Source organism: Chionomys nivalis, chromosome 9, assembly GCF_950005125.1.
Source record: "Chionomys nivalis chromosome 9, mChiNiv1.1, whole genome shotgun sequence".
Lineage (NCBI taxonomy): Eukaryota > Metazoa > Chordata > Mammalia > Rodentia > Cricetidae > Chionomys > Chionomys nivalis.
Window position 1 is genome coordinate 69192541 of NC_080094.1, and position 71734 is coordinate 69264274.

At 46.5% G+C, this 71734-nt stretch overlaps 1 protein-coding gene across 1 annotated transcript; it reads right to left on the bottom strand.

Moving 5' to 3' along the window:
• Positions 1 to 9700: 9700 nt before the first annotated feature.
• Positions 9701 to 55942, bottom strand: Wt1 (WT1 transcription factor). The gene is made up of 11 exons (XM_057780196.1): positions 55903 to 55942; positions 54945 to 55751; positions 49466 to 49588; positions 48965 to 49067; positions 39326 to 39403; positions 38318 to 38368; positions 19163 to 19259; positions 16052 to 16202; positions 14023 to 14112; positions 13159 to 13242; positions 9701 to 11039 (listed from the first exon to the last, which is right to left on the bottom strand). The coding sequence occupies exons 1-11, from the start codon at positions 55940 to 55942 to the stop codon at positions 10918 to 10920; spliced, it is 1746 nt and encodes a 581-aa protein (XP_057636179.1). The 3' UTR covers positions 9701 to 10917.
• Between the last annotated feature and the right edge of the window lie 15792 nt (positions 55943 to 71734).

A 71734-nucleotide genomic window follows, 5' to 3' on the forward strand; every position in this document is an offset into this window, starting at 1 on the left:
GTGCGGGCAGCCCCTCGGAGCTTCAGAGACATGTCTATCAGTGGAGGTGGAGATAGATGGGTACAAGGGAAAGGAATTTGGCTTGTCCCTGGATAGGCAACAATCTCCCAAATAGTCCACTGCGTATATTTCTCCCTACACTGAGTATAGGGTTGGTTCACTCAGACCAGGGCAGATGTGCCTGACTGAGAGGGAAGGGTTTTGAGAGTTTTTCAGTCCCAAAGCTTCAACTTGAGCCAAGCATTAGGGGCAGGAGAAAATAGACTGAGCAAAGCCATGGAAGCTGCCCTTCCCCAGCCCTTGGAAGCGGAGATATAATAACAGCCCAAAGTAGCATCCCAGGATGAGGAAGCTGGATGGTTCATGAGCAAAGATTGAGGATCACAGAGCTAAAAAAGGTTCTGGCCACACTCTAACTGACATGGTTCTTTGAGGAAATAATTGATATACGTGGCGGAATCTTTTCATGCTGTATGAGGCCTTGTTCACTCTTTAAAATTACCTTTTTAGCTACTGAACCCCCAGACCATCTGGTATATGCCTTCAGTGATCCTAGCTACCTGCAAGAGGTTTTATTATATAATGCTAATCTTTGATTTTTCTTACAGACACAGAAGCACATCCAAAAGCTATGTGAGTGTAGCTAGAGGAGCAAAGATGAGAAGTCATTATGCACAGGGTAAAGAGTCAGGCACAATTGTGAAATCTTTGGGAGTGTCATGGTTGGATGAGGCATGTTATGACACTAAGCAAAGTTATGGAGAAAAAACTTACAATAGCCTATGCCTGACCTGGTACAGCAACAGAAAGAGAATTTAAATGAAGGCAGCATGCATGGAAGGGAAAAGATGCTCCCAGAAGTCACAGGGTTACTGAACTAAAGGTCCATGTCTAGTGTAGGAGGATCTTCTGTCTATGTGTTACTGTCATTGGTTAAATAAAGAAGCTGCCTTGGCCTTTTGATAGGGCAGAAACTTAGGTAGGCGGGAACAGAACAGAATTCTGGGAGGAAGAAGGCAGACAGGGAGCCGCCATGGAGCCAGCCGCCAGGTCAGACATGCTGAATCTTTCCCGGTAAGCCACAACCTCGTAGTGAACACAGATTATTAGAAATGGGTTAAATCAAGATGTAAGAGTTAGCCAATATGAGGCTAGAGATAATGGGCCAGGCAGTGTTTAAATGAGTACAGTTTCTGTGTAATTATTTTGGGCACAAGCTAGCAGGGTGGCTGGGACTACAAGCAGTCTGCCAGCCCAGGTGTAAACCAGTTGTGCAGCGGGAAGCAGCCCGCTGCTCCTTTTACATACATGTCAAGTTGTGATGCAGGGACGCCTCCAAAGCCCCTCCTGACACAATAAAAGCTAGCATCACCGCTGTTGGTTGCACTAAATGCTAAAATACTATTATTCTGTCACTGAAGTCACCGCAGACTCTGGCTAGAGGACATAAAGAATTCTCCCTTCCTGCCGAAGGGGCTATGCAGGCTACTAAAGGTTACTTGTTGAATGATAAAGGCCACTAGCATAGGTTGTTACCTCTAAGGCTACCAATGGATTTACCGCTAAGCCATAAACAGCAGCTATGAGTGCAAGCAACAGAACTTCGCAAAACCAACCCCAATAATATTCCTCTGTGGAAGGGGAGGGCTCACAAGGCCCATGAGCAGACCATCCATGAGGAGGCTTGTGAGGTACATGAGGCTCTTTCTGGCGGCTACATGAATGGTTAACATTGCTGGGAGTGGTAACACTGCTGGTGTAGTTGCCCATGACTTTCCCAGGCTTCTGTAAACAGCTCCCCACTCATGTTCCTGTACCCCACTTCTACTCGCTGGTTCACTAGGTAGACTGTGTAATGTCATTTCACTGTCACCAGTGTTTTACCCAGAGCAAAGATGTGTTCGTTCCCATTCCCCCATAGAAAGTCATATAAAAGCTGGTCACCTCAGTCATAGGAAACACTGGCAGCTATAGGCAAGTGAGAAAGGCAGAGACCAGCTTTTTGGCAGGGCAAACTGGACAATGACCAAACCTGGCCTTCCCTGATAAGATTACCACAGCCCACTCAGCATCCGGTGAACTCAGGGCGCGTATCAAGAGAGCATCCACAAGAAGAGGTCAACCTCCTCCTCACAGCTGGTTCCAGGGTGGAGGCAAATGCAGATTCTTCTAGATCTCCTTGCTGCCCTCTCCCTTATCATGATGATTCTCTGCTTCTTCCCCTTGCTGGGGCAGAGGTTTGTTAGGGTACAAGACGGAAGGGAGGCTGCGCCCTCAATGAAAGATAAAGTGAATTATATATGCTATTACATTGAAAGAGTTCAGAGGTCAGGGCAAGAGATGTCTCTGAAGGCTTTAGACCTTCGTTATTTGTGTGGATGTGTTCTTGTTCATGTATATACACATATGTGCATGTGGGGTGCATGTGTGTGCCACTGTGAGTGGAACCAGAGGCCAGCTTCAAGTGTCTTTGGTAATCATTCTCCAAACGCAGCCTTCCTAGTGGGAATGCAAAGACTCCGGCGTGTCTTACAAAAATGGAGGCCGCCTGCTAAAAAGAGGGGCAGTTCTACCCTTGGTGACACATCCAGGTGATTCTACCACCCATACCATCACTAGATCCCAACAGCCTCCTCCCAGGCATCTCCTTCTGATGTAGAGTTCTCCGGGAAAGCAAGATGCAGCTCTCTGAAAGTGATCATTGACCCTGAACGTTTCAACTGTGTTTCTGTTTCCCCCTTTCTCAATGTCTGGCTAGCATCTTGTCTTGTTAGTTCATGAGTCTTGTCTTGTTAGTTCATGAGTTCCGGTATGTGATATAAAATACTCAACGACTGTATTAAACAAACAGGTTCTATGACTATGAGAGAGGAAACATTTTGCCAATCGTACCTGCTGTCTCTGGGAACATGATCGCTGTCTCCAGTACCCCAGTAAGTAAGTGAGCAGGGGACACTCTGTCCAGTCCTACTCCTCTAGCAGGGGGTCCAGCAAGCCCTAAGGTTGGGGAAAGACACAGATCAGGGTAAGGATTAAGAGCCAGCCATGGGTCAGTTACACTAAAGTCTCCATTGTGTCATAGGCAAAGCTGAATGACCCTGGGTGAGGTGCTTAGAACCCCAGTTTCTTTGTCTGCAAAATGAAGATCACTTTTAGAAAGAGCATGCGCGTGCAACGGTGCTGGTGTGCACAGAGGCTGGGCTGTGGATATGCACAGTTGTTCCCCGCTGTGTCCCTTAAGCACCCCCTGTGCGAGTCCTGGGGGTGGTGCAAGCAACTCAGGTCCAGGTTCACACAGGGGTCAGGCTTTGTCAGACCTCCCTGACATCCACACTTCATTCCTCATCAGTCTCATCTTTCTTCCCAGACTCGTCTTCCTCTTTCTACCCCTCCATCTTTCCCCCAGGAGCTCTCCTGTCCTCTCAATGGACCTCGGAGTCCCTCACGTCAGACCATCCTTCTCCACCACTGTCAGCCTCACCAATGCTCCAGGGATGATGCAAGAAAGGAACTCCACTTGTCCCAACCATCGCCCCCTGACATTAATCTCAACCCCGTCCCCCTGGGCCACTCTTTAACCCTCCCCTGCTCCATGCAAATCAGTCAGCGTCTCCTCAGTGCGCACTCGGAGTCTGATCTGCTTTCATTGCTTATGACCGTCAACAGGCTCTGCCCAGGGCTTCTTGATAACGGCCTGGTTTTCAGCCTACGCGTGCCAGCCCTGCCTTGAACAGCCCTAACTTCAGGGGTACCCTGGTTTCCCATTCCTTAACCCCAGCAACCCACCCCTATCTGGGAGTCTATGGAAAGTCTGTGCACCACCATGGCTACGTAAGACCTCTCGTGAGCTAGTCTGGGGATTTCCAGCCACTGAGACTCCACCCTCCCTTTGTTCTCTGTCTCATTCTCCTTGAAACCCATCTAATAACTAACAGAATCAGGATGCTGATGGAAAAACAGAAAAACCCAGGGCCTTCCGCAGAAGTTGCTGCCTCACTACACAGAACTTCAGAGATAATGGGCATCCTACCAGATATGAGATCATCATCATAAAAGTATGTTTTTAGTATATGTATTTTTGTGTGTATGTCCTGTGCATGTGAGTCCAGACGCATGAGGAGAACAAAGATCAATGCCGAGTGTCCGTCCCTGTGGCTCTCCACCTGACTCTTTGGGGCGTGGTCTCTCAATAAACCCAGTGCCCATCCAGTGGGCAGCCCAGAGCTCTGAGAATCCGCCTGTCCCTGCCCCTGGTCTGAGGGTGTTGAGAGGCGGGGTCACTCCTGGCTTTTTATGTGGGTTCTGGGGATCTGAACTCAGATTCTCGTGTTTATACAACAGGCACTTTACCGACCGAGCCACCTCCTTTTAAATTTGTTTTTGTTTATAACTTCTGCAAGATACTACCAAATAAATATTTATACAGATTCTAATCACTTGATAAGTAATCACTAGAAGAAAAGCCACCAGGGAAAAGAGTAGAGACCACAGGTTTGTTTCTCCTGTGACTTGCTTGTATTCGTCTTAGATTCCCACAAGCTGCTCTGCCTCCTCAGGTACTTCAAAGACAAGGGCCTTTCCAGAGTAGCTAACTCCAAAAGGTGAATGGAGATTTCATTTCTAAAGCACTGTACCCATTCTCCTCTCTGAGCTGGTGACAACTCTTTCTGGTGAAAGTGAGTGCCTTCTTCTGTATCAGTACATCTCAAAGCCAGAGACCACTGGCGTTCGGGCATGGAAAATTCTTTGGCAGAGAGGATGGATGTCCTGGGCTGTTTAGCTGCATCTCTGGTATCAGCCCACCAGTTCACACAAGGCTTGGCTAATAAGCCATGACCTGTTTGAAAGCCCTTGTGTTGGCTAGTCTTATGTCACCTTGACACACAAGCTAAGGCTATCTGAATGACAGAAACTTAATTGAGAAATGCCCCCCATGAGATCCCGCTGGAAGGTGTTTTCTTAATTAGCTATTGATGGGGGAGGGCGCTGTCCATTGTGGGTGGTACCATCCCTGGGCTGGTAATCCTGGGTTCTATAAGAAAGTGGGCTGATAGCCGGGTGATGGTGGTACATACCTATAATCCCAGCACTCAGGAGGCAGAGGCAGGCAGATCTCTGTGAGTTTGGGGGCCAACCTGATCTACAAAGTGAGTTCCAGGACAGCTGGGTCTACAGAGAAGCCATGTCTTGAAAAGAACAAAAACATGGGGTGGGGGGTGCTGTAGAGATGGTTCAGTGTTTAAGAGGACTGCCTGCTCTTCCAGAGGTCCTGAGTTCAATTCCCGGCAACCACATGGTGGCTCACAACCATCTGTAATGAGATCTGGTGCCCTCTTCTGACTAGCAAGCAGACATGCAGACAAAACATTATATATAATAAATAAATTAAAAACAAACAAAAAAAGAAAACTGAACTAGCAAGCTATGGGGAGCAAGCCAGTAAGCAGCCCTCCTCTATGGTCTCTGCATCAGCTCCTGCCTTCAGGTTCCTACCCTGTTTGAGTTCCTGTCCTGACTTCCTTTGATGATGGAAGTGTAAGCCAAATAAACCCTTTTCTTTTCAACTTGTTTTTGGTCACGGTGTTTCATTGCAGCAACCGAAACCCTAACTAAGACTGTAGGTCCAGTTAAACACTTTCTCTTTCCCCCGTTTTGTCCATATATCTCTACTTGCAAGTGTTCATTGCAGAGTCGTTCTGGTTTGAGGCCTCTGGTTTCTGCTACACTATCGATGCTGGGCTCTCACTGGGACTCCTTTAGGATATCCTGTTGTTGCCCTGTTGTCATGGAGATCCTGCACCTTTGAATCTGCAGGACTAGCCACTTCATGTGCTCCTAGAGATCATAGATGGGGTGTATATTGGGTTAGGTCAACTCATAACTCTGGTTTTAGGCCTGGGTAGTTGCAGGGTTGGTCAGTCTTTCCATTGTCCCCAGTCCTCACCACCACGGTGAACTCTCCAGCACAGCCCCTGCTAGCTCAGCCCTTGCAGCAATGAGCAAGGGGCAGGGCCAGTTCTCCTGTTTTCACATCCTCAGGGTCAGCTCTCCCACACCTACACCACCAGGGCCAGCTCTACTGTGTGGCCCAGGTGAGGTTCATGGGCCACTCTCCCAAGTGCTGCAACTGGTAAGGGGCAGAGGCCTCTTATGACCTCAAGGACTGCTTTCCCACCTGTCACAGGTGACAAGCAACAAGGGGAGGGGAGGGTATCTCTCCTCCACCCACACCACCATATGAGATGAGGAGTTGGGCCAGATCTCCCATGCTCACATTCTCGGACCAGCTCACGTGCATAAACGCCCCACCCCCACTAACCCCCATACGCCACATCCCCAAGCCCTCACCCCATCAATAGGGTTAGCTCTAGTGTGTTGTACAGATGAGGTGCGAGGCCCACTTTCCCAAGTTTTGTAGCTGGTAAAGGGGAAGGTCAGCTCCCTCGCCAGCTAAGGCAATAGGAGTTACAGGAGAGGGCATATTTCCTTTGTCCCCACCACTACTCTGCAGATAAGGGAGGTGGTACCATGCCCCTCTCATGCCCTCAGGGCTGGCTCATCAATTCCCCAGTCTACAGGGTCAACTCTACTGTGCTGGCCAGGAGAGGCTTAGAGCCCATTCTCCCGAGTGCCGCATCTGGCAAGGGGTTGGGTCAGGTCCCCTGCCTGCTGCAGGTGTCCAGAGGCAAGGGAAGTCCCTCATCCAGGCCGACGAGAGAGGCATGACCTGCTCTCTCATCCTCATCAGGGCCTGCTTGGCCATGCCCCTGCAAACAGGGTCAGCTCTATCATGCTGCCCAGGTGAGGTGTAGGACCCTCTCTACTGAGTGCTTCAGTCTGCGAGGGGCAGGACCAATTCTCCCTAGTGTTGCAGCCAGCAAGTGCCAAGCAGCTCTCTCTATAGCCCTATCCTCTCAGCCTTCAGTGGTATCAGGAGCCACAGACATCAACACAGACCATGACTGCAGCAGGGCCATGAACTCAGACCTGGGCCCCGAAAGCAGCCCAGACCCATACACCACCGTGGCCCTGTGGGGCAGTGAAGCCACCCACGCTCCTCGCCGCTTTCACCTCTTCAGATCTGCCCCTGTCCACAGGACACGAACCATTCTGTCTTTCTCTCCTTTGCTACCCCATACATTTGTCCACCATAACAGTGTCCATCTACTCAGCACCACAAGACACCAAGCCAGCCACGTTTTCTCCTCAGAGCCTGAGGCAGCCTGCGTATGGGTCTCCTTGTTCCTCTCAGTCCATCATGGTGCCGGACAAGACCATGCTTCCTCCTTGGAGCCAGAAGCAGTCCACCCAATGCTTTCTTTCATAAGTTGCCTTGGTCAAAATGTTTTATCACAGCAATAGAAAAGTCCCAATACAGAGGTTAGTGCCAGGGAGCTGGCTATTGCTGTGACAGACTTGACATGCCAGTTCTGGGTGAACGTGGAAGACGTTGGGACTGTCGATGAGATGATCTGAAAAGAAAGCTCCTCGTGGAAGGTGTTTCCTGAGCTACCGGGCACAGTTCCTCTCCTTCTGCCCCTCAGTCCTGTGAACTGCCAAAACAGAACTGTGGGCTACTACCATGACCATTCTCAAGGGTTATTATGGCTCAGGGCATCTTAGTATTGCCAAGTCTAAGTCTCTCCAGTCACGTTTAGCTCCCTTTCAATAAATGGTTCTTGAGCCTGCTTTATAGGTCCTTGTTACATGTGTGCTGTCCACAGCCCTCTGTGGTAGGGGCCATCTGGGACGTAGCCAGAATGCAGACACTCAGGCTGTCTTCTGGAGCTTCTAAGACACAGCCTGTACCTCAGCAAACTCGTTAGGGGGTTTCTATGAATGTTAAAGTTGGGAGTCCATCCCACGAGTAATACAGGGAAGGGGGAAGACCACCCATTTAGAAGTTCACATCCTGATTGGGAAGATACAGCTAAAGACACGAAACAATGGGGGGCAGAAGGCGAGTTATCATCACCAACATGTTCTGGTGAGAAATGGATATTAACAGCCGAGACTAAGTCATTCCTCTGCTATGCACGGTCACTGAGACTCAACAGTTTCATCTATAAAATGGGGACATGTTTCCTGTCTACCTTACTGGATCGCCCTACAGACCAAAACAGAATACGGGAAAGTATCACAATGCCACAAGGCTCTGGTTAATGATACATACTCTGAATGCTGAGGAATTCAGAGATGAGGGAGCTGGGGAGACTTGGAGTAGTGTTAGAGGGCAGAGGGGGCTGGACGTGTGGAGCCAGGCACTAGAGGAAAACAAGATGGAAAAATGTGCACTTTGACCATCGTCCAGACCCGACCACAGGGAGCATCCACTGCCCAGCACCCGCCAGCTGCCTCCTGATAGCCTGCAGAATGTCAGCACCGCGGGTCTCAGAAACAACGTCAGCGGCAGCTTTGCAAAGGACACAAAACCAGCAGCTGTGGTCTTTGTGAAGCTGCTGGCGAGAAGCCCAGTTGTCGCAAATCATCGCTGTGGTTCAAGGTAAGGGGAAGGGACATTTTGTCATCCTGCAGGGTTGACCTCTGAGCATGCCCAGATACTGCAAGCAAAGAACGGGAGACAGAGGAAACCAACAGGTGAGTTTGTGGGCCAGAGTCCTGGGAAATTCTTGAAAGCCTTTTTATACTCTAGATTGTGTTTCCATTTGTCCCAGGCTCAAGTCAGGAAAGGGCTATTGCTTTCTCATATATAAAAATACAAAACAACACTTGCAGGCATAGGAATCAAACCCAGATTGCTCTGTAGTCATTGAATCTCTGGCCTGCCCTGAGCAGTAGGAACAATGTGGTTGAACCTTTACTGTGAAATGCGCTCTCTGACTCACTGATGTCTGCCGTGCTTGTCCTGAGCTTCTCCAGAGAGATGCTGTCTTCTGGCAGGAAAAGATAACAACCACTAATACATATGAATCACCGCACTCGCCAAAGTTAACGATGATGCGAGAGCCAGATGCAGAAGAAGAGGGGCTCCAGACCCTGCTTTTAGGCTGTCCTGACCATGAGCTGCAGAGAGTCTCGGCAGCTAAGCTCCTTTGTGCTCGCGATCCTTCTAAAGGAAGAAGTGAAACCCGGAATGCATGCATGCTCTAAGATAACGGAGCTGAGAGAGGCTGAACAAATCCACATGCCTACGATGGAAAACCATCCACCAGAACCAAAGAGGGCTTCCAGGTCACAGAGAGTGTGGCTCTGCCTTCACACTCAGCTGCCCTGGGGAGTATAAGCAGTTTCCCGCCTGCTGAAGTGAATCATGGCAACTTCCGTTGTCAATTCAGTTGTGTTAGGTGTTTTCTTCCCTCCTGATCCTGGGAAGCTATCATTGAGCTTTTCAGAAAGGCTAGAAATCAGTGGAGCCTAGATATTCTCTTCTGTTAGTCTAGACACAATGCAGTGAGGATTTGATTAAAATAAGCCTTGAAACACAATACCCACCAGAGCATGAGAAAGCCACCCAACCACCCCGGAACGGCAGCGATCTCTTCATAGTGCAGGGCGAAGGTGACCCCCTGCTACTCTGAAGATAGGTCATTCCCAAAGCCCAACAGAAAGAAGTTGGCTGTGGTCAGGGGTCTGGATGGACCATGCCATGTTGATGGCATGATTACCTATTTAAAGGATGTTCAACTGGCTTTGAGATTCAAACACAATACAACCAACAGACTCCTGCATTTTCTTTTTGAATAGACTTTAATTGACAGCCAAGTGAAAAAAAATGCAGGTTACATTTTTAGTATTATCATCAATACACTGTAAGATTGACATCCACACAGTGATAAATCTAATATCCATACACCTCCTAATTTTAGTTGACAAAGAGCACATCATATATACATATATATTTACACAGTATTTCAAGCAACAGTAAATAATAAACTCCCTCCCTTTAAAAAACAACAACAACAACACACACACCTTTAAACAATGGATTTCCTCACAATAATATATCTTTTTGTTTCCCCCACATACAGAGTCAAAGATACTTAAGTTACTTAAGAACAGTCTTACCAGTGAAGATCCTGGACCAGCCCCTAGTTTCTCTTAAAGTCATTTTAATTTTTACAACTCAAAGCCACATAGCCAGTGTGGTCTTTACATTCTAAAGAGACCCCAGATGATGAAAATGAATTCTTCCATTTCCTTTGCATGAAAAGGAAAGTACATCTCTGAAGATGTACCGAATTACAGCTAAAAAGTAAATCAAAAACATTTTTTAAAATCTCTGCTCTTTAAACATTATTTCTTAAGAGCACGGTGCTAATGTTAGCAATGACTAGCTGAACACTCCGAAGGCTCCTTCGGGTTTCTATGCAGAGGTTCCGGTTAATTCTAATCCTAAAACCTATGAACTTTAAAAGAATTCCTGCCTTCCAGGATTCCGGGTTTGCAGCCTGACCTCTGAAATTCTGGGCGGGACTTGCCCCTGGTGCTTTGCTCTCTGATTTATTTCTTTCTAGGGCTGTTAGTAAATGGGAACCATGACAAAGTTTACATTAGCAGGCACACACACCATGCCCTGGCCTATAAATATCCCATGATGGAAAATGGAACAATCGCTCCCATCCTGGTGCGCATGAAGGAGAAGAGGGAGGTAGGGGGACATTAGCAACAATGTATCTTCTAACAGTGGAAAGTTCTGTCTGAATGGCAATGCTCTTTCAACCAGCACAACATCTCGAGCCACTTTTTCAGGCCTGTGAGTTAGCCAAAAGGAGGAGGAGCACAGATTCCTCCCAGCAGACCTGATAGGGTGTAGCCAAACACGTGTGCAGTCTTGGAAGTTGGATGACGACGTCAAGTCACTCTGTAGATGAGTGGGGAGGAATTTCTAAATCGGGTTGGGAAGCAGTTTGCACACTGTCCTGCCTGGGATGCTGAGCTGTCCCCCGGTCGGACCCCTCAAAGCGCCAGCTGGAGTTTGGTCATGTTTCTCTGGTGCATGTTGTGATGGCGGACTAATTCGTCTGACCGCGCGAACTTTTTCTGACAACTGTGCCACCGACAGCTGAAGGGCTTTTCACCTGTTGACACAATTGCCAGTTAGAGAGGCTTGCAGCAGAGTGACTGGGCGCAGGTTCAACTATCAAAGGCCCCGAGCTAAATCACCACCAGATACCGGCCCTGGACTCCCCTGGGTCATTCCCTAAGCTAACCAACTGGTTCCTCACTGGCAGCTTGGGGTTAGCAAAACCTTTCGAGGGCTTGAAAACCAGAAGCACTTTAAACATAAAAAGACGGAAAACTTGGTAAATGAGAGAAAAGCAACTCATACATTAAGGAGGTTTAGGAAACCACTGTCTCATCTCTTAGGATACTCTGTGACCTGTGCAAATGTTCTCCTTTTGCTGTCTAGGTGGGACCTAAGCTGCAAGGGTCTGAACCCTCGATAGTGTTGATTGATGGCTGCTCTGGACAACTGCCTTCAATACTATTGACTGACAGCTGGTCAGCAATAGATCTGGGACTGAAGCTTTACTCTCTCTATGTAGATGATTTAAAATAAAGCATGGGCACCATTTATATCCTATTTGATTATGTTTAATAGAGAGGATGACTCAGAACCTAGCTGTGTTAGAGGGGGGAGTCTAGCAACACCGGTTCTGCCAAATGGTGAAGACTGTTCCATATCAGGAGCTCCCTTTCTCTTGAGAGATAATAAATAGCTTGTATGTAATGCCTAACATACAAACATCACTTATAGATGTATGTTCGTTGCCTTGTATGTTTCTCAAAACAGCCTCACAAAGAAATTTTATCTTCACTCTTCAGATGAGGTTGCATGACTGTTGTGGACACATCCAGGCAGGGTTCAAACCCAGGCATATCTAATCCTGAAGCCTACACTCATCCCTGTGCCTTCCCTCTGTCCACCCCAGGGCTTGCTAAGCCCTGTGCCACGTGGAGGATCTTCCTGGGGTGTTGAGAGTCCCACTGAGAAATGTCCCAAGAGATGTGGTGCTTGGGGGCCAGACTGGGTGACTGATCAAATATGGTATCAAGTAGTTTGCCGGTGGCACAGGTTTGCAGGCAATGAGTTGTGCTGGGGCAATCTCCAGACTATTACCACGGGACTAAAAGACAATTTGCCAAAAATACCCAAAGAAGGAGAACAAGATGGGGGCCCAGGTGCTCTGACGGTATCTTAAGGTATGAGCTGTCTGTGTTGGGGACCGGGAGCTCCCCCAGAAACTTACAAGGCCTTCTGGCCTCCTGCTCAGCGTCCACCTGCTTTTCCTGCTCTGGTTCCTGCCTGTCACCCCACCTCCTCATGGGCACTTTTTAACTCTTCCTCATACTGGTCCCCTCAGTGACACCAGCTTGGCTATTCTGGCTCTCTCTCCTCAGTTCCCTGGCTTCTCAGCATGACTATTTGAACACGTGTTCTTTATCCAGGAGAAAGAACAATAGGGATGAGGTGGGACAGAACAGTCACCACTGACGTTGCTATCCAGTCGCTAGTGGCTCTGGGCAAATCATTTCATCACTACCCATTATAGACTCAGCTGTTAAATGAGGGCTAAAAGCGCCTACCCTACTCTTCTTCCAAGGTGCTGTAAAGATGATGCACTAACCTACAACATGGCTCTGCTTCCTAAGGAAGCACAGGAGTCACGAGGGTGGAGCTACTGTCATGGGGAATCTCAGAAGCCTGTGGCCAAGCAGTGTTTCACCAGCCAGTGTCTATATCAGTGGACCGTTCTCCTTTCTGTGCTAGTATAAAGGAAATACATCCATGTGTTCCTGTTAATCTAGCAAAAACCTAGACTTCTCATGGAACTTTAAGTAAGCGAAGAGTGCAGGCTCTAATCAAGTCTGTGAAACGTGAGCTCTCAGGAGAATGAAGGATCTCGAATTTCTGATCATGCTGCGGGTTGACTGTTCTATCAGTGAGTGATACAGCAAACTGGGCATGATGGGGACCAACATATCTTCCCGCCTTTGCCATCTCTTCCCTACTCGGCGCTCTCCCACCCTTCTCTGGAAACTGTCATCATTTGCCATGTAGGGGTAGCTAGACACTCCAGACATTGCCACTCAGCTATAGAATTTTTACACGACTCTCATTACAGTCTCACTTAACAGTAGCTTTAAAAAATAATGAAGAATAAATGTGAAGAAAAGTTTACGCACTTGTTTTACCTGTATGAGTCCTGGTGTGGGTCTTCAGGTGGTCGGACCGCGAAAACTTGCGCTGACAAGTTTTACACTGGAATGGTTTCACACCTAAACGGACAGAGAAGGTCTAGCCTCGGCCCTAACAATGCGAGGCACAGTGACACACATAAGGCGGGCTTTCTGGCAGCTGGAGAAGCCCGGCATATCCATCCCATCGGCCAGGTCTGTGTCTACCTGGACCTCACATTTCCTTGAGCCCCAGGCCCAGCAGAAGTCACCTGGTTCTGTGCAGCGACCTCCAGGTGCTGCTCCTTATTTGGGGACCACAAACATCCAGCTCTCACAGGCAGGCAAGTGTCATAGACTGAGGAAAGTAGATCACTGAACACTGGCTTCTCTCCATCGCCCTGGCTCCTAACTGAACCTCAGCGGGTCACCAGCCTGCTGTGGGATCTCCCTTGTGCTGTGTTCTCATGAGAAAAGTGAGTCATTTCCTTTCTTTTCGCTTTTTCCTTTGTAAAGAAAGACTTATTTTTTATTGTTCATGTGATGTGTGTGTCTGTGTGAGTGTATGTCATGTGTTGTAGTGCCCTTGGAGGCCAAAAGAGAGCATGAGATTTCCCGGAGCTGTGGTTACAGATACTGCCTGATATGGAAGCTGGGGACTAAACCCAAGTCCTCTTGAATAATTTTCTTAACTGCCAAGCCACCATCTCCACAGCCCCTCTCTTTTCTAAAAGACAAATATCCAGACGAGGGAAAGAAAGTTGGAAGAATTAAATGGATAAATAGATCACTCTCTTATCCATGTTCAAGAGAAGATGGCCACAAAGTCAGCTCTAACCCAACGGCCTGTGGCTGCTGGCAATGAGAAGTTAACCCACAAACCTGTGTGTCTCCTTTGGTGTCTTTTGAGCTGGTCAGAGCGAGAAAACCTTCTCTCACAATCCTTGAAGTCACACTGGTATGGTTTCTCACCTTAGGGAAGACACATGTTGTTTCTGAGTACAATGCTGGAAATCCATCCCCATCACTGGCAAACCCTCCTGAATGCAGATGAAGGTATCCCAAAGTGCTTCCGGAGAGCTTGTTAGGGTAGTGCTGTAGACTTCCAGGAAGGTAAAAACCCCACCTACACACACGCCCATGGACACCGGCAGGAGAGAATAAGGAAGCTCCGGGACTTAGGGTGTTGGGTGTGGCACAGTCCCCTTGCTGTGAAATGGAGCCAGTAATCTGACAACTGCAAAGGGTTCATGAACAGATTAGACCATGCAGAGATGGAAGACTGGTGCCTAGCACAGAGGCAATGCTCAAAAAATACATGTATTAGCAGCGACTATTTAAAGAAGAAAAAGAAAGAAATAGAGAGAGAAAGAAAGAAAGAAAGGAAGGAAGGAGGGAGGGAGGGAGGGAGGGAGGGAGGGAGGGAGGGAGGGAGGGAGGGAGGAAGGAAAGAAAGAAAGAAAGAAAGAAAGAAAGAAAGAAAGAAAGAAAGAAAGAAAGAAAGAAAGAAAGAAAGAAGAAAGAATTGACTCCTTGGTTGAATCTGAGATAGGATTTTGGGTAGGTGAGCCTTGAGGGTGGCCTCATGAATTAAGTGTTCCACGTTTTACAGCCTGAATATTTGGTGTTCTCTGCTTCTGACTTCTTGTTCTTGACTCCATGGTGATGAGACAACTCAATTAAGCCAGGAGCCGAAGCATTTAGCAAGATTGTTCTTCTTTCATCTGAAAGGAGTCAGCAGTAGGATTGTGCAATCCTGGACTCAGAAAGAAGGGCCACACCCCTGTAGCCAAATGAAAACTTCAGCCAAATGCTGAGAGAAGAGCCCCCCTGGAGTGCATTGAGCTTCTGCAAGGGTCCCCACCTCCTGGAATTCTGAGTCACTGAATTCTGGGATAGAGAGCAAGCTATTCAGAGGTCAGTAAAGTCTGTCCTTTGATGGGCAGCTCCAAGCCGCCTTTTCTGCTCAGGACCACTGATGCTTCCCCGGGCCTTTCTGTGTGTCACCTGTAACTGACCTCACCACTCCTGAGTCCTTCTAACTCAACACCCTTCACCTTAATGTCTCCATCCCTACCCATCAAAGTGTTAGCCCTCACAAATGCCACCTGTTCTGCAATGCTATCTTATGAAATACCCCCACAGGCTCATGCATTTTGCCCCTTGGTCAGAAGCTCACAGTGCCATTTTGAGAGATGGTGGGACCTCTAGAGAAGCCTTACAGGAAAAAGTGGGTGTGGCCCCTGAGGCTTAGAGCCTGGTACTCTTCTGGCTCCTCTGTCCTGTCTCCCTCTGTTTCTTGGTCCAGAGATGTGAACAAGCAGCCTCATTCTTCTATCGTCAAAGCCAAAGATGTTCTCACCGCTGTAACGTCCCTGCTGTAATAAACTGTGCCCTCAAACAGGGAGCCAAACAAATCTGCTTGTCAGGTGACAGTGACAGTGAGCCTGCTTAGAGATCCAATGGCCTTCTTCATATCGCAGAATTAATTCTAGAACCTCTAAGTGTGTATTTGGACCTCCCATTCAGAGTCTATAGTAACTTTGTCCATCAATCTCTGGGCCATCTGATTGTACTATCCCTGGCTTGTCTTCCCTGCTAAAGATGCCAATAGTTCCTCAGAAAGAACATTACCTTTTTTTTTATTTAGGCTTAGAAACACAGAGGCCTATGCTACAACTCCTGCAGTACAATTTGATCCCATTTCCTCTAGGCCGAAGAATTGTACAGTACAGGCATTACCAGCTTCATTGTCCTACAAGGTGTGTGGAGTAAAGGGACGCTGAGCAATTGGCCCAAGGTCTCACCAGCCTTCCATCCCACAAGTCACCTGTGTCCTTAGCAGTGGGAAAGTCCAGGATGGGAGCTCATGCGCCACCACTGCTCGAGTCTGGGCAGTTGACACACTTACCAGTGTGCTTCCGGCTGTGCATCTGTAAGTGGGACAGCTTAAAGTATCTCTTATTGCAGCCTGGGTAAGCACACATGAAAGGACGTTTCTCACTGGTCTCAGAGGCTGACCGGACGAGAGTTGGGGCCACTCCAGACACACGTCGCACATCCTGCAGGCAAAATATAAGAGATGTGGAGACCTCGTACCACATGTGAGCATTCATGCCACTGCCATAGGAAACTGAGCACTGAAATATACCACAGGAAGAGAAGGTAGGTATGATATGAGACCAAAAAATATTTGCCTCCATCCCCTAGTTTCTGCGGCAGACATCACTAATGGATGATAGATTAGGAAATTCTATGATGCAGTGTTCTGATGTTATTACTGCTTAGCACCAGAACTTGGATTTGAAATGAAGTCTCTTTGGGGTCCCTGGTACAGACCTCTAGAGAAGAAACATTCGTGTCTGAAAAAGCTCCCAATCCATCTCTCACTTGAAACAGCAAAATCTAGAATCCCAGAGTCCCAGCCTGCATGTATGCCCTCCCAGCTACAGGCTCGGGCATGTGATTATGGACTCAGTAAGAAAATGGATGAGAAAGTTCTTAGAAGTGAAAGACATGAGACACTGAGTGAGGCCCAACCTGACCGGAGCTTTACAAGTAAATAGATGATAGACCAGTCTCTGGGTCTGGGGCCTCTAAATCCACCAGAATGCTGTAGCATAATCAGCGTGTTCTTTTTTTTTTAATATTTATTATGCATACAATGTTCGTATATATGCCTGAAGGTCAGAAGAGGGCACCAGACCTCATTACAGATGGTTGTGAGCCACCATGTGGTTGCTGGGAATTGAACTCAGGACCTTTGGAAGAGCAGGCAATGCTCTTAACCGCTGAGCCATCTCTCCAGCCCCAATCAGCGTGTTCTTTAGCAGTGACACAGGCAAGCACCGGAAGCCCTCTGCCTTCTGTGCCCTTTGCCTGCCCTTCCCACAACACCAACTTGTCCCTGTCATCTAACAGGGGAGGCAAATCTCCTTCCTTGCCCTCAAGCTCAGCGATTCCTGGATAGCAGGAGTGATTCTTCCTTGTTCAATTTCAGCTATGCCATCAGGACCAAAGAGATGGATTGCTGGCACAGAAGCACCCCTGTGACGGTGTAAAGACCTGCAACTAAGCCAGGGGTTCTCAGCCTTCCTAATGCTACAACCCTTTAACACAGTTCCTCATGCTGTGGTTACCCCCAACTATAAAATTATTTCATTGCTACTTCATAATTTTGCTGCTGTTATGATTCATTTGTAAACACCTGATACGTTAACTCAAGGAATCACGCCCTACAAATTGAGAACCACTGCTCTGAGCTCAACAACTTCCTCTCCCATGTGCTTTCTAATCTACACACACTCACACATTCTTGTCCCTAATTCACTCGTGTCGTAGTATGTCAGCCGTTTGCCTTTCTCCCGGGGTATGCAAGTAAATGAAGGTATACAAGGAAATGGCAGGCTGTGGCTTGTTTGGCGTAATCTAGAAGGGAAATAGCAGGGAAATAACATCTATAGGGAGTGGAGTCTAGTAAAGGCCCTGTCAGTGGCTCTGATAACTGAATCTGGTGGGAAGGAAGGCACATTAACCTCTTCCGTCTCTTCTCACCCTAGACGAAGACTGTGTAGGACTTAGACTGAAAAGCAGCTGGTGCTGTCAGGCTGCGGTCTGGCAAAGGAAGCCGATGATGTCTACTGCGAGACGCTCAGATGAAACTCTGTGACAACCCCACCTTTCTGTGGCTTCTTCTTTCTCACCATGAAAAGGCTGGGATGACAGAGCACACTGGCTTCCATGAAGTGGAGTTCCTTGTCTATGTCACAGAGGGACTGGCCCTCATGCAGCTTCTTTTCAGGGTTTTAACTTCCCTTGAAAGGATACACTAGCTATTCCTTTTGTGGCAGTCCCTAGTCAGGTTTGTAGATCACAGATGTGAATCCTTGATAAATGGGGCTCTAACTATCCAAAAGAAGCTGCGATGGGGGTGGGATCTCCCCTGAATAACCTACATCCTCTGAGATTCTTTGCTCACCCTGAGTCCTTTCCCTTCTGTTTCTTCTAATAAACACTACTATTTAATTTTCACTAATAAACAATATTAATTAGCAAAATAAATATTGTGGAGTCCAATAAAATGTATATTACACATCTCAGCACCCACTTACTAGTTGTGTGGTTTTAAACAAACCCCTTGTCTTCCCTCTTCAGTTTCCCGAAGTATAATGTGTCTACCTCTTAGGAATGCAGCGGGGGCCACATCAGAGAACAAAGGCCGTGCAAGGGAATCTGAAATCACCTTGCTAAGTCAAAAAAGCTGCCTGAAAATGCAACGGAGTATTCAACACTCTGAGAAAGGGGCAGTGATGGCTGGAGAGAGAGAGGGACTGGAAATGGAATGATGCACACAGTGGTGGAATGTGAGCATTTTTGAGACAGTAAACTTCCATATGATAATAATAACAGTAACATAATAAGTGACATTATGTGCATATCAAAACCCATAGAACTATACAACAAAACACTTCAGTTACCAATAATACACCTACATCCACTGTAACAGCTATAGCCTACCAGGGTGTGAAGGTCATAGCAGGAGGACATTGGAACACTATAATTTCTGCGCATATGTTGTACAAACCTAGAAGCTAGAGAAAGTTGATGTTTTAAAGTCTGTGTCTAAATCTCACTTCACAGAACGTGTCTAGCCATAAGTGGTACTGTTGTTAATGCTATTATCAACACTTGGGAGGCAGTCTTTCTTTGAGTACCTTACAATACAGATCAAACCTTAAAAGTCAAATGATCCACATGCAAGAAATGGATCGCCCACTGTGGAGAAGCAGAACGAATAATAAAGAAGGAAAGCATGGAAGTCTTCAGGAAGTATCTTGGTTGCAGTCATGCAAGGCAGCATCTCTTCAAGGGCAGAGGGAGGGAGTCCCTTGGTACCCCCAGTGGAAGAGGTGCATCTCCGATGGCAAACACTTGCCAGGGCCAGGTGGTCCATCTGCCGAGGCTGCAGGGCAGGTGAGCAGAAGAAGAGGCAGGGAAGGTGGCCTTTGGTTGGGCATCCTACCTGAATGCCTCGGAAGACTCCATGGGTGTGTATTCTATACTGGGCACCACAGAGGATGGGGGTTGTGTGGTTCTCACTCTCATACCCTGTGCCGTGGCTGCAAACAAAAAGATGGAAGTTGATTCAGGGCCACCTTTTGGAAATGCTGAGTCTTACCTTCTTTGATGAGGTCACTCTGGAACAGAGCTCTGTGAAAGCAGAGGCCATTCCACCGAAGCGTCACCACCTTGCAGCCACCCCCCCCAACTCCCCCCCCCCCCCAGAGGCAAACTGTCTGGGTCTGTGCTTCATTCAGACAAGCCAAGGAAAGTCACAGTGGCAGGAGCTCATTCCGGCAGCTTGTTTACAGCAGGCCGGCAGTGCAGTATCTCAGGAATGAGCAGAATGCCTCGGGCTTCATGTGAAGCACACTGGGGTTTTGTCAGCACCTCATGACTCAGTTCTTACCAGATAGCACCAAGAAAAGTGATGACATTTACAAGAAGAGATGTCACGTCCTCAGAAGGGAGTGGGGCATGCACGTCTGTGGCTTCACTCAGTCCGCTCATCGGTTTTTCAGATCAAGTTAAGTGTGTGTGTGTGTGTGTGTGTGTTCCTGTGTGCGCAGTTGCATGTGCATTGTGTGTGAATGTGCATTTAGAGAACCTGAATAGACACCCTGTATCTTCCTTGGTCTCTCTTCAACTTATTTCTTGAGACAGGGTCTCTCACTGAACCAAGAGTCCCCCAGTTCACCTAGGCTGACTGCACAGTGATCCCCAGGGATCCCCCTGTCTCTACTTCCCCGGTGCAGAGACTGCAAGCACACCTGGATTTTTTACACGGGTTCTGGGGGGTTGACATGAGGTCCTCATGTTTGCATGACAACTACTTCGCTGACTGAGCCATCTTCCCCCAACTTAAGTCTTTGTGGCCATCGACGAGTGCTGGACAATTGTCCTTCATTCCAGGCTGACCTACCTCCTAGGAAAGGCATTGCTTGGTGTAACTCGGGACCACAAGTAAGGCCTGGGGAATGTGGAGCCTCAACAAGAACAACCTGCAAAGCCAGAATGTTCTGCTCTGAAGAGTCTCTCCTTCAGGTACAGTCCTGGGATCGTTTCTACAGAAATTTTATTTCCAATCCAGCCAGCACAGAAACTCTTACCCACACTGACAATATATCAGAATTATATTGAGAGTCACTGTGGGCTTGGGGATGAATCAATTTCTGTGCTTTCGTCTCTGTGAAAGGAAGCAGCTACATCAAAAATACCTAGAAGCCTCACAAAAACATTAGCTAAAAAGTGGTCATATTACTCAGAAACCCTAGGTGTATTCCTAAAACAAGTAAAAGCAGATTTTTTTTTTAAAAAAAAAAAAGGTTGTGTATACTGTCCTCTAGAAATATTGTTTATTCTCAAAAGTCAGTAATTAGAGTCAACTTGCCAATCAACTTACAGAATAAAGAAGTATATTCACACAGTGGAATTCTATTTGGCAAGATAGGCATGAACTATTCATATGCTACTGTGAGTTTAAGAACAAAAGCACAAAAGATCATGTGCTGAAGAATTCGATTTACACAAAATGTGCAGAGTAAGTCAACTGATAGAAAGTAATTTAGTGATTGGTTGCCTGGGACAAATTGAGTTGGGGAGAACACAGGAATGATTACTGAAAATGTCCTACCTAGCTAGGAATGGCCACACAAGTCTGTAACTTTATTAGAAACCATTGCACTATTCGCTCTAAGTGGGGGAGCTATATGGCATGCAAAATCAACAAAACTCTTTTGAAATATTTTATAGCAAGCTGAGCATAGAAGTGTACACCTATCATCCTAGCATTTGGGAGGTGGAGGCAGAGGGTCAGCAGTTTGAGATTAGCTGAGACAATGTGAGACCTTTTCTCAAACAAACACACAAAGTAATAACCACAATAAACTTTGTAGTGGCATTGTTAAAGGCCTCCAAGTAAAATTAACTGTCAGGCTAAGACCCTCTGCCTCTGCTACTCCAGCATCATGGATACCAGGATGTAGACAGGTGACAAGACCCTGCCCCTCTGCCTCCCCTACTCCAGCATCACGGATACCAGGATGTAGACAGGTGACCTAGTCCATTAGCCCACTCTGATGGACTTAGGGAAGGCCTGGCTGACTCATCCCTAACTCCCCATGGGAAAGAACTCCTGGAAGAGAGAAGTGTTTGCCAGGAAGGCTGTAGCATCCACATAGTCCAGGTCCACGGCAGCTGTAGGGTTTCACATTAAGTTCTGGCTCACACATTTTAGAAAGAAGGGTCTGTCTTCTTTGGACAGTTTGGGGAGGGAGGTGACTGTTCTGTTCCCCTAGCCTACTACACCATGTCTGTATATCTCATGATGACTGTTTCATTTGGTGTCAGTTGGCTGAAATTCCCCCTTACTGCTGCCTTCTGGTAAGCCATAGCGTGTGTGTTATTACGTCACAGCCATTTCTGTGTATCTCCTCCGCTCAACACTAAACTGGACCCTTGAGTACAGAGTCTGCTCTCCTTTCTGCATGTTGTATCCTTAGTAATTAAAGTGAGCACGGAGCCCATAAATGTCCCCAGTATGGCCTGAGCCTAAACCCTCTTCCACATGCTAATCTTACAGTTCTTAAAAGATAGTCTTCCAGGCTATAGGCTGTGTCAGCCATAACAGGGTGAAACAGGGTCTTAAAGAGTTTAGAATTAGGACTATAACATGAATGCAAGAGGCTAGAGAAGCACGCCTCATCTGAAGGGATTCCATCTAAATCACTCAGAATCAACACTTTAGTCAAGCATGTATCACTGAGGCTGTGGGCCACAGTCCAGCAGGGCTCACACCTTGGGCTTGGGTTGCTCGGTTCAGTGTGTACATAACTGCTTCTGGCATGTCTAAGAATGAACAGCTCCATTGCACTCCAGCCACGGTGCTCTTTCCCGGTCTAATAAAAATCTCCAACTCTCAAATTCCATCCCTAACTACCATGAACTGAGGAAGGGATCCATGGCCTGAGCTTAAAGATATCTTTGTTTTAGGTAGGAATTGTATTTTAAATTCTATCCGACTCATCCCAGCGAGTCATGCCCAGCTGTTGAAATCTTTCAGACTCTGGATTTGGCTTCCTAAACATTTGTTTTCCATCCCCAATCTCATATCATCTCTACATCTGAAAAGCATCTCTCCAGGGCTGAGGGAAGAGCTCAGTCAGCAAATCATATGTCATGCAAGCAGGAGAAACTGAGTTCAATCCCCAGAAACCATGTAAAAATCTAGCATGGTGATATGTGCTTGGAAGACCAGCCTGGGGAGGTAGAGACAGCTGGATCTCTAGAGCTCACTGACCAGCCAGTCTGAACTAATCAGGAAACTCCAAGCCGATGAAGAGACCCTTTCTCAAAAATACAACATAGATGATTCTCTAGGAACCACGCTGATGTCCTCTGGTCTCCGTGAGCATACACATGCACCCCAAATGCATATTCATAGACACGTATGCACACAAGAGGTGCTGATGCATGGTATATGTTATATAATACATGTCAACTATTTTTCAGGGATATTGAGGTGATGGGACTCCAGAAGATCTCTCTGTGGTACAATTTGAAGGAAGCTATTATAGAAAAATATCACACATGTGAATAGGATACAGTCTGTTGGGGCAGAAGTTACCCTGAGACAGAAAGGCTCATGAAGACGACGGGGGTCAAATCAACCAGAGTGTGAAACCCACCTTCTGGCATAGATGAAGCCAAGTTTTATACCAGGATAACTCTCCTTACCTCAGCCCACAACTCTGCTGTGGGTAAAGCAAACCAAATCAGTGTGAGGGTAGACCTCACAACAGCCCAGAGCTACAAAGCCTGCCAAGAATGGCAAGAAGTCTAAGAGTCGCGGTGAACATTTCCTAGAGGAAGGTTGCACATTCCAGAAAGAAGAATCCCAAACAACCTGGAGACAGAAGGTGTTATTACAGAGCTGAGACAAGGGAGCGGGTTCTAGCACAGAATATGGGCCCCAGCATGGCAATTAGCCAAGGGGCCCCTTCTTCAGGTTGGAAAAGAACACAAAGCTTCCCTACCACCCAACCCAGATAACGAGGGAAAGGAAAGGGAGATGTATACATGGTGCGGTACATGAGCCAAGCATGAGCAAACCTGGCCTTCCTCAGGCTAAGAAACTGTTGCTTGTAAAACACTGTTCCTATTTTTTGCCACCTCTTAATCTGCTTGTTAAAAATAAGATATTTGACTCAACTGAATGACAGAGGAAAAGAGTCCAGTGATCATGGCTAATAACACGAGGAAAGCCACAGGGATTTGCAGTAAGGTGAGATAGGCATCTATGGATCTGGTGGGAAGAAGCTGGTGGGTTTGGTACAGGCAGGTGAAGGTGGGAAAGAGGAAACTTGGGTGATGTTGTTACTTTTCCAAGGTTGAAAGAGTGTACCCTGCTCTAGAAGTCACTCACTAGGTTGACAAGGACATTTTAGATCATCTTTGGCATTATTGTCCAACCAACGATAAACCATCTATCTATAAAGCATTTACCCCCTCTCTATCATGCCCACAGAAGTTCTAAAAGAACTATCAAAATATCTCTTTGTAATACAGATTCACCATATCAATTACCTTCAACTCTCAGAATGAAAATTCTGCCACAAAAAAAGGAGCAGACTTGGCTTTGGGTCTTGTATATGACTGAGTAACTTTGGTTCTTACTGGTTCATTTTTCTTCCTCGAATTCTCTGAAAGATCCAGCTTGGTAATCTCCCTTACTGCTCCAGCTTTCCAGAACACAAAGGCTTTTTCCCACTTGAAATTCAAGGCGCTCACCTATCTCAGCTCTTCCACCAACTCTCTTAGGCTCTGAGTTTGCAGAGAGTATTGGACAAGAGGGCAATTGTTGGGTGACAAAATGTGGGCTTGCTTCTATTTTGCTTAAAGCAAAGACACAAACTCAAATACCCATAAAGGGTCCAAGTAAATTGGTAGAAGTAAATTATGAAGACCCCAAGGAACCAATGGGACCCCAGCAGAGAGGGACCTCAGCCACATAGCCTGTGTCACGTCTCTGTTGGCCTACTACTGACCCCATGAACCCCAAGCTGGCATCTCTCCCCATTCTTGAGACTTTTCCATGATTTTATAAATTTGCATTCTTACAAATAAATTCACTTTTAAAACCTATGTCTGACCTAAGAACTACCAATCTGCATTCTCTATTTCCAAGGCTGAGTAGCGAAGCATAAATTATCAACCTAAAATTTCCCATCTTGATTCTGCTGTTTTCTCCTGTATGTCAATTAAATAAAAATGGAGATGTGCCTGATGCTTTGAAAACTAGGCACCAGGCTCCTTCAATCCTTGAAAACTTGAAAGAATGTGTGGGCTCTTTTCTTTCAGCGACTCTGAGAGGGGCATTTCCTCCCTTGTCAATTTCTGTTTCTGGTACCTGCACATGTGTCTTGATCCCTTTTTGCACACTGTACCCTCTCTCTCTCTCTCTCTCTCTCTCTCTCTCTCTCTCTGCCTCCTACTGCTCTTCTGTAGTTAAGTTTCCCACTGCCGCCCTCTCATAGCGACATTGGTGCTTTCATGTAGGCAACCGAACCCGCCCAGATAGTCCAGGACCAATGCACCATTGCCACCTCAATACCTTAACAGAATCACTACACCTGTGGCTACATAAGGTGACATGCACAGCTTCAGGAATTGGAATCTGGGTATCTCTAGGTATTTAGCCTATCACACCGAGGGAACTAGTGTGTTCCAGTTCTTACAGATACAGTTAAAAAGTTAAATTGATCTGGATTATACATCTCCAGATTCCTCTGAGAACACACTGTTCTTGAATCTGAAAGTCTAAGTACCAAGCCCACTTATAACTTATACCCCCATGGCTAGTGAGTCATCTCATTGTTTCTGCATCCAAGATTCAGCATTTGCAGGATGAAGCTAATAACCTATTTTTCAGTTTCATTTGAAGATTAAAGAGATGAACTATTCAGGAAGCAAAAGTTAAGTATCACTGAGTAACCACATCCCAGCAATGTCCAGGAGTTCTGTGTTTGTCAACACTCAGTGACCCACACTCATAAAAAAATATTTACTCCATATGCGGTTCATATTGTCTGGTGATGGAGGTTGATAAAATTTGTATTTTCGATCTTGAGTACAACCCTGGAAACCATTAAAGATGCCTTTAAGGGCTTTAAACCCATCACCTTACTCCACGGACTTAGTCTCCCTGGCCCCTGTTCCTTGAAAAGTGGAAATAACAACGCCAGCCCTATATGGCTGTTGGAAACCCAACCCAGATCAGGAAAGCATTGTGCAACACTTGGAACAGGACAAACATTAAATAAATGTTCACTGTTGCTTTCAGAGTTACCACTGTCATTGCATTACAAAATATTCTGCGGTTTAAGGAGAAGTTGAGTTATGTGTCCAAAGTCAGGGGAAGGGCAATGGCAGAGCTGAGGTCTGAGTCCAGCCCAGTGCATGTCTGCTCTCTTTACAACTAACAGAACAATTTTGTGGTACAAATCCATCTTGTATCATCGTGACACTTGAATGACCTCCAGCTCTTTCCTCCATGGTCTGGATCAAATAGGGCATGTTGATATTCTACAGCGTAGCCAGGGAAAAGGGGAACAAAAAGGGAATGGGTGCAACAAGTTGAGTTGAGCACACTGCCGCTTCTACTGTGAGACCATATTTAGCTGGGTGTTTTTATACCCCATAGGGGTAGAGAGGTGGATCAGTCAGTAAAATGCTTACCGCAGAAGCACGAAGATCTGACCTTAGCTCTCCAGCACTGATGCACAAATAAATAAATATGTAAAGCCAGCATGCCAAAGTGTACCTGCAATCCCAGCCCTTAGGGAGGCAGAGGCAGGAGGATTCCTGGGACTCGCTGACAGCCAGCCTAGCTGAATCAGAGAGCTCCAGGTTCAGTAGAAACCCTGTCTTAAAAGATAAGTGGGTAGTGACTGAGGAAGATGCATGGTGTTGGATTCTGACCTATAAACACACACACACACAGGGGGAGGAGGTACAGAGAAAGAACGTGCAATGCTAATTGCTGCAAGTGTCCTACTTACAGGGGATGAGCAGTGTTACAAAAACAATCTTTTTTCTTTCCTTCTACCCACACAGAAGCGGTTACCAGCAGAGCACGTGCCTGGTGCCTTCATCCCCGAAGCAGCTTTCACAGGCATAAAGTGTGCACCGAGACAGTCTGCTTTCCTAAGCCTTAGAGCGCATCAACTCGCTTCCTCAGAAAGCTGCAGAAAGAGGAAAGTGTCCTTCACAGAACACAAATTATAAACCCTCTTCTTTCTAAAACAGTTTGCACTGGGCTCTGGCTGAGGAAAGAGAACATTTGAAGAGAAGCTTCTTTAGAAATGATTAATTCTGATATTCTACAGGCACGGGAAGATTAATAAAAAGGAACTGAGCTTTTACAGACGAAGAAAACCAGAGCTTCCCTGAAATCCCTTATCAACAGAAGAAGTTTAAAAAAAAAGAAAAAAGAAAAGAAGAAAAAGAAGAGCTTTTTTAAGGCAATTAGCTTTTAATATGAATATTCAACAGGAAAGCATTTTGGCCTGTGGTTTTTCTCCCCCACCTCTAGTTATTGGCCAGGTGTGCAAGACCCTACACTTAGACACCATCATCACCTTCGTCTTCTCACCTCTGCAGAGCTCATGAGGGGAGCGCGCAGACAACCCGGAGCTCTTGTGTATCAGAACATGGAATTTCCTCAGAAGGCTCTCTGCACCCTCCTTCCTCAACACCCAGCACATAACTATGAGATGTATAAATAAGCGCTTGTTCCTTTTGGCGTTGACAATAAGCTTGGCTACAAGCCCTGGGGCCTATCACCCCTGCATTTAGTGTGCAATTTCGCAGATAACAAAAAAGTAAAGGAGCCCCATTAAGAAACAGAGCCAAGCTGCGTTCTGCATCACTTACCGAATTACCCTTGCCTGAAGATAAAGGGACCCACAACTAGTCAAGCCTCTAGAGCTCCTTATCTGATTACAGAGATACAGGAGCTCAAGGTCTGAAGCTACAAGTCTGACGAGGCAGAAGCCAGCAGAACCGCCACCAAGCACCTGGCCGGCTATCTTCCACATCAGCGGGGACAAAGGCTTCAAGAGAGGACAGTCAAAATAAACAGCACAAGCTTCCCAATGACTGCTTACCACAGAGCGCGATGAACCACGACCATCTCAAACTGATCAGTCCTAAGAACATGCCAGGACAAAGGACCCTGGGAAGTCCTGAAAGTCACCACTGAATGTTTAAGGACAGAGCAACACCAAGTGAAAAGCCAGCCTCCTTGTAGTCAGAAGAATCTCAAAAGCCACTTTCATGAATGCAGACAAGATCTTAGTGGGGAAATGAGGAGATACCTGATTATCCACAATTAGAAGTAGTGACAACCTGGCATAGAAGCTTCTAGATCACTGTGAGTACTACTTTACTCTGTCTGACTGTGGTCACTGAAAGCAAGGTAAGCAGACTCCACAGTTCTACACGGGTGTTAGGAGCAAAGGCATCTAATCACACTCTTCTCTTCATGAGATTCAATTCAGCTTTTCTAGTGACTATAACATATTGGTTAATATGCTAGCCACACTGGTCAGAATGCAGAGAACCCCCAAGCCCGACTGATACATCTGTAACACAACCCCTATGCCAAAAACTCAAGGAACAGCTCGGAAGAAGAGCGGAAAGATTGTAAGAGTCAGAAGACCAAATGTCTGCTGCGAAGCAGTGACTTTTATTATGATAGGGAAACTGCATACATGAACTCTCAGTGATAAGATCTCATAGGCGGGAATCCTAACATGACACCAATTGACACTCCGATATGGGGGCGTGGAAATCTCACAAGGCCTCACCCTGAGATGCAAAGCCACAGGTTATTAATGACTTTTGAGAGCAGGAGAATCAGTCTTTTCCAGGAACAAGTCCCTGATAGATGACTCAGTTCCAAACAATCCGCTGTAAATATATACATATGAACACGTGAGCAATGTTAAGTGAACTCAGCAGTTTGCATGTATAGATGTGTGTATAAGAAAAAGTAAAGAATAAGAGGGCATGAATTTGAGAAAGAGGGCATGGGAGGGCATGGGTGGATGTGGGTGGAGGAAAGGGAAGGGAAAGCATGTAAATACAGCACACATGCAAAAAATTCAGTGCTGTGCATATAAAGGGAAGGGTAGAGAGATGGGCCTTCTTTTACTAGACAGCACAGAACATAAAAACCTAAAGTAAAACAAGCAAGCTAGTCCAACTGAATTTACACACACACACACACACACACACACACAGAAGGGAGGAGGGGAGAGGGAGGGAAGAAGTGAGGGAGAGAGAGAGAAAGAAATAGAGAGAGAGAGAGAGAGAGAGAGAGAGAGAGCTATCATCTGATAATTCAAAACCACAGAATTTCCTCAAAAATAGCCTTAGGAAAGAATCGGCTATTGTTTTAACTTAGAAAGTGTTGATTCGTTTCAATTTAAAGATTAAGGAAAAATATTTTTTTTTGATTTTCAGGAAAGTAATATACTAATTAATTTGTTTACGTGTATGCATGCACATAACAGTGACAATGCCCAAGTATGGAGGTCAGAGGAAAACTGATGGAAGTGGTTCTCTCCCTCTTTCCACCATTTGAGTCCTGGGGATTGAACTTGGGTCCTTGGCAGCAAGCTCCGAGCCATTTGCCAGACCATTTAATACTTTGTTGTTGTTGTTGTTTTGTGAGACAGAAATTCTCTGTAGCTCTCGAGTCTGTCCTGGAACTCGCTCTGTAGACCAGGTTGGCCTCAGATTTACAGAGATCCATCTGCCTCTGACTCCCAAATGCTGGGATTAAAGGTATGCATCATCACAACCCAGCCTCCATTTAATACTTTCAAAAATACTTTTTAAAAAGATTTCTTTGAGTATGTGTTTATGTATATGAGTGCTTTATTTGCATGCATGCCTGCATGACAGAAGAGGGCATCAGACACTTTTAATACTTTTCAAAAATTAGACTAATTTACTGGAATGCTTCACCTGCATGTGTAAATATGTACCACATGTGGATCTGGTTCAGAAGAGGGAATGGATCCCATGGAACCAGAGGTACAGATGATTGTGATTCACCATATGGGTGCTGAAAACCAAACCCAAGTCCTCTACAAGAGCAACACACATTCTTAGTTGTTGAGTTACCTCTGGCTCTTCATTTAATATTTTCCATTGTTTCTTTTATTAAATTCTAATAAAATTACATCATTCTCCCCTTTCTTTTCCTTCCTTGAAACCCCACCATAGACCCCTCCTTGCTCTCTTTCAAATTCATAGCCTCTTTTTTTATTAATTTTTGTTACATACATATATAAGTACATACATATATATCCCTAAATCCATAAATACACTCTTTCAGTCTGTATCATATTATTTGCATGTATGTTTTCAGAGCTGACCATTTGGTATTGGATGAACTATCAGTGTGCTCCTCTCTGGAGAAGACTTTTCTCTTGCTCTCAGCATTCCTTGTTGCCTGTGCCTCTTTGTGTAGAGTTGGGCACTTTTTTTGTTGTTGCTTTGTTTTAGACAGAATTTTTTTCTGTGTATCACTAGCTGACCTGGAATGTGCTCTGTGGACTAGGGTGACCTTGAACTCAGAGATCCGTCTGTCTCTGTCTCTTGCGTGCTAAGATTAAAGGCGTGCACCACCACACCCAGCCTTCGGTGTTTTTTTGTTTTGTTTTGTTTTGTTTTGTTTTGTTTGTTTTTTGTTTTTCGAGACAGGGTTTCTCTGTAGCTTTGGTGCCTGTCCTGGAACTAGCTCTTGTAGACCAGGCTGGCCTCGAACTCACAGATATCCGCCTGCCTCTGCCTCCCGAGTGCTGGGATTAAAGGCGTGCGCCACCACTGCCCTGCGCCTTCGGTGTTTTTTATTGTGAGACTTAGAAAATCTATCCTGCACTATCCTTCACTCCTGCTCCACCCTGCTTACACATCCTGCGGTGTCCAGCTTGACTTCTGGAGAACAAGCACACACACACACTCTCTCTCTCCCATTACCAGGCCTGGCTTTTAAAACTTACTCATTGAATATCTCTTGTTTTGCTGCCCACAGACATCCGGGTACCCTTAGAGTCTTCTGTATCATTTCAGGAGTCCCCTCTTCTAACCACATTCTCAGTCTCCAAGAGAGAGAGCACCTGGCCAAGACCTCACTAACCATACCACTGCATGCCCAGTCACATGACCAATCCATGCCAAACCAAGATCCTCTCCTGAGATTTTTTGCTAAAACACCAAAAGAAAGTCATTCTCCTGGAGAAGCTATGGGTGCCAGAATCCGAAGGCACAGTGGAGAGCCTGAAGGAAACCGATACAGACTAGGGAGAGACAGGTGACAACAGAGCACTGTTCTAATGGCTGCCCAAACCCTGAATCCACACAAGGCTTTCAAAATACAATAAAACTGGGGCTGGAGAAATGGCTCAGTGGTTTAGAGAACCAGAGCTCAGTTCCCTGCACCCATGTAAGGCAGCTCATAACTACCCATAATTCCAACTGTGGGAGATCCAGCGCCCTCTTCTGGACTCTGCAGGCACCTGCACTCACATGCACATGTACACATACGTTAAAAATAATAAAAAATTAATATTTAAAAATATAATGAAGTATCTTAATGAATTCCCCCATTTGACCTATCTCAGTCGCACCTAGGATTCTACCTGTGTAAAAGAGCATAACCTAATAGTCACCTAAAGGTAATTGGGATACAGATTCTTTACATTTTTTACCACTTAGAAGATGCCTGTTTCTACCATCCATGTTGTTAATGCTAAACCTTGACTAGATTCCCCTTTTAAAAGTTTCTGATGGATATGGTTCATTGGTCTCCATTTGTCGTGCTGCCCAGTCCTCGGTCACTGTTTAATAAAGGACACAGACTTGGTGGTTAATAACCAGACTCTCACTATATAAATCAGTCCTTATGAACCATCGAAGTCCTCAGCGCACGTAATGGTACTCAAACTTCTCCCGGATGATCTCATCATATTTCACACTCAGAAAGAAGCTGAAAGATACGCTACTATCTAGCTTCCACTGGCCCTGGATGCCCAGGAGAACACTTTCAGACGGAACTTTCCTTCCTACATAAACACACAAACACAGGAACCCATAGTCTCCCAGACCACAGCATCAGACCACACAAGAAATATTTATTTGGACTTCCCTTATAGCAGTGGGGGCTAATTTATTAGATTCCCTACTTCATCTATCTTGCTGGGTTATTCTGTATTCTCAGTGGATTGAGTCTATGGCCAGATGTTTTTACTGGCTCCACCTGGATAGCAGTCCCCTAAAACTAAATAATAGGTGAATCCCTCATCTTGGGTGATCGGAAAGTTGAAGCGGAATCTTTTTGTCTTGGTTCTCAGAGAAACACATCCAACTAGCTCATACTCTCTTACGTCTGAGAAAAGCTACTCCAACTGTACGGAAAATATCCAGAAAAGAGCCAATGATCCTCAGAACTCGGGTTCTGAATCAGTACAGGGTTCTGGAAACTGGACCTCTTCAATTTCCAGTTGCAATGGAGGTGTGGGGGTGAAAATTAAAAAAAAAAAAAAAAAACTCTCGTCTGATCCGCCCTTCAAAATGGCCTTGTGTAGCACAACAAATGGACCAGTGAGGGTGTCCCCGAAGTAGCATGCTCACCTGGCATGCAGGAAGCCCTGGGTTCCATCTCCAGGACAGAAAAACAAGCAAACAAAAACCCCAAGGCAAAGAAACAAAGGAAATCCTATGTAATAATTCAAGTGACTCATACTCTCAAAGGGATTAAGATTTGTACTATAACGTGTATTAAAGATCTTTAACAGCAGGAAAGTAGCCATTGACAAGAGTCAGAATAGAAGAGAAATCATCTACAGTATACAAGACAAGGGAAAGACTTCGCAAAAATGAAGTGCACTTGGAAAGTAATTCTGTAGCAAATGAACCATTCCAGCTTCTACCTACAGCCACTCTGCAGAGCCTAGGGAGCCTAGTCTCCTCCCTCTCACCTATATTGCTCCATCATTCCCTTCCAGCATCCATTTGATCTTTTTTTTATTGATTTTATTGAGCTCTACATTTTTCTCTGCTCTCCTCCCTTTCTCTCCCCTCCCCTTCAACCCTTCCCCATGATCCCCATGCTCCCAATTTACTCAGGAGATCTTTTTCTACTTCCCATGTAGATTATATCCATGTATGTCTCTCTTAGGGTTCTCATTGTTGTCTAGGTTCTCTGGGATTGTGATTTGTAGGCTGGTTTTCTTTGCTTTATGTCTGAAAACCACTTATGAGTGAGTACATGTGATATTTGTCTTCCTGGGTCTGGGTTACTTCACTCAACATGATGTTTTCTAGTTCCATCCATTTTCCCTCAAATTTCAAGTGTCATTTTTTTCTGCTGTGTAGTACTCCATTGTGTAAATGTACCACATTTTCCTTATCCATTCTTCAGTCAAGGGGCATTTATGTTGTTTCCAGGTTCTGGCTATGACAAACAAAGCTGCTATGAACATAGTTGAGCACATGTGCTTGTAGTACAATTGAGCATCCTTTGGGTATCTACCCAAAAGTGGTATTGCTGGGTCTTGAGGAAGGTTGTTTCCTAATTTTCTGAGAAATCACCAAACTGACATCCAAAGGGGCTATACCAACTTGCATTCCTACCAGCAATGCGAGAGTGTTCCCTTTACCCCACAACCTCTCCAGCATAAGTTGTCATCAGTGTTTTTGATCTTTGCCATTTCCTAAATATAACCCCAGAAACACAGACACTGAGAGAAACAATTAATAAATGGGACCTCCTGAAACCAAAAAGCTTCTGTAAAGCAATGGACATGGTCAACAAGACAGAATTGAAAAAGATCTTCACTAACCTCACAACAGAGGACTGATCTCCTACAGAATGGGAAAAGATCTTCACCAACCCCACATCAGACAGAGGACTGATCTCCAAAATATACAAAGAACTCAAGAAATTGGCCATGAAAAGAGCACATAATCCAATTTTTAAAAAAAAATGGAGTACAGACCTGAAAACAGAGAACTCTCAACAGAAGAATCTAAAATGGCTGAAAGACACTTAAGAAAATGCTTAACATCCTTAGCCATCAGAGAAATGTAAATCAAAACAACTCTGAGATTACATCTTACACCGTTTGATCTTATTGATCATTCCCATCAGCAAACAAATGTGTTATGCTTGCTTTTACCTATAAATTAAAACAAGTTTGTTGTCATTGTTGTTTTGTTTTGATTTGTTTTTCAAAACAGGGTTTCTCTGTGTAACAGCCCTAGCTGTCCTGGAACTAGCTCTTATAGACCAGGCTGGCCTCGAACTCACAGAGATTCACCTACCTCTGCCTCCCAAGTGCTGGCATTTAAGGTGTGCGCCACCACTGCCCAGCAAAGCAAGTTTGTTTGTTTGTTTGTTTGTTTGTTTAAGAAAGAAAACCACCCTCTCCTGACCTGCTTCTCCGCTCAACAAGAACCCTTGTCTTTGTGTCTTTGCTCCTTTGTGTAGACCTGCCTGGAGAAGCTGTCTCTATGGGCTGACTCCTGTGAGTGTACTATCTCCTCCCCTTAGCTCTTGGTCATCTAGACAAGCACACTACCCATGAACTACACCACTTTCCCCAGCTAGCTCCCATCCATCCAGGCATAACTACTGCTAATACAGAAATGATTCCAGTATTTTCTTTCTGCAGATACACACCCCATAAATAGTTGCTTTTAAAAGTGATCAAGGTGGTGAGATGACAGGTGATTTCTTTGTAAAGTTTTGGCACCACTTGATTTTTTTTTTTTTTTTTGATTTTCGAGGCAGAGTTTCTCCATAGCTTTTTATTTTTATTTATTTATTTATTTATTTATTTATTTATTTATTTATTTTTTGGTTCCTGTCCTGGAACAATCTTGTAGACCAGGCTGGCCTCGAACTCACAGAGATCCGCCTGCCTCTGCCTCCCGAGTGCACCGCCTGGCCTCATATGAATTATTTTTAATGAGAAATGTGTTATTTCCTAATCAAAGGGAGCAAACTGATTTCACTGTAGATAAAGAAAGCATCCTTGCTTTATGCAGCACTGTAGTGTGAGGCTGATCTTAATAATAAAACTCCGGAGTCAGACACTAGGAGGTGTACGCTGAAAGATCAGAGAAGTAAAGCAACCAGCCACTAAAGTTCTTACCTCTATGAAATCCTTAGACCAAAAAGGTATCCTGTCTCTACAAGTGCTCAGACTGAATGCCTTGAGTTCCTATCTCCTCCTGCCTTATATTCCTTTCTCTGCCCTGCCATATCCTTTCCTGTCTCCACCTCCCTAGCACTGGGATTATAGGTGTGTGACTCCCAAGTGCTGGGATTAAAGGTGTGAGTCACCACTGCTTGGCTCTGTTTCTTTTTTAGACTAGATCAATGGTGTGTAGCCCAGAGTAGTCTTGAACTCACCCTCTGTCTCCCAAATGCTGGGATTAAAAGTGTGTGCCACCACTGCCTGGCCTCTATGGCTAGCTAGTGTGGCTAGCTTCACACTCTGATCCTCAGGCAAGCTTTGTTTGTCACAGCACAAACAAAATCTCACCACAGAGCACTGCACCTGTGGCTTTTCTTCAAAATGGAGGAGTTGGGAAGAAAGCGAAGACAAATAAACACGTTTGTTTTCCGTAGAAAAACATCTACTGTAAAATATGCAGTAGCCCCTTGTTTCTGAGAACCATCTGGACAGCTCTTTAATAGTGCACATTCTACATCAGTATTTGATTTTCCTAGCTGGAGATTATTATCTTGTCTTGGGCAGACGACAGTGAGAAGGATAAATGGTGGTTAGGGGGTCTCAGAAAGGCCAGGAGGAACTGGATCTGAAATATGCCTTGGGTCATGACATATCCTTCCCTCGTCTGGTGAACCCTCTCTCCCTGTAATACATAGTTCATTCTCCCGGCCCCACCCATCGGAGTTCTCATTAACTTCATTTCGTCTTCGAGTGTGGAAACCGCCATGATCCTCATTTCCAGCTTGGCCCCCTGGTACCACCTCCCTTTCCCAACTTTCCTTGCTTACCTTGATCTAAACAAACCTGTCATATCCCCCTCGTGTTTATGAGATGGCCATATTCTCACCTTAAAACTGAACAGTTAGAAACATGGTAGGCTGCTTGCCAAAAGATATTTTTAAATTAGAGATAATTTGAAAGGAATGTTTCCCAATAATCAACACCCCCATGAGGTTTAAAACTCCAGTTTTGAGATGGCTTGTCAATATGCATTTACTTGACTCAATAGCTGGAATCAACCATTTCTTTAAGAAGAATAATGGCACATGGGTAAATGTATACATAGAAAGGATAACATGTTCAACACAATATTAATAGCCTCTGGGTTACTTGATTGGGGGAGCTGCCATCCCATATTACTGCATTTCCTGAATGTTCTGGTTTCCACAACTACTTAAAGAACTTAAAAATTAAATGCACTATCAGGTAAATGCTCAAAGAGAAAAGGGGGTGGGAGGTAAGAACAAGAAAGCAGAACAAGTCTTCCTGTCCTCTTGTAGCCAGAGGGACAAGGACACCGCACTAAACTTTGAATCTCTGTCTCTAGTCTCGGACTCCAGAAACCCATTCCTCAGAGAGTAGATCTAACAGACCTCAGCCAGGTCCAAAGAGAGACAAAAACAAAGATCGGGATTTGAGCCGCCACTCAGTGGCAGAAAACTTTCTCAGCATGCATGAGAACAGAGTTCGTTCCATCCCAGAAATGCAGACGTGAGGGAGGGTACTGCTACTGCAGTATAGAGAGAGCATAAAGAGTAAGTGGGGGTGGGGGGCGAACAGCTTGGGTGCAGGGGGTGAAAGAGCAAGCTCCAGAACGTTCTGTTCACAGAGCTGCTTGTGTTTCTGGAATCGCGGCTCCCCACCTTTGCTTTGGCGTCTGAAGCACCAGGAGCTACTTAAGAGCAGGTTATCTGCTTCCATGAAGTAAATCTCCGGGACAGGTATTACACGCGCAGGCGCCGAAGGAAGGTGCAGCATTGAGCTGGAGCTCCCAGCCAGAGCCTCCGCTATCTCTTTTGGCAGAGGTTCTCAGGGATGAGGCCATGTCTGATGGGGATTTTCTCCAGCTCTGACAGCCTTGGCCCCACCAAAACACACAACTTTGTTTCCCCATACATCACTGCTCGGGAGTCTTCTGGGTTTTTCCTTTCCAGCATCCACAGGTCAAACACTGCGTGTTCCCAACAGTCTGTGAACTTCTTGGACTAGCAAAGGGACATTGATTCTGCTCAGCACTCCTTTGGAGTTCCTATTGTGTTGGGTTTCCCATTCCCCCTACCCAGTCCCCAGAGAGTAACTTCCTCCTTGTTCTAATAACTTGGACCACAGTCAAGGTTGATGTGTTTCTCCATTTTGCAGGCTATTTTCTTCGGAAGAGACAAAACAGATGCCAGCAGGGTAGCTGAGGTTTGTCAGCAGCGTTAGGAAGTCAGCAGCCGTGGAGGATACACAAAGAAAAGGTCTTCAAGCAAACACAAAGTAGACAGAACAAGACGCTGGAAATAGAAGTTTTCAAAATGGAGAACGTATGCTCAGAAAGGACTCCCCAGAAATGTCTTGTCCTAGGAACCCATTTTAAAAAAGCATTTCTTGCCTCAGGAGATGACACAGCAGGTCTCTGCAAGCATGAAGACCGAGCTCTCAACACAAAAACCCAGGCATGTAATCCCAGCACTGGGACAGGCAGGTTCTGAGAGCTTGCTGCGCTGCTCGCCTGATCAAAACGGGCGAACTTTCCCCTTCAGGGAAGAGAACCTATCACAAGGCAATAATGCGGAGAATGACAGAAGGCGGCACACGAGGGACATGGGGGAATTTAAAAAATGGGCAAAAAGCTGCGAAGTTGGCTCAGCAGTTAAGAGCACTGCTTGCTCTCCTTCCGGAGGGCACAGGTTAATTTCCACCACCCATGTGGCAGCTCACAACCGTTTCTAACACCAGTTCCAAGAGATCTAATGCCCTCTTCTGGCCAGTGTGGGCACTGCAAGCATGTCGTGCGCAGACATGCAGGCGAAACACCCATCCAATAAAATACAAATAGAATATTTGGGGTGGAAGTGAGACAGAATCTCTTTACATAGACCTGTCTGTCATGGAACTTACTTTGTAGTCCAGGCTGGCCTCGAACTCACAGATTTGCCTGCCTCTCCATCCCGAGTGCTGGGATTAAAGACTGTGTGCCACTACTGCCTGACAAGAATATTTCATAATTAAAACTTACTGCTTCCTTTACAATCACACTCTGGCATTTCATCGGGCAAGAATTACTAAATTCTCTGAATGGTGAAGGATGCAATCCAAGAAAAGAAGCTAACAGAGAGAGAAATGTCTCAAAGCTATAGAGGCTTTTGCTTTACTTTTCTCAGATCCACAGAGAGGAAATAGAAAGTTGGATAAAATAGCAGAAAAATTGAAGGACAGGGAGAGGCCTCAGAAGACAAAAAAGTGACTCCTCTGATTGCTGGTGGAGATTCAATAAAGACAGAACCAAGATAGGAAGAAAGAAGACACAGGTGGGTCCCGCTGTTTAAGCAGAGAAAACAAAATCAAAAGAAATAGTTCCGGAAATGTCTCAGATTGTGGGCTGTAGGGCCGGGATTGAGAAGTTTAAGAACAGAATGAGTGGGAACGAATGTCTCTGCAAAACCTGCCCATAGACTCAGGGTAAAGAGTCAGTTCTTCCTGGAAAAAAGTAAAGTTATGGAGAAAAGCAAGGTTAAATAAACTAAGGCTGGAAGACCTGACCAGCGTACAAGGAACACATTTGATGCCACAAATAGAATGTCCTGAGAAACAAGGAAGTGAGCAGGGTTCCTGCTGCACGGAGTTTTTAATTGTTCTGCGCGGATGTCGATGAGAAAAGTATCACCGATGCCACGCAGTCTATGGTAAGTCTACAATAAGCCAGGAGAGGGCTGACGCGAAACAGATCGCCCCTGTTCCCAGCTGCTACCCTGGCTCCCCCACGTTAGGCCTAGCTCCTGCATTGCCCCCGATGTCAGTCAACAAAGCCATTGTCCACTCACTTGCTCTGCCCTTCTGTGCATTTCACTGAGCTGGAGCTCCCAGCAGCCATTCTAGAAGAGAAGAAGAGGTAGGGGGTGGGGAATGGAGGACGCATGGTTCTGGCAAGCCCCTGGCTCCCAGAATCCAACAAGAAACTTTGAAGCTAAGGGTCTGGTCAAGAGTGCTGAAATATGCTCCAAGTACCACTAGTGGGATCAAAGGCGCCCCAGAAAGGCTAGACAGAGCCTGTGCTTTAGAATCAGATCTGGGCTTAGAATCTAAGTTCTCCCGCTAACTGGATGGGGCCTTGGGAAGTGATTTGACTCACTGGGATTTATTAATTCATCTGTAACTCAGGTGACAGTGCCTGGAGTCCAGATCCTGTTAGGAAGCCAAGGTACAGTGGGCTAGGAGGGCACCTGACGTCTCGGGTACATCTCAGTCGTCTGAAACCACACATGAGCTCTGTGACTGTTGAAAACCAGCCCCACCTGCCTTGCTTGCTTCTGTTTTAGGTGCAGAGAAGCACTATGCATGCCTGGCTGCAGCACTCCCCCTTCAGTGCTCATCCAGCTTGTGTGAGCAAAACCTGTCAGTGCAACCGGGAGTGGACACATCTAACTTCCAATTGTTCAAATCAACACCACGCCAGTACAGTTCGGAGACTTTGCACATGCAAAGCCCTTCTCGATAAGATAACACAGTGGTTGAGCTTCAGTGGTAGCACCAGCAAAACATAAACACTCAATAAAGTTTCATGGACACAGTGTCTTTGAAGAATTCTAAAACATTCAACAAAGAAAGGACACATGAAGGGTTCCCAATATTCCTTGTTCTCTTGCTCCAGACCAAAACATCCCACTTCCACTTTTGAAAATGGAATGTTAAACACACCCCTCCAACTGGGTGAGGGAGGAAAGCCTCTGAGTGCTACTGTGAGCTACACCTGCTTTTATAGGCCCAGGTCTGAGCTCCCTTTATAAGCTATAATACCCTAAAAATGATTTAAACAGCTATAAGCTCCTTACCCCTTCAAGGTGGCTCCCAGGTTCATCTGATTCCAGGTCATGCATTCAAGCTGGGAGGTCATTTGGTATAAATTGTCACTGTGGAAAAGATCCATAGTTAGAACCACGGCCACATGCACAGGGCAGAGCTGTTTCTTTAAAGACAGTGGAGTTCACGCAAGTCTCCACGTTTTCTAAAACAATGACTTGTGGGTCTAAAATGGTTTCGTTTCATTTCACTGATGTTTGCACTTACACACACACACACACAGAGAGAGAGAGAGAGAGAGAGAGAGAGAGAGAGAGAGAGAGAGAGAGAGGATGAGAGTAAGTCAGTAGTTTATAGGAAAAAAACCTTAGCATAGTGAACTTCAGTTTCTCAAGCTGTATTAAACCTTGGAGGGGAAGCGGCTAGAGGGAGTAAGGCTTTGGAAGGCAACACAGCCTGGATAGCTCAACATTAAAGTTAAAAGCCTGAAGCTGAGGGCAAATTGACAGCGGATTAATTATTCGTGAAAAGGCCATTACGTTTGTTTAATCAAAAGGATAAGTATCATGTGGATTATGAGGGTCCGAAAGGGCAGGGTGATGGGTGATGGATGGGCTAATACCCAAGGATGTGACGAGCCAAAGAAACAGGGCAATAATCTCAGCACAGGGCTAAGGAATTATTCTGCATGTATTTTATAAACCTAGTGAAAGTCAAGTGAAGCTTTAAGAAAAAAAATGTTTAACAGCCTGTGATTTACATTAAGACCTCAAAGGGGAAAACGGACCTCCAGGTAAACCAACCAAGAGCTGTTCTCTGTCCGTTGTGTGTCTCATCACTAACACATAAATCAATGGACTCTCCGATGACCAAGCCCTATCAGGAAGACATTTAGGGCAGAACCAAAAGGGTTAACTATGAAATCCGAGGTCCAAGAGATTAATGGTTTGCCTGGAAACCTTCAGTCTAAACGTATTACAGAAGAAAATTTTCACCCTACCTTCACTGCAGAATGAACAGAGATAAGCATTCAATCCTTAACGCGTGATACCAGATCACAAATCCTGAACAATCTCCTGTCTTGTCCCAACATTCCTTTCTGTTGCTTCATCTGACAGAGGCAGAGTTTTTAATTCAGAAAGGGCTTGCTGGACCAACTGAACTGAGAACTTGTGGAGGGGTGACAGAAATCACACCGCTCTGAGTCACTGGATCCTGTTGTCCCTCGCTCTAAACCTTGCTCCATAAACAACAGCAGCATCCATCTGACTCTCCTATAATCTCTTTGCAAGTTATTCAGAACTCCTTGAAGCCAGCACACTGGCTGAGGAGGAAATCGGCTTCCAGGAGATTTTTGCATATGAAAAGTACAGTGACTTCAAACTCCAAGTATGTGTATCTTCATCAGTCAGTGGATATCTGGACCCCATCACTCATCCCTGCGGCTGACTGGCTATTATGCTACCACAGTATCCTACGTATCAATGGGAAGGAAAAAAAAGATTAGTTTCTTCTGGAGTTTCCTCGTTTGCAGCGGCAGCCCGTGCTGGTCTGTGCCATTGCCTTTCGCAATTCCACAAATTCCTTCCGTAAGTCTGATGTAATTAATTCCTGAAAGACCCCAACTTTTATTAGAAGTGCCAGGCTGCTGCATTTACCGCAGCAGAATTTCTTGAACTTTCTTTGGGCTGACAGTTCATTAATAAGTGGCCTCCTCCACAATCTCTCCGCTGGTTTTTGTTCTCCTGTGCCTTTTCATCAAGCAATCCATTTATTAATCTTGCCATTAATCTCAGCCAAGGGGTATTGTATTCCCCAGGTAGCTCTATATTTTTGTCACTGATTTTTAAAAAATTGCTCGCCAACTAAAATCACTCAGCTTCAGTTGACAACTTTCCCTGGCCCCGTTGGGATGTGGGGTCTTTCCGGAATGACTTGATTCTTATGGAAGACTCAAGATATCATCATTTATTATTATTATTATTATTAACATTATTATTATGGTTTTTTGAGACAAAGTTTCTCTATGTAACAGTCCTATTGTCCTGGAACTCACTTTGTAAACAAGGCTGGCCTCGACCCCACAGACATCCACCTGCCTCTGTCTCCCAAATGATGGGATTAAAGGCATGCGCCATGCTGCCTGACTATTGTAATTTTTAAGAAAAATGGAAAATAAGGTGAACGACAGAAGTTGATGCACAAGGATGAATGAATCAATCCCAGATTTCTAAATTTATATTTAGAGATTTTTCTAAGACTTATTGCACCGTCCTATTGATTCCTGATTGCCTCGGTACAAAAGAATCTCAAAGACAAATACTTTTAAATTCATTTTTGTGTCCCAAAAAGAATTTTCTCAGATATAGGACATATATATGTGTGTCTTCCTATGGGATATTTAATTTAAAAAAAAAACTGTACTGCATTGTCCAATATGGCAACCACTAGCCATGTGTGGTTCTTGAACACCAGAAATAGAGCTTCACTGAGGTAAAGTTTGGGTTCTACTAGGTCAAGTACAACGTTTTAGGTAGCAAGCTTCTTTTTTTCTTATTTTCATGTGGTTACTAGCACATTTCAAATACCCCTGTGACTCCTACTGTGTTTCTAGCAGACAGTGGTACTTAGGAGTGGCACTTGGTATGTTCTGCTCCTTTGGAAGCATTTGGCATCTGAGGCCAGTTCACTGTTATATACATAATCATCACACTCTCACAATAATAGTCATAATAAAAATCCTAAATAATACTACTAATTTTAAAATGATATTTTCTCTTTGCAATCTTCCTGCATGAAGGCCCTCAGGAATGAATGGGATTATGTTTTGAGTCTGTGGAAAAATCTGAGGAGATTTCCATTCAACACTCTGTACCTTAGATTTCATATCTGTCAAATGAGAAAATTCATCTTAGCCTCATTTTATAGGGATATTGTAAGACTCAAAGACACCGATGTTCCTAATGACTTTCTGAAGATGGTACAGAGAATATCCAGTTTTCTAACCCATCATATTTTATCTGGCATGTTTGCACATTCTCAGTATCACTCCCAACAACTTCGGGAAGTTATCCCCATTTTCAGACAAGGAGCAGCACTCGGAGGGGTCCCTGCTGCTAGGATGTCTAATGACCCTGCTCCCTGCTCCTTTAGAGGCTCCTGGGCAGGATTCAACATCTGAACCTACGTCTATGCTATCGTTTATATAACAGTACAGAAAAGAATCTGGAGGAGAAAGAACAAGAGTTGTTTATCCAGAGGAAGACAGCACCAGCAGCTCATGGAAGCTGCAGGGATGCAAGATGCCTCTTGTATCCTCTGCTCCCCGCCAAGGATAGGGCATCCTCCCTGCCCAGTGACTGACCTCCCAACACTTTGTGTTCTGATATCTCAGCCATGAAGCTTCAGAGGGAGGTGGGGAGATGGAATGGGGTGAAGGGTTTGCAGAAAATCTTCAAGCTATTAGTAGGTTTCCTTAACCGTACCCTGCCTTCTGCTGACTCGGGGGGGGGGGGCTGGTGGCATGGCCCCACTTTTCCCCTAGAGCCAGTGGAGGCAATGACAGTAACTGCTGCTGCAGAGAGCAGAATGTCAACTTGAGCTAAAAATACTGGCTCCCACCATAGTCAAGTTCTGATCTCTGGGCAATTGGTCAATACCCAGCTCTCATCAGGGAAGCCTAGGGAAAGAGGCAGCATCCTTGGGGACTACTGAGCTCTGGCAAATGGAGCGGTTACTTATTAAAGGGCCATGGTCAGTGTCTACCACCTCATCCCCAGAAGGAATCAGATAAGCATGTGGTTTGGCTCAAGGCAGCCTCAGTGGTCACGTAGACATTTCAGCTCCAACCGTTCAGCTCTGCCTGGTCGGAAGTGGACCCTGAAGCTACAGGCTGCCAAAATATAGTCCCAATGTCATGATAGCCTTTATTTTTTTTAAGTAGCTTTTTTTTAAAGTCACTTGTTTCCTATGTTAAAAAAAAATGTTGGAAGTCAGAAGCAAGGGAGAAAGGAAAGAAACTTCTATAGTTGGGATTGATGCGTGTTGGAGTAAAATAAAAGGAAGTCAGTCCTAGCAAAAGGGGGAACTTGAAAGGAAATCAGTAGTAGATCGTATAGTTTATTTTGGCCTGGATTACAGAATTACTGTGTTCTTGACCTCTACACAAAAGAAAGGAAGGGGGAAAAAAAAACCTCCGCTATTATCTGGACCAGAACTCCTCCACTCGTCAAATGCAGTGAACTCAAGCACGTTGTCGTCTTTAAGTGTGTTTACTATATTCAACAGCAGAAGGAAGAGAGGGTCCTGATGGAATCCTCTAACTGCCCTGTCTGAGATCACAGTTCCTCCGGCCGCTGTGGCTGGGGCTAGAAAAAGAGAATCTCAGGACAGGTAAAGCTTCCCCATAGGATTAAAAGACAGATAGACAGACATGTTTTGAAAAGTGGAGATACCCAGCATGAGTGGTAAAGTGCCCCTGCTAGGAGGACCCAGTCCTGCACCAAGGGACAGGTCTCTGTGGCCTTGCCTCCACTCCCTAAGCAAGGTGCATATGGAGAGGCTACATGCAGACTTCCACAGAGCCTTTCTCCAGCACCGATCCTCCCTCCACAAAGGCGCCATGGAGGCTGACTGCCCTGAACTTTCTGCCCAGCAGGCTCCAGTGAATAATTATTTCGTGCTCACTCTCTTGGTATTGTATTTGCTCTCAAGCTCACCAGTTAACCGAAGGAAAACCCACTAGGGATTCAATTTCTAATAATAAACACTTGGTCGGCACACAGGTTACAGGAATATTTGGAACTAGATTCCCCTCCCTCCCTGGAGACGGGTTCAATTCAAGCCCGTGGCTCTGATAACATGGCCCACCACCCTGGAAACCACTTCAGACCTTCCACTTTAGCTTCTGTGGGAAATGAATATAAAGATATACTGTATGATGTCCATGGTTTCACAAGTGAAGACGGGCAAAATTAATGGTAATTTTATCTTGAGTACAGCTGTCGCCTGATTTATGTCTTAATTGAAGCCAAATCCACATGGCAAGTCATAGACATCCCTTGATCCACAGTTTCCAAAATTCCACAGGAACTCTATGACGGCTAAGGTGGTTGATCGTCTGTGAAATTAATGGGTCATGGTCTCTATGGGCCACATCAGTATTTGGGAATAATCAACATTTCATTAAAATATCGGAAGCATAAGTTTTTTAGGACTGGAGTGCTACCTGCTAAAGATCAAACATAGGACAAAAGGAAATTATCTCACTTAAGCCTATAGCATGGATAAAGAAATCCAAGTGAGCTATAGGCTGGAGAGATGGCTCAGCAGTTAAGAACACTGACTGTTCCTCCAGAAGACCAGTGTTCAAGTCTAGCATCCACATGGAGGCTCACAACCACCTATAATTCTAGTCCCAGGGTATCTAACACTCTCTTTTGGTGCAGAGAAAAAGATACAGACAAAACACCGTATACAGAAAACAAATAAATACACTGTTTAAAAGGAAGTCATATAACGCTAATAGAAAAAGCAAAAGGATGAATAAAAAACTAAAATATGAAAAAAAAATCAGTATAAACAGGAATGTGTGTCAAACACAGTACCACTTTTCAAAGTAGCTGTGAGGCTTGCCCCGCCCCGTGCACAGCAGGGAGTGACTCTGAGGAGGTAGCAAGCACAAGCACCAAACAGCCAGGCTTGGGAAGAGTGCCCAGATAGCTGCCTTGTCTGCATGGAAATTGCAGTGGCTTCTGCTTCATGGGGTTGGACTTCATTACTCCTCACACTGGGAGATCAGGTAGTACACTCTTCCCTGAAACCTTGCTTCTGGGCAAGCACAAACCAGTGGGGCACCAGAAGCAATCCTCCTGGAGCAGCACAGATGAGAAGAGAAATTTATGTATGCTCTTGCAGTCTCTAGGAGGCTTCTACTGTACTGAGTTTCATCTATATGCTGTGTGTGTGTGTGTGTGTGCGCGCGCACGCTCGCACGCGTGTATGTTATATGTCCAATGGTAAAGATGACGCTGAAGGAGTCTGGAGAAGGCTGTTTTTAACAACACCCACCAGGGAAAACACTGCCCATGATACTTTCTACAGTGACTGTGAGTAAGAGGGGCTTCCATCACTATGGGAGATAAAGTCCGTCCTCCAGCAAGAGAGATGGCACATGCCATCTTCAGAGAGTGACACAGCCATGTGAGAGGGAGCAGGATGCAGAGAGAAGAATGGATTATATCCACACTACCTAAATTCAAATTCAAATTACATCTCTTACTATGTCCGACTGGAAAAAAAAATAATCACTTCTCAGAGTCTCAGTTTCTTCCTTTGTAAAATGGAGGCGAGAACCCAGTGCCCACCTCAAAGACCAGTGGTGTGGATTAAAGAAGTCAATACCCATGAAGTGCCTTACAGTGACACTTGACACGTAATAGGTCTATGCAAGTGTTTGCACTTACTGTCTATCCATAAAAGATCCTGGCATAGAATGGGGCATAGCCGGAGCAAGTGGTCCAGAAGCACTCACTTTCAGAGTACCAATGGGCTTTGGAATCTCACTTACTGTGTGATCTTCATCGAGATGTCTCAAGTCTCTAAACTTATCTTCTCAGCAGTAAAGTGGAAATTATAGTATCTACTTCATAAGCAGTAAGATTAGTGGGTGAGCTGAAGATGCTATTGGAGAGAGAAGGGAATGGTACAGGCGACCAAAGGGCTGATATTTCGAGGCTTTTTTTCAAAGCAGACTCACATTAGCACTCAGACGATTTAATGCTACAGTTGTACTGTTTCTTTTATCTCAAACAAGAAGAGGAAACTAGATCCCAAGCCTGGGGACACAAAAGTTTATATGAGAGACAGGGCTGCGGTGGAGGGGGTGTGTGTAAGAGAGGAGGCTCAGCAGACTGCCTCAGGGTACCAAATGCAACAAGGCAGACAAAATAGAAGCAACCCTTTCTTTCCCAGTTCCGAATCTTACGAGGGAAAAGGTACCAACCAAGCCAAGGAACAGTAAGCAGCCACAGCACACTATAAACTAAAATTCAGAAGTTAAATCATTTAGCAATTAAGGTTTGCTCCCATTTTCTGTGCTACTTAAATGCAAGCGTTTAAACACCACCCAGATGTCATATTCACACAAGTGTTTAAACACCTTCCAAGTGTTTTCAGAAATAGAAGTGTGCCAGCGCCACATGCTTGCCTACTTGTCACTCCTGTGGGAAAACGATGTGATTTTGGAAAAGAGATTATCAGCACTGTGAATCTAAGGTGCTAGGAGCTCCGAAGACTCACATGACTGCCTCAAGGGATAAAGCGCTTTTCCTACAAGGGTCGCAATTGTTTTTCTATATTCCTACTTAGGACATTTCTGTACTAGGAGAAAATAGTGCTTTATGAGATCGGTGTCAAAACTCGATAGAAATGTCATAGAATGTCTTAGAGTGCCATAGAAAGAATAAAGGAACAAGCAAATATTTATGCAAGGTGAATCTGACAAAATTACTTTCAACAATGGCCAGTCAGAAGCTGGGTTAGAAAATATGTTTTGTATATAAAATATGATCTTGGAGTAGGGTAATATAGTTCAGTGTTAGAGTAGATGCTTGGCATGCAAGAGGCCCCAGCAACAAAAACTGTAACAATCAGAATGACTTTTACCTTCTTGATAGCAACCACAGATTCATCTCCCAAGTCAAAAATCAATAACAAAAATGCAAACTTCGTTTAGAAAAATGATACTAAATCATAGACTGTGATCACTTTCTGACATACCCTCTTCCTAGAACCGAGGTTTGGCAGAAAGAGGAACGAAGGATGTGTCTTCTGCAGTAATAGAGAGAGAGAGAGAGAGAGAGAGAGAGAGAGAGAGAGAGAGAGAGAGAGAGAGAGAGAATGCTACATCTTGCCAGCCTCCAGCCCCCAAGAAGGTACAGGCCCCGTCTCAACAATGCCTACTCCAACCCCTACACCAAGCCCTTTTTCCTGACTGAGGGAGGGGACCAAGGTCTTCACTCCGCCGGGAACCGGTCCAGGAACAGCAGCGATGACACTCTAGCATTAGACAGGAAGGGTGTCTGTGGCTTGTTGCCACCACTCCCCATAATGGAAGAGCCTTCCAGCAGGGAGTACGAGCAAATCCTGAGTACTGGTGATTTGGTCCCACTGGGACAGTGGCCTCCGCATAGCAGGCTGACCAGTTCAGGACCCCTTTCTAACTAGGATGAGAGAAAAGGCATTGTGTTCCTCTCTACTACACCTTGGGCATACATTTCTCTCCTTCTTGCCTGAAGAAGATGATGTGGAATCTAAGATCCGTTTAGAAATGATGGGATTTTCACACCAAATAGAAAAGTTTCCAAAATCTGAGCACTCCAGAGGGCAAAAGAAGAAGGGCCCAGGTGTTGTGTCTCGGTACCCGGATGGGAGATTCAGACCAACCCCAGACTTAATTTCGTAATGCACCTGAGACCCCAGGATGCTCCTTTGCACTGCAGGCTCTGTGGTCTAGAGCACGGACGAGCCCCTCCTCCACCTGAGGGACTGGAGGTCCCCAGGCGCGGCCATTCCCCCACCCAATCTCCCAAGACAGAAGCTTTTCCTTCCTTCATTACCTCACTGCCTCCTTCCCTTGACGTCAGCCTCCCGGAGCCGAGTGGCGGGAGGATGGGGAAGGGTTTGGGGCAGTCGGTGTCAGGATCCCTGCAATACGGGGCGGGGGGAGGGGGGGTGGTGAAGCGGTGAGGTAATGCGCACCCAATCCTCTGCAGTCAAGACCGGCGCAAAGCCACCTTCTAGCGGACCGGTGTGTGTGCTTCGCAGTTACTAAGCAACCCTATCTGAGACGCGGGATGCCGGCCAAGTTCACCCAAAGTTGAAGAATAAATTTGGGGGAGAAACGGTGGAGAGTGGAACTTAGAGACCAGAGAAGGGGGAGGAAGCAGAGCTTTGTTGAGGGAAAAAGTGTGTGTGTGTGTGTGTGTGTGTGTGTGCATGCGCGCGCGCTCAGATGTCTCCCTGATCACCTTCTCAAAGGGTCTCACCCCAGAGCTGCCACAAACTATGTCCACAGAACCCTGGCACAGGCCAAAACACTAGAGGGTAAGGGTTAGAGGAAGGATGTGGCCCACATCAGGTGCAGTCGAAATGGTTTGGCCCCTGTGACCAGTTGGTGCAGAAGGCTTTAAACAAAAGGATGAAGTGGGAAAGGACTTGCTCTCCAATTTTTGGTCCTGGGGAAGTTAAAGTGCTCCCAGAAAAGACTATTAAGAAATAAATCGTGACCGGGCATGGTGACCCACGCCTTTAAATCTTAGAACTCGGGAGAGAGAGACAGGCGGATCCCTGAGTTCGAAACCAGCCTGGTCTACAGAGAGAATACAAGGACAGCCAGGGATACGGGAACAATTCTGTCTCGAAGAATCAAAGAAAAGAAATAACCCGAGAAGGCCGCAGCTTCCTTTTTTATCTCCAAACATGAAAGTCTTCGATTATATGTAAAGCAAATTTATATCCAAAGCACCTGCTTTGAGTGTCTGGGTCGGGTACAGGTTTTCTTCGCCTCCAAGACCCTCCCGCAGTCAGCGATGGTCAGGGTCTAGCGTTTCCTCACCGCCCGCTCACTGGACCTCCAGGGTCACTACAAGACACAATCGGCACCTTCTTACCTGCTGTAGGGCGTCCTCAGCAGCAGGGCCTGGCTGCCTGTGCAGCTGTCCGAAGGGGTGTGGCAGCCATACACCGGGGGCGGCACCGAATATTGCTGCTCGCCTGCCAGAAAGCCAAGGACAGCAGTGAGCGGGACTCGTGAGGCACAGGCAAGAGTGCAGGGGTGGGGGTGGGGGAGAGCGTGCTGAACTTCGGACAAGGAGGGGCCTGGAGCCAGCCCTGGGACAGCTCTCAATTGAGGAGACGAAAAATTCCTCACTTTAGGTTGCGTTGCAGTCACTGGCATTGGTTGCCTTGTTTGAATGGCACTTTCCCGTAACTTACTTGGAATGGAAGGAGCTTCCATCTTTTAAACAGAGTAAAGCCAGCTATTATTTCTAGTATCCCTTTGGCTATCCTCTATTCTCTTCCCCAGTTTGCTAAGGCTTAGGAATCCGATAGAAAGGGGTGAAAAAGATGAAGGCAGCGGGTAAAGACCCGCATCTTTCCCATCCACTTACCCAGAGAGCCCTGCTGGCTCATGGGGTCCTCGTGTTTGAAGGAATGGTTGGGAAACTGCGCTGCGTGGTGCGAGGGCGTGTGGCCATAGCTGGGCGCCCCGTCGAAAGTGACTGTGCTGTATCCTGAGAACCGGCAGAAAGAAACACAGAGACAGTCAGGCTCCTGAAAAGGCAGGAGCTTTGGTGCGACTTTGGCAGCGGGTACCTGATTCCAGAATTCGCAGTAAAAAGTTCCCACCCCTCCGTCTAGGACTTCAGTCCTGAAGCAGGGACCAAACTCTGTGGTGTAACCTTATCCCACCCCTTTTCCCAACTAAAATCTCAAGCTCCCCAACTCTTCTGCGCCTCAATTAGGCTCTATCCAGCAATGAAGAGAGCAACCAGCAAGTTAGGTGCAAAAACCGTCGCCCGCCTGGCGGAGAAGTTGTCTTTCTGAAAAACAAACAAACGCCGTCGTGTCGCTCGCGCAGGGGCCACTCGGCCCAGAGGACTGAGTTTCCTGCGCTGACCCCGCTTTGACTCAGGGCTGTAAATCAGAACCCGAGCACCAACTTTCATTAATTACTCGAAGGCAGTTCAACGGTCTGCGCTTTAAACGCTGAGAGTAATTACCAGGACGCGTTACCTCTCTGGGAAACACAGGCTGACACCGAGACACCCAAAGCCTTTAGGAAAGCTTGTAGCAGTGGAAAGAAAGGATCTCCGCAGTCCTTTCCCCCTCCCACGCCCACCTGAGGCCCCACTGTAGTACAGACTAACCTTCTGGCCCTACAGACCAGACCGGAGGACCGACTTCTTTTAACTTCCCTTATCTGTCCCTGAGTAGCAGTAGCTCAGTTGCTTGCCTCAGTTTTCTTTCTTAGAAACAGAGGCCGGTGCTCTTTCCTATCACTCAAGTGGATGAAAAGCAATATGTATGGAGTTTTGGAAATCTTAATCTTGTGTGATATTGTTGCTAGATTTCTATAAACACACATTCCACCTGTTTTTGTCAAAGCTCAAGTTAGTGCAAGACGGGGCATCCTAAGAATCCTCCCAGGGACTTTATGTGGGTGGGGCCTCCCCCTCCTGTGGTGAAGCTTGGTAGAGGGAGCCCGGACTGGCAGAAGAGACTAAAACTGGCTCCCTACTGCGCAGTCTCTAAAACCCAAAAGCTCTTAGGATCAAGGTAAAGCCAAGTTCCCACTCTCGCACAGTGCACAGTTGACCAAGGCTCTTCTATAAGAGGTCGCCGAGATAATTCACTCAGTACAGAGACAGGAGGGCGGTTATCTCCAACTTCACACACTACCCAAAGGAAAACCCGAGCTTCTATCGGGATCACTCCAGAGCAGTAAACAAACACAGTCCAGGTTGAGGTGTACACAGTGAAGGGAATGAGGCACCATGGGAATTGCCGAGTTACAGGGCCTGGGAAGGAAGTCTTGAGTGCCCCAGAGCTCTGGTTAGCGAATGAGGAATCAGCCTGCTTCTCAACCTGGGTGAGCCCAGAGTGCCTCATTTTTCTTCCTGTGAAGTGGAGAAAGATAATCCCCAACGATAATAGCTCTTGGGCGTGGATCAATAAGTACATTTGGCCTTCCAGAGACTTCCTTTCGAAAGAGAAGGCCTGGCCCCACTTGAGGCCTAAAGCTTACAAACGAAATACGGGTCTAGGCACCCACCCGAGTTTTCCCAGAGAAATGAGGAGTCTGTGAAAAAAGGGCTTAAACAAAAACAAAACAACAACAAAAAAAAAGGGCGAGGGAGGAGGTAACAATAAAGAAAGTTCTCTAAACGAACCCTTCTCCATTTCTGAACGGAGCAGCCAAAGACCTAAGTCACGCACAATCTGAGGCTCAACCGCTGGTAGCGAGAGCAGCTGGGGCCAGGCTGCAGCTCCCACGCTGGGGACCTCGGCTCCGGCTCCCGAACTCCGACTTGAGAATGCGGGCGTCCGGCAAGGCTCCCTACCCGCCTAGTCGTAGTTGGGACCCACAGACCTCGGCGGGCAACAGCAACCTTGAGCCCCTCCCCCGGGGCTCCGGGGCTCCGGGGCTCCTGGGAGGGGCAGCGGTGAAAGCGGTGGGACCGTCCGAGGGAGAGCTCTTTTAATTAGAAGCTTATCGGAACCGGGGCTGATTAGGAACCCTCTGTACCCGGACTGAGCTGAGCCCAGCTCGAAGAGGGCGGGAGTGGGGGCCGGGGAGAGACTGCTGACTCTGAGAAGTATCAAGACTATTCAAAGGGTTCTTGTCCAAGCCTTGGAGGGAGAGGCCCTCGAAGCCAAGGTATCCACTTTCCCACGTTTGGTCTGGACCAGGGAGGGGAGAGCAACCTTGACATCGCGGGAAGGAGAGTAGCGCCCTGAGCTCTCCTCCCCTGCCTCTACTGCGGAGGAACCCGGAACAGCCTGGCCCTGAGAAGCTCAGGGGGAGATTCTATAGCGGGATAAGCCTAGAAGGTGTTGGGGGGGGGGGAACGAAGCTGCCACGGGATAGATGGAGTCCTCACTCCCACCCAACTACTGTCTTTGATGTGACCGGAGGGGGGCGCTTTTGGCCCCATCACAGCTGGTCCGGTGAGCTTCGGAAGGGCAGTGATCCCCTGGGCCTAGGCTCACCCTGAAGTGAGCACTAGCGGGCCTGGGGGCGGGGTAGGGGTCAGAAACTGACTGACAAGCCCCCATTGTGTCCAGACTAGGAAAATCCTTGTCCTCACTTCTCGGTCCTGACAGACTTTCCAACCATCTCACGCTCATAATTTGTCAGAGCCTGTTCAACTGGGCAGAGAAAATCCATTTCAACCACGAGCCAAAATTTCTGGGAGAAAACAGGAGAGAAAAAAATGTGGGTTCAAGTCCTAGCTCTGCCAAGACCTAAGAGGCCTCTTGAGTCTAATCTCCTAGTGCCTGGATTTCGTCGTAAAGTTCTAAAAGGTTCCTTCCTTCGCTCCCAGGCTATGCACTTCTTGTTAAGGTGTCTGTAGCCCTTAGCTGTCAAAAAGTAAGGTTTTGGTGTTTGCTCAATTGTTTAGACGATTAGGACAACGGCTTTATAAGAAATGGGGGGTGTTCTTATGAAATTGAGGAAGGGATGAAGGAGCGCCATAGTTGTGCTCCCGGGGTTTGCTTGCGCACAGGTAAGCAGAGACAGTATGAGTTCTTCGCAGTGGCGCCATTGGCGTCTGAGCAAAGCACGCTGATGTCATTCTCACATTTCCCAGGAACAGCTGGCACCTCCTAATCAAAACCCCAAACTAAACACCGCATTGTTGAAATGATTCATAGGAACTCTAAAAGTAAAAGTAATGAATATTCAAAGAATCTCGGACTTCGGACCTCAAGGGTCTGCTCTAGTAGACAGCAGGAGTTGGGGCAGGAATGGGGGGAGGGGATATCTGCTTCACAGTTTCCCCACTTCAGCTCCTAGCAGCAGCTGAGGGAGACTGTACCTGTACAACCCACTTGCTTTAACTAGAACAGAAAAAGGTGAGTTTCCTGACAGGAACCTGCTTCCAGGTTATGACCCTACCCTGAAGACATCCCCACCAGCAGCCTTTTCTTGTTCGATTTGAGAAGAGCCCAGCGGAGCTTGGTGGGGAGGCTTCACCTGCTGGTCCTGGGCTTCAGCTCCTCAGATCTTTCTTCAGTAGCAGCCAGAAGGGTCTACTCCAGAAGAATCTAGACACCCACCCCCCCAAGACTAATGGTAATGCCCTTGGGCTTTAAATTCTGAGTCCCACCCACCTTCTACTGTGGTCTTCTACTGGACTTGCAGTGCAGAATGCTAAGCACGCGTCCCCCCTCCCCTACACTCAAAGCAGCAATGCCTAGAAGGACTGAAAAAGATGGTGGCATATTAGTATTTGCTCCCCAAAGCAATAGGTCAGAGAGTCCCTCCAAACAAGCATGCTCACTGAAGTCGTACACACGCCTGACAGTGGCACAGTTTCTGACCCAGGGGAGCCTTGGGTGGGCTGTGTGTTCTGTATTTAGAGCCCCATCAGGCATCCTTGTGTTTGGCGTATAACTTTCCGGCCTAACCCATGTCAGCTCTCCTCTTAGACGATCGGCAAACTGACCTGGAGGTGTGCCAACGGTAACACCTGCCTTCTAGAAAGTGATGGCGAGGGTCTGAGAGTCTCGGCAAAGACACCGAGTGTTTCCAACTGACTTGTACAATATGTCAATTTCATTCATGAAAGATCTAGAAGGAAGGGACTCCCTAAGTTCGCTCCAGGTGGCTCCTTGAATTCAGGAGCTCCAATTCTTCAGTGGTTTCGGTTTCGCTAGAGCTTCGGGTGGCCGAGGTGCTCCAGGATGGGTTCAGAAGGCCCGGAGAATCCTCCCGCACCTCCCGCAAGAAGTACCGGCCCTGCTTTCCCCTCCCCACACATTTCAGAAACACCCAGACCAAGGACAGCAGAATTGCTGGTTCGAGAAAAGCATCTGCCTCTGCGTTAGTAAATGTTTTCCCAAAACATTTAATCAAACCAAATTAGATTCCCAACAGAAATCAAATAAGAACAAACGAAGAAAAGTACAGTGGCTCAGCAGCCATGGCTCCTCCAGGGTGCTAAACGAAGGAGAGGTGTGGGGGAGCCTTCCAGAGTTAGAAAATAGACTATTGCAAACAAGGTCCCTTGTACATAGGCTCAAGATCGCCAATACACTTGCTCTTGTTCCAGTGTCCCAAGTCTTACGAACCTTCCCCAACCTAGTGTGTGTGTGTGTGTGTGAGAGAGAGAGAGAGAGAGAGAGACAGAGAGAGAGAGAGACAGAGATTAGGAACATCTGAGGAGCACAAAAGGAAGAAGGCCACCACCTTTTCCTAGACTCTCCACGGATTTGGTTCCTTATCGCTTGGAGTCGGACCAGCCAGGCTTTCTTCCATTCCCGCCGCCTGCGTGGCCCGTGACTTTGTGTGGCCTGGAGAAATTCCTATAGTGCTGACATGGTCCCTCAAATGTTAAACCCTAATTCCAAAGCTCCCTTCTGCCTTTGGCGGGCCTAAAGTGAGCCAGCGCATATAGAAAACTAGAGGTTCTTCGATTTGGGCCTGTCAGAGGCATCACAAGGGGATCCCTAAGAGCTGATCTGACTCCAGTGTCTTCTAAGTCCGTCTGCCCTAGACGTCTAAAAGGGCCGGTGCCTGGTGATAATTTAGTGAGGCACCAGACATTTCCCCAATATAGATCCACATGCTACAACCAATCCCCTCTTAGCTCTTCCCGTGGAATTCCGGAATCTTTCAGGCACCCTGGGACCCTAGATGTCCTCCCGGGTACTGCGAACTATCGGACTCTGGAGTCATGTTCAGCTGTGTGTGTGTGTGTTAGCACTTCACAGAGTCCACGCTCCCCTGTCCAGGCACCCATTACTTTGACTCCTTGGGAAGGCAGTTGGGATCAGGAAGTAACAGCGGAGAGGAGAAGCCGCCTAGGACTAGGACTCCAGGCGGCGGCAGTGCGTGCAGGGCGGGCTGTCCGGACTCCTTACCTTGGTTGCGGATAGTGGGCTGGCTCTCCAGGCAGCTGGGCAGGTAGGGCGCATTGGGGAACATCCTGGCCTGGCCGGAGGACGCCTGGCTGGGCGGAGGAGGACCGAAGGGTCCGTAGCGACAGGCCCCGGCTGTACCGGTGAACTGGCCAGAGAAGTGCAAAGTGAAGGCGCTCAGACATTGCTCCTCATGAGGCTCGGCGCCGCCCCAGCTGGGCTCCTGTTTGATGAAGGAGTGGGGTGGCGGCGGAGGTGGCGGCGGAGCGGGCGGAGGCGCGGGACCGCCCAGAGATCCGTAAGCCGAAGCACCCGGAGGCGCGAAGTCCAGCACCGGCGCCCACTGAGCAGCGCTGCTCACAGGGAGCCCGCAGCCGCCGCCGCTGCCCAGCGAGGACACCGCGGGCAGGAGCGCGTTCAGGTCCCGCACGTCGGAACCCATCAGCTGCGGTTCGGACCCTGACGGCCCTCCGCTCCTACGATTCTGCGGGCTTTGGGCACTGGACTTGGCCCAGGTGCTGCGGGGGCCTCGATTCCCCGGCTGCTCCTGCTGCTGAAGACACCCGGGCTCTCGGAGGAGCGTGTGCTGAGACGCCGGCTCCGGGACACACGTGGAAGCCGACTCCTGCGACAGGAGGAAGTCCAGGATCGCGGCGAGGAGGCGGCTGGCCCGGGTTCCAGGGCTGCCGTCCTCGCTCTGGGTGGGTGGGTGAATGAGTGGGTGGGAGGGAGGGCGGGAAAGGGAAAGGGGGAACAGGCAGGCGATCCGGTTGTGGAGAGCCCCCCGGGTGTGGGCGCTGCCTTGAACTCCTTACCCCAGCTGCCTGGCTGCCCCCAGCTTCCCAAAGCTCAAATAAGAGGGGCCGGCAGCGGGGGAAGGAGGAGGAGCCAGGATGCTCGGCCGCTCCATTCACACAGCAGCCCTAGCCTGCCCCGGCAGCACGCTACTCGTCCGGGGTACTCGTAGCGGGGGTGTGGGGCGGGCCCGAGGGAGCGTTCATCTCAGAGACACCCTCCTCTCTAGCCCACCACGTGCTCTCAGCTGGCCTGTGTAGTAAACCTCCCCTTGCCTTCCCAGCTGGCCTTCCCGAGTGTGGGCGCTTTAAGGCAAGGCGTTCTAGGTAAGCAGTGTGTCCCCCTGGACGCGTCGGTTCGAGGTGGGAGTAGAGACGGGGTTGTAATTCAGAGAGGGTGGGGTGGAGGGAGGGGCAGGTGGGCTCCAAGAGGGCGGGAACCAGAGGTCCCAGAGATCTCTCCTGGGTTCTGAGGAGGATGTACCAACTTTGAGTCTTGTGCCCGCCCACGTCCAGAACCCTGGAGCCTAACCTCGGGGTCACTTTAGAAGGTCGGTTCCTATGGGTTCAAAGGTTGAGATTCAAGGTGAAATTGTTCGGGATGGTAATTGTGAAGTGTGACGTCAGTCGTGACAAGCAGGACGGTTTCAGTTGTCTGGTAATTAATTCTTTGGTGAGGTTGGAACCCGGAAGGCGGTTGCTGTCTGCCGAAAGTCTGCGTAGACGGCACTTACCCGCCCTTTCCAGCAAGGAGTAGCTGATAGACCTTATAGCAACTGGGGGAAACTGCAGTTGGTTTTTGTTGTTGTTTGTTTTTCTGTGGTGGTGTTCTTGCAGAAATGCCGAGAACCAGCTCGGATTCTGGTGCGAATGCCCTGGGGCCACGTTGTGAAGGAATGGGAACGGACAGGCTGTGGCCAGGAAACCAACAGGGAGAGTGTGATCCAAAGCTACTTGGCCAAGCAAGGCTTGAGGGATCCATTACCGACCTGCGGTGATTGATCAGGGGCTACAAACCAGTTGGGAACGCTCTGCTGGCCTGTGGCTATGGAGTGTTCGCACCACTGAGAGAATTCCCAGAGAATGGCTTCTCCGAAACAACCCTTCCCTCCACCTTGTAGCCATTTGGGACTCCCGTGCCTTAGAACAGGTGTTTGGGGGTTAGTTTGGATTGCTTCAGGTCTTCTAAAATAGTGGCATCTGTGGGGTGGGAGACAACCTGTGAACAAGGAGAAGCCCGTGGGTCGCTGAGTGAAGTGGGTTTCAGGCAGACTCCGGGAGTCTTGGAGGCACCGGCATGGCTCGGTCTGGAACTGCCAAGTGAGGGGCGGGAAGCGGCTGGCTGTACTTGGGCTCCCGGAATAAGGGCGAGGCTCGAAACTTTCCAACAAAACCTACTAAGCAGAACTCAAGGATGCTGACCACGAATACGAAGAAATCTAGCGTTTCAATGGTCTTAGTGTATTCTCCAATTGCTGCACGTTGGTTTTAATTCGCATAGATTCATAAATCCAGAATCGCCGGGAATTATGATTTGGAACCCGGAGTGTCCGTGGGCTCAGAAAGTATTGCCGTATGCAATGACCCACCCCTCTTGAGGTTGCACAATCTGTATAGATAAAGAAGATCCCAAGGGAAGATAAAGTGCTACGTTATCCTTTATCCGTTGCTACCCCTTCACTTTCACCGTGGTAAACCCCGCGCAAGCTGCTTTAAGAATTTTCACTGATTTGTGGTAGATCAGAAGCTCCCTTCTTCTTTTTCTTCTTCCTCTTCCTCCGTCTTCGTCGTCTTTTTCTTCTTTTAAAGAAATGCAGGGCCCTCAAAACCAGCTTCTCCCTACATCCTGCCCTCTCTTCCATTCTCTTTGCCTAAACGTATAACAGGGCGCAGGACCATAGTTCTTTTTGGCGGAGACAGACCCTTTGCCACAAAACTCCCCAAGTCAAGCTGACCCTGCCACCCCACTCCCCTGCCCCCTTCCCCTTCTCCTGGCCTCTTATTTCTACTTCAAAGTCGTTTTTCCTTAACTTGAACTCCTAGGAAATGGAAGCCCTTCGCGAAGAGCTGGAGTTTCATTACCAAAGGGAAACTGAGCTAGTTTTCTCTTTTAGTCGCCTGCAGATTTTCGCGGGGAGGAGGTATGGATGTAAGCGGTGTGTAGAGAGGCCATTCGATGTGAGCTCGGGAATAAGAAAGGACACACCTCTGCATCCCTGTTTAAATTTTCCGTTGTGCCTGGGAGTGGGTTGTTGAGAAAGAAGTGGCATACAGATACAGACCCGCGGAAAGTTTTTTGAGCTCCTCTGTCATTCTTTTTCCCAAAATTTTTGAGAGAGAACCCAGGCGATGTACGATTAATTCTTCATTTCAACCCTAGGGTACTCTCTCGCCCTAACTTCTCCCAGCATGAAAGCGGTGGAAAGTTCCCAACCGAGAGGGAATGGGACGCTGCTGCATCGCAGGTGGAGGCCCTCTGGTTAGATTGGACACACCTGTGATACCCTCGCCCACCCCCATGTCTAGAAGCCCAAGCACCCAGTAAGCCTGTACTCTGACACTAGCAAACCTTTGGGTCCTAGGAGATCCCATTCCTCCCACATTCCATCTTTCTCCCCTAGGTAACCGTTTTTTACCGGAGTCCTGAGGTTTCCCCAACAGATGCCATATTACATAGGCTTGGGTGACCTGCGCTGACTGTGAGATCTACAGACAGCCTGGCCAGGGGGTGTCGCACCTGCTACCCACCCTGAACCTCCTTCATCTGAGGCCGACCGGGGTTCCAGAAAAATGAAGGGCCCGGAGAACTACGAGCTTCCTATGATCTTTCTTTAGGACCACAATGGCGCAAAGACTCGGGCCTGGGGAGGATCGCGTTCTGAACTGTCTGTCCTTAGGTAAAGCCTGCGATTCAACTCAAGCCGCTGAGGAAACGGAGGCACAACCGAGGTAGGAAAAGCAAGCTGCTGTGGCGTGGAGCAAGGATTGGTGTCTTGGAGAATGCGATCTCACTGTCACCCGTAACCAACAGTTTCATGGGCCCACATGAGTTCTGTAATATTTTTTGAGCCTCCATTTCCTTATTGGTGGTCAAAGGAGAAAATATTGACAGCTGTAGCGACCCACCTTTCGGGGTTGTAGATGAATCATATAGGAAGGTAGTGTTCTATTTGCTCTAAAAACCGCTGGGCTTTGAGACTGATTTTGTTCAAAGACGTATACAAAGATTTTTGGTCAAGCTTAAGCAAAACCAGAACTTTCAAAATCCGATTCGTTCAGGGGTGGTTTAAACCACTGTCTCTGCTTCCTTAGTTCTGTTGGACTATGGAAGACAAGAGAGACTTTAGCAGTCTATGTGACTTCAATCGTGGACAAAGTGTACCCATCTCGTCTTAGACGGCGCATAATTATGACAAGATTAAAACATCGCATCTAGGTGAGGTGGTGAGCCAAGATCTTTCACCCCCAGGGCTGTCAACTGCGTCTGGCTGAGTTCAGAGCCTGGCCGCTGCTGTGGCCCCAGGGACTAGCGCGCACGCCAGGGCCGCGATCCGGCTGGTCACTCGGCGGCTGTTGACAATTGAATAAACAGCCGAAGCCCTGGGATCCGTCAACGGCTGAAGCCGCCTGCCCTCACCCAGGGCCAGAGAATGGCGTGAGGGTGGCCCGACCTCCAAGCTACTAATCATCTTAGCCGCTGCCCTTGGGCCGAGTGTCCTGAGCCCCAAGAGCAGGACAGCAGCGCTCTCTTTCCTGGCGTTTCTAAGACAGCAGTCTGTTTAGGGCTGCGGGGAAGGCGCCTAGAGCGCAGTTTCCAGACTGGCATAGTTGGCAAAAACCATAGCTTCATTTTGCAAATAAAAGAAAAACGTAAACATCGCAGGGCCTTTTGTGACACAACCCACCCTTAGGCTTCTTTCACTTGAAAATTGTCTCGATTCTTTATTTACTTTTTTTTTTTTTAACCAACCTCACATCTGGGCTTTGAACTCTCCTCCCTGGATTGGTTAAGGGGCTAGAACCGCCTAGCGCTGCCTGGTGCGAGATGCAAAATTTGCCCTTTCCCCCAGTTCGTGGTGCCTAAATCCAAAGTGTTTTGACGCCACCGGTTCCCCAGCTTCCAAAGAGCCCCCAATGAAAGGATTCAGCAGCGCTGCCTCTATTATTATCCCGTAAATCTTTTTAAATTCTGGAACTAATTATATAGAGGATATGTCTCAATTTGTTCTGCATTAATGCCACAGTGGGGATGGAGACCAGGCCGTGGCCAGAGCAGATATGCAAGCCCATGAAATTGATGAACTGAGAGGTGCTTCCAGTGCAGAGCGCACCATCTGGAATTCCAGTCTGAGGTTACAATTAGAACTCCTGACCCCAGATTCAACTTTGCAAGCAATGGGAAGAAGTGGGGGGGGGGAAAGGAGAGGAAGAAGAAGAAGAGGAAGAGGAGGAGGAGGTGGAGGAGGAGGTGGAGGAGGAGGAGAAGAAGGAGGAGGAGGAGGAGAAGGAGAAGGAGAAGGAGAAGGAGAAGGAGAAGGAGAAGGAGAAGGAGAAGAAGAAGAAGAAGAAGAAGAAGAAGAAGAAGAAGAAGAAGAAGAAGAAGAAGAAGAAGAAGAAGAAGAAGAAGAAGAAGCAGCCAACTTATTCGGCACCTGTTTTTAAAGAAAGACTTAAAATCTTTCAATCTGAGAAAATTCTTTCAAAGTACTTGTTTCTGCGATTTTAACCTATTCTTTATAGGCAGGATTTCGTCTCGTCCCCTTCACTCCTGGCTATACTCTGTCTCTTTTATTCCTCAGAATATTAGCTTGGTAAATCTAAATATTACATTGTGATTTCCCTCTGATAAGTAGCTTAATTGCAGAACTGCACGTGAACTCTCTCTCTCCCTCTCCCCCCTCTCTCCCTCTCTCTTCTTCCCTCCCTCCATGGCCTTTTCTTCAGCTTAACTTTAATCAGAGATTTTATTTGTGTTGTAGTTTTATTTGAGTTCTAAATCCAGTAGAACAATTTCTTCTTCCCGTTTGTAATGTGCTCTTTTATTTTTCTCTCACCTTGACTCCCTGAAGAATAGAAGGACCAGGCAGTACTGAGGAATCTGTTAAATTTATTAGCATAAATGCCTAGACAAAAAGAGTTATAAATCATTCTGATGGATTAAGCCGTAAAGTATTCCAATGAAGTCAGCCCCTTGCCAGGGCACTGGGATAAATGTTCATATAAAACACGGTATCCCTACTCACACTCAGCCTGAGTGCATGATGTAAGAATATGCAAATGCTGAATTCGGAATATGGAAGGTTGTAACGAGGCAAGGGTTTAGCCTTGTTTGGGCTTCCGGTCTGTGACAGGGATAGACAGTCTGCACTTCAGTCTTCAACAGAGTTGGGTTTCCGATTTTTGTTTGTTTAAGGGAGGGGCATGTAGAAAAATCTACAAGATATGTTTGTGGGGTGGGATGTGCAGAGGGGAAAAAAGAATCAGTGTTTTCCTAAGATCAATCAGCTTCATAAAAATCTATTAGAAAGGGCCCTGTGCTTCTGCAGGTAACAGTTAGCCTTCAGGGAAGAGCCACCTGGGTCTGTTCACTGGAGGTGGGTGAGGAAGGAGTGGTGGGGGTGTCAGGAAGGAAGACTGACAGAATTCTTAGCGGAAGTGTACCAAGACAGAAATCAGACACACTGAGCCAGCGAGAGAGGGCTTAGCTGCAAGAGGTCCTTAGTGCCAAGCTTGGCAACCTGACTTCTGTCCCTGGAATGAGAGGAGGGAACCAACTCTGGGAAAGTTGTCTGACTTCCACACACAGGTGCTGTGGCATGCACCCACCCCGCCCAACACACACACACACACACACACGATTAAATCATCTTTTAATAAACAAACAGTTCAATGAGCCAGCTGAGAAAAGTGTTCTCACAATTTTCTTAAAATCAAGTTGTTACCAGAAAAAAGGGACACTCCCGTCCATCCTCAAAGATGAGAGTATGCCCGTCTTTCTGGTAGCACCCATTCATGCACCCCATAGAGACTATGCATTGGTACCCACTTGTCTGCCAGCATTGTAGTAGAGACTTGGAATTCACTAGTGACAGGACAGCACAGCCCTCGGGGACCATCCGTTCCAGGAGGCTTAAATACGGTAAAGGATCAGGACTGGACAACTGGAACCACCTAGAGCCCTCATTTCACCTTCTGCCCTGATTGAATGCGTTCAGCAAGCACCCTACTCTACTCACAGATAGAGGGGTTTGAAGGATTTGGAAAACTAAGTCTGGGAAAGTCTCCACACAGCCTGCACAGCCCTATAGAATAATTAGTAACAGTAACAGTTACCACACAGCCTGCACAACCCTGTAGAATTAGTATCAGTTACCAAGGTAGAACTAGGGCAAATAGCCCCTGTCACCAGCCAAGTGACTCAGAGAGTCACTTAAACCCAGAAAAACTTAGTTTTCCTGTCTTCAAGGAAAAAAAAAAGAGAGAGAGAGAGAGAGAGAGATCCTGACCCACTAACGGGGAAGGCGTGGCCATTTCTTAGCCCCTGGAAAGCCCTCCTAAAGTCTAGCTGTTCTTTATAGAGATGTCTATACTTTGGCCTGCTTTGCTTGTTATTAACTGGCACATTCTAGCTTAGAAGTATGAGTTAGAACAGAGAAAAAGGCAGGAAGTAAAAACTTTATTAACCTTAGTCAAAAGTGGCCATTTCAAAGGAAACTGAACTTAGTTCTAAAACAGGAAATAGAGGGCTTTTATTTCCAAATGGGTGACTCCAAGACTAGAAGGTCACATAGTCATGTAAGAGCTGGGGTTGCCTTGACTCCATAGTCAGACGTCAAGTGTGAATGGCATGTCCACAATAATAAAGAATTCAGAGCCAGGTATAAAAACAGGAAATGCTAGACCTGCCTCTGCCAGTAGTCAAGACCTTGAGTAGCCAATGAAGGGCCCTCCTATTTCAGCACTGTTATCGGTAAATGAGAGTGACAATAAAAACCCAAAGTGTTAGACAGTGCAGAGGACCAGCATCTGCTGCATGTGGACATGAGAAAAAAAAAAAAAACACGTACTACGTGTGTGTGTGTGTGTGTGTGTGTGTGGTGTGTGTGTGCAGTGTGCTCACCTGCGTGCATGTATGTGGAGACAAGAGGTCCACACTGCTGTCTTCTGTGACCACTCCCCACTTTATTTTTGGAGACAGGGTCTCTCCTGAATGGACATTCAGTGATTCAGCTAGAATAGCTGCCTGGCTCTGGGGCTCTACTGTCCCACCCCAGGACTAGCGTGACAGGCATGCCTCACGATGCCAGGCTAGTTTACATGGGTGCTGAGAATCGAAACTGAGGTTCCTTGTGCTTTCACAGAAAGCCCTTTACCCAGTGAGCCATCTTCTCAGACTCGGCCATAGCATCTCTAGACATGAGCATGGTGCCTTCCTCACGAGACAAGCGAAAGAGAGCATACCCGTGACTTTTCCGAACACCCAAGTGGGCATCACCGTGACTGGGACAGTGATCCTTCTTAGGCCGTCTTCTTTCTGAAGCTTAGAGTCTTCCACTGACAGATTTTTACAGTGCCAGGCCCTGTTAAATCTGAAACAGCAGGTCTTTCAGGCCAGGGTTAAGTCCTCCTATGCTCCTACTTCCCGGCTCAGGGTGACGTCCATATTCTCAGAACCATCATTGTCCTGACGCTGAACAGGAGCAGATGATAGAACCACCCCATAGACTTCTTTAGAACAAATTAATACAGCCATGAAAAAAAATTGTCATGATATGTTTATACTTTTTACACGATTCTTAGCAAAGGAAAAAAAAACTAACAAATGATAATTGAACGATGAAACAAATGAATGAAGGAAAAAAATCAGGCAATAATCCTAATGTTCATGTACATTAAAAAATGTACAAAGTGCTTGTATGTTGCCTGGCATATAATAGACCGCTAATAACTGATAGTCACTAAGCTTCCAGTTTGGCGAAAGAGACGGTAACCTTGACTGAAAAGCAGTCAGCCGGCTGCAATCTGAATGACAGCCTCCCAGAAGCCGTGTTCTGTGCCTCGCAAGCACACATCCTGACCACGCACAGAAGTGAATGTCATCTCCCTTATGCTTTCCGTACCACGTTGAAGTCTCACTTGTTCATGTATGAAAACGCGTGCAGTCCTGTCCAGACACTGGCTGAGTTTCGGTCTATTGACTTCTCATCACCATTGCTATTTATAACTGAAGAATCCCCAGCACCGATGGGGGAGGCTGGCAACCCCAGCTTTTCCCAAAGAAGCAGGAAAGTGTTTTCAACAAACGCAGAGAAAAAGCAGTTCGACCCTCTTCCTGGAACTACCCCATAACATTTATTAATAGTTCTGTAAACAAGTGTAAGCACGGTGTCAGCTAGCTGGTCAAGAATTAGAAACATTTATGAGAAGCGACTGAGTAAAAACAAGACAGAGTCATTGGAAACCTAACACTACTCTGTGGTGCGGTTATCCAAGACTCCGTAAACACAGTGCAGGGGCCTCCTCCTGTGATCACTCTACCAGATCTGAGACCCCTCCTGTCACTGCAGAGATGGCGTCCAAAGCCCAGCACGTTCTCCTCTGCTGATACAGAGGCTAATTATAAAATTTCCCAGGAGATAATAAATGTTACACTCCAATCAACACGTGTGATGCAAGATAAATAAGAAGCACATAACTTAGCCGTGGTCCTCTGTGTCGGGTACATATTTGTCTTTAATTATCTCCTACGCAGGAATGGGTAGAGATTTCCATTACTGTGATGTTTACTCTCTACCTGGAGGATCATTCATTCGGGGCAGGATCATCTCAGTTTGAGCTGCTGTCTAGTCCCGGTTCATTATAAACGGTTCTCCTTGTATTTCCAAAGTACCCTGGCTTGGGTGGTATACACCATTTACTTAAGACTTTTTATTTTATGCCTGGCATAGGCCAGCATGCCTTTAATCCCAGCACTCTGAAGGCAGAGGCGGGCAGATCTCTGAATTGGAGGCCAGCCTGGTCTACAGAGCGAGTTCCAGAACAGCCAGGGTTATACAGAAAAACTCTGTCTTGAGAAACAAAACAAAACAAAACAAGAAAGGAAAGAAGGACAGAAGGAAGGAGAGATGCCATACAAGAACCAAACTGCATGAGGGCAGCATTTGCTCTTAACATGTCAGACTCTGTCTGTGTGTGGCACCTCTTTCCTTTTACACTTAGAAAGTATGACCGGGCGGTGGTGGGGCACTGCTCTAATCCCAGCACTTGGGAGGCAGAGGCAGGCAGATCTGTGAGTCAGAGACCAGCCTTGTCTACAGAGTGAGTTCCAGGACAGCCAGGGGTTACAACAGACAAACCCTGACTCAAAGAAACAAAAACAGCAACTTTTTTCTTTTTTACTTTACAAGGAAGGAAATCTTAAGCAAACCATTAGCAAGGGTGAAAGACCAAAGTTAAGTGGGGCTGGTGAGATGAAAAGATTGTCTCATATTAAAATATTTTTTAAAAAAACCAAAGGATGAAAGTAGTTAACATAATCAAACAGAAAGATGTGGGCCTAAGTTTCCTGACAGCCAAGCAAAAGAAGGAAATACAGTTCTCGTTTTGTAACAGAAGCGAGAAACCACATTTTTTTTTTTCAGCAGATGAAAATTTTCTGTCACTAAAACTCTGGAAAACCGCACACTGGGCTTCCTATAGAACAGCAGTTCACAGTCTGTGGGTCACGCCCCCTTGGAGTTGCATATCAGGTATTTCCATTACAACTCATGACAGCAACAAAGTTACCTTGTGAGGTAGCAAGGAGAATAACATTATGGTTGGGCCATCACAACATGAGGGGGTGTTGCTCTAGGACCACGAGGATCTTCAACAAGAATGGTTTAAAGAGTCTCTGCTTGGGGATTCTTCAACCCAGGCAGAATCAACCGATGCTCATTAGCTAATTTGTAGAAATTCCCAATTGGCAATCTTAAAATGCGTCTTTTATTCTTAATCATCAGATAACTGAACATGAACCTATGTATGACTACAGATCTGATCCCTGTCTCCAAATTCTAGGAAGAACCGAGGAGCCCTCACAGGCAAGATTTCTTAGCTGACCATTTGCTCCCCAGGGAACATCTTGCAGTACCTAGGACAATGGTTCTCTACCTTCCTAATGCTGCGACCCTTTAATACAGTTCCTCATGCTGTGCTGACCCCAACTAGAACATTATTTTTGTTGCTACTTCATAAATATAATGTTGCTACTGTTATGAATCCAAATGTAAATATTTTTGGAGATAGAGGTTTGTCAAAGGAGTTGAGACCCACAGGCTGAGAACCCACTGGTCTAGAGAATTCTGTGGACAGTAGATGCTGCTACCATCTAGCAGGCAAGGCCAGGAATGCTACCTCACCCTCCAACACAAAGCACAAGGCAGCCATTGAGAGCAAAGAACTGTCAGGCCTAACACATCAGCAGTGCTGAGTTTGAAAATCTGCCTTAGAGTGCCATCAGCAAAAGAGACCGCAACATCGCCTTTACCAGGGGTAAAATCAGAAAACTTACGTAAGAGGAGCCTTGGGCCGCATCTCTCCTCTCCAATTCCTCCCCAGTGGAGTTGGGAGATGCCTTTCCCAGGCTAAAGATAGGTTGGTGAAAGGATTAGGGAGATGACAAGAAGCATGGGCTGCTGTTGGATACAGTCCACAAAGGGAACTGTGGAGACCCTAGTTTAACTAGGAGAGGAGACTCCACGTGGAGCAGTATGACATCTGCCCATGTCAACTCAGGGCAGATGCGCCAAGATCCCTAAATACAGCTAGTATGTTTTGAAATCTCACAGGTTAAAGACAGCATAAACTTTCAGGTTCTCAAAGATCATCTTTGGCATGCCAGCCTGTGCTGTATGTACAGATACATATTTTGCCCCTCCCCCCCATTATTTCTCACCACTTACATAGTGGAGATTTGTTGTGAGTCCGTTTTATATCACATTAACTTTAAAAATGTGTTCCTGCTCTAAAACACAGCCTACAGAGGCACAGAGAATCCTGAGCCCTGCTGTTATCCAGTGACATGTAGGAATCTCTGCTTAGAAATATTCTGACCCAGTTCCCCGTGTCAGGCTGCAGAGTATCCTTCTGTGGAGTCATGAGGCTCTCTGTGAGGAAAGACTACAAAGCTGAGTCCCTCGATATTAGCCATGTCACCCCTCAAAGTTCAGCCAGGAGTAGGACAAAAACCCTTGTCATCATGCAGACATGTTTACTTACGGTGTAGGAAAATACTGCTGTTACCCAATTTGGCTTCCCAGTCAGCTCGCTTGCCTGGAGACTTACATTTTTATGTGTTTCTTTGATGATCTACAAATAAATTAGCAGGAGCCACCGAGGTCTGCCAACATACATGCATTGCTAGAGAAATCCGAGATGATCGTAATTTACCATATCCCAATACTTTCTCCTAGAGAACCAAAGAAATATCACCAGCTAGTTTCTGCACCTGACATGTTTATTACCACGTTCCCACCGGCACTTCCTATTGTCCTGTGTTCTCACATTGTTTTCACAAAGACGTTGAGGGAACCTCAGGCCAGAGAAGAAAGTTTTTATCTCTTGGAAAGGGTGAACCCACTCTAATGGAAGAAAACGATCCATGCAGAGATTTGGAACGCTAGACTCCTCCAGTGGGTGTGATAAATCCACAGGATCGGAATCCAGAATTTTGTGCTGGGACCTTGGAGTCAGAATGAATAATTGAGCCATCTTTCATAAACACAGTGTGTCCTTATTATTATCGCACAAGCAGGGACATCGGTTTAGTCAAGCTGGCCCTGTTTCCGTGAAGACAAGTTTCTTTCTGAGTGCAACCCGGTATCCATCACGGAAGGACCTGAGGGGGAAATAGAGCACCCATCCTGACTCTCACTAGGTATTGTGCTCAGAAAGAAGTTAGAAGGGACCATGACACCTGCTCATATCGGGATGGTTGCATACGTGTGGTGCCATAAAATGGAGTGTGTGTCGGAAATTCATCCACTGAGCATTTGCGAAAAATGCTTCCTGGAGGTAGCTGATCTTTGTTGTTTTAAAGGAAACATCACCCGTGTCCTGAGTGTTCACGTGGGTAAGGGGAGTCTAAGTACTGCTAAAATGTCACTCACCTTTTCCTAACTCAACCTGGCACTTTCTTTGGCTATCTTCCAGTTGAGCAGAATATGGAAAACACTTTTTTATTTCTGACTTGAGTCTTAAGTTTTCAGAAAGTTACAAAATGCAAGAGACTTTTGAGAGCACCCAGTCTCACCCGCCTCCCCCTCACCATATTATGGGTTGCCTAAGCAAGGCCTGTGAGACGGAGAACTCATTTCCCTTACAGAGAACATTCCCTTTCCTTGTCAAGTAATTTTTACAGGCCCGGCAACCAAACTGCCTGTAATACTGGTTTCTGGATTCTGGTTGTGCTACAGAATTTGGTCATGATTGATGGAGGAAGGTCATTTGTCAATAAACAAACTGCCTTGGCCCATTTGATAGGCTACCCCTTAGGTGGGTGGAGTAAACAGAATAGAATGCTGGGAGGAAGAGGAAGTGAGCTCACTCTCGACAGCTCTGCTCTCTGGAGCAGACGCCATGCTCCGCTCTCCCCGGCAGACGCGATAAAGCTCCGACCCAGGATGGACGTAGGCTAGAATCTTCCCGGTAAGCGCTCCTTGGGGTGCTACATACATGAACAGAAATGGGCCAAGCAGTGTTTAAAAGAATAGAGTTTGTGTGTCGTTATTTTGGGGCATAAGCTAGCCAGGCAACCATGAGCCGGGCTGTGGGAAGAGGCCCGCAGCTCCCTACTACAGATGGTGCCCACGTGTATAACTGCATCCACAGAAAGCCTGAGAAAGCTTGGGAAAGAATAGAGTAAAGCGTGTTTTCTTGGTAGCAGCAATTTCTCGGGTCTGCTCTGCTTGCTAGAGGCAAGCAAGTGCTCTCATCTAAGAGAGGCTTCCTGACTCAGCTTCAGCTGTGAAACCTTGCAGCTCATTTAAGAGGTCCTACCACGAAATACTTAAAACGGTGTTGGTGAAAAGCTGAAGGCATGCTTTTCGGTTTTCAGCCATAGCAGGAAAAAAATTGTGCTGTTTTAAAATGCCGGCTTTCTGGGCCATCCTGCCAGGGCAAACTCTGACTGTTTGAGGCAGGAGGGCTGACTACAGAGAGAGGAGTTGAATGTTGTCTGTGGATATAGTATTGCAGCTTGTTTGCTGGCAAGGACCTTGAAACACCACAGAGTTGTGGTGATAAACATGGCTACAGCCGGTACCTCAGCCCTGAGGCTGGAAAGCTAAGGAATGGCTGGATCCAGCTGTCAAAGCCACGGCTTTCATCCTACTGATATTGCTTGGTAAATTAAAGACTCATGTGGTCAGAAAAAGAGAGATATACAGTAAAGAGAGATTCAAAGACAAAGAAAACTTTAAATGATTTACAGTGTGTTTAAAAATATATGCAGGCTGAAAGTTAAAGTTCTTAAAAGTAAAATAAGGAAGAAAGAGAGTAGTTGGGTGTGGTAGTACACACCTTTAATCCCCAACACTTGGAAGGCAGAGGGAGACTGACCTCTGAGACTTCAAGGTATGGTAGCACACGCCTTTAATCCCACTGCCTGGGAGGCAGAGACAGACAGATCTCTGTGAGTTCAAGGACAGCCTGGTCTAAAGAGTTATTCCAGGACAAAGATATACAGAAAATATAAAATAAAAGTAAAAGTAAACAAAATAGAGTTAAAATAAAGCTGCACAAAGATGGAAAATACACAGAGAATCTTGATGCTGTATGCTATTATGCTCTCTTTGAATTGTTTTAATGCTGAGGAAGGAGCAACAGATACTAAAAGATATTTGTTTATAAATGCTGCTGAATTAATCCAAGATAGATATTTTCAAAATACCTTGATTTCAGAATTTGGATCTAAGGATATGATACTTTGGAAAAGAGTTTCTTCTTTTGTTTTCACAGAGGATGAGACTCTTTGGATTGCTTCTTCGATCCCAATATGGTATGATAGACCACGTCCTCCTGAAGGGTTGCCGTGAACACCTTCAAAAAATTACTTTGCTCAACTGCCGACTGAGAGGAACCTAGCACACAGGTTATACCATGAAAGACTTGATTAACAGCGCCCCCATTCAGCAGGAAGCAGTTTGGAGAGAAATAACTGCGCCCATATTCCCAAATATTGTTTATAAATGTTCTTTTACATTTCAAGAGGGAGATGATATAGATGTGAATAATTTGCATTGATATGAATCTTGGTTTACTGATATTAATTTAAGGTCAATTTTATTATATGTATATGTATTTCTGATATTGATTAAGGTATTGTGATTGTGTAGTTCACTTAAAAATGTAATGTATATAGGTTGTTAATGGATAATCATCGATAATTGTCAAGCTTTTAGTAATATTAGTTAGATTTTCTAGATGTGCATAGATATATTTTAGATAGGCATTCTTCATATCTTTCAAAGATTATAGAATATGGCATTTTAAATGTTTTAATAACTTAGGACTTTTCATGACAATGAGACACTGCTCCTGGCAGCACCAATCTACTTCAAGAAGAAGATGGGCATCGAAGAGGATCCTTATGGAGTTTGATAGCCATTTGGGCAAGAAACTGCTCTTGCCTGGACTGTTGCATAAACTGGACACAAAGAACCCGCAGAGAGAGGACTACTGAACTTGCCTAAAGGTGAGATGATCTTTTGGGGTTCCTGATTCATGAAGGAGTCTGTGAGACATTCTGCAAGACACAGCAGATAGTGACTGAACTGCCTTTGAAATTTCCTGCTTCATGGAAATGTCTGCTGGAAACTATGGGCCTGTAGGCCGAAGATGGATGCCCCAACTGTACAGAGAAACTTTGGGTGACTGTCAAGGCAAGATGTCTCTGTCATTTCTAGAGTTTGAAAGTTGCTTATTTCTTGTTTGCTTAGGTAATATTATATCCTTCTGGAGTCTTTGAGGGAGTTAAAGAATATATAGATAGTTATTGTTTTCCTTAGTTATGATAAAGATAAAATAGATGTAAATATTGTAATTTTTACTTGATAACTGTTTTATTATATGTAATTTTGCTATGTTAAAGTTAAAGCCTTCCTTTTTTTTTTTTGTTTAAACAGAAAAAAGGGAAATGATGGAGGAAGGTCATTTGTCAATAAACAAACTGCCTTGGCCCATTTGATAGGCTACCCCTTAGGTGGGTGGAGTAAACAGAATAGAATGCTGGGAGGAAGAGGAAGTGAGCTCACTCTCGACAGCTCTGCTCTCTGGAGCAGACGCCATGCTCCGCTCTCCCCGGCAGACGCGATAAAGCTCCGACCCAGGATGGACGTAGGCTAGAATCTTCCCGGTAAGCGCTCCTTGGGGTGCTACATACATGAACAGAAATGGGCCAAGCAGTGTTTAAAAGAATAGAGTTTGTGTGTCGTTATTTTGGGGCATAAGCTAGCCAGGCAACCATGAGCCGGGCTGTGGGAAGAGGCCCGCAGCTCCCTACTACACATGATTACTACAGTATTTGATCAAAACTGAGGTAAGCTCTCTTATAAGAAGTGTCCTTGGGGACCAGTAAGGCAGCTCAGAGTAGGTAAAGACTCTTGATCCCAAACTTTACGACCTGTGTTTCCTTTCTGGAACCCATAGTGGAAGAAAGAACTAATTCTGCAAAGTTGTCCTCTGACCTCCAAACATACATTAATAATAGTAATAATAATAATAATAATAAATAATTTTAAACAGAAGCATTACAGAAAAATCTACACTTCCACCAGACCCAGGAATTTGTCTGGATTCTCTTCAGTTCCTCCCTGTGCTATCCAGAGAGAATAAAGATCATTCAAGTTTCACAGAGAGGGTCTCTGACCAGTATGTGAATAACTGGCTAATTGCAGTATTGTCGTAATTGGAAAAATGTCATTGATTGCACTTCATGGGGTTACTTTACATAACGGTGGT

Bases quoted from the DNA above. Each gene is read 5' to 3' on its own strand.
- Wt1 (XM_057780196.1), bottom strand. From the start codon at position 55,942: ATGAACGCTCCCTCGGGCCCGCCCCACACCCCCGCTACGA. The intron at 55,752-55,902 runs GTACCCCGGACG...AGCTGGGGTAAG, and splicing joins GCCCCACACCCCCGCTACGA to GAGTTCAAGGCAGCGCCCAC. The intron at 38,369-39,325 runs GTAAGGAGCTTA...CTTCTCTTCTAG, and splicing joins CTGGGAGCCACCTTGAAGGG to AATGGCTGCTGGGAGCTCCA.